Source organism: Muscardinus avellanarius (assembly GCF_963383645.1).
Source record: "Muscardinus avellanarius genome assembly, chromosome: 14".
Lineage (NCBI taxonomy): Eukaryota > Metazoa > Chordata > Mammalia > Rodentia > Gliridae > Muscardinus > Muscardinus avellanarius.
Window position 1 is genome coordinate 50,054,479 of NC_137800.1, and position 72,089 is coordinate 50,126,567.

Genomic DNA, 72,089 nt, shown 5'->3' on the forward strand with positions numbered 1-72,089 from the left:
ATCAAAGACTTAGAAATTAGACCTGAGACTGTGAAGTTAGTAGAGGAGAGCATAGGTTCAACACTACAACATATTGGCACAGGCAGTAACTTTCTCAACAAAATCTCTGAAGCTCAGGAAATTAAAGCAAGAATTAACAAGTGGAATAGCATCAAACTAAAAAGTTTCTTCTCATTAAGTGAAACTATCAATAACCTAAAGAGGAAGCCTACAGAATGGGAAAAGATCTTTACCAGGCACCACTCTGATAGGGGGCTAATATCCAGAATATACAAAAAGCTCAAAAGACTCTACACTAGAAAAACAAACAACCCAATCAAGAAATGGGCAAATGAACTAAATAGACACTTCACAAAAAAAGAGATACAAAGGGCCAATAGATACATGAAAAAATGTTCTACATCATTGGCTATCAGGGAGATGCAAATAAATCTACACTGAGATTCCATCTAACCCCAGTCAGAGTGGCAAGCATAAAGAAATCAAATAACAACAAATGCTGGCGAGGATGTGGGGAAAGAGGAACTCTTTTACCATGTTGGTGGGAGTTCAAACTAGTTCAGGCATTATGGAGATCTGTGTGGAGATTCCTAAGAAAGCTAGGAACAGATCCACCATATAACCCAGCTCTACCACTCCTGGGTATTTTTCCAAAAGGGTTGAATCCAGAGAAATATGGCAACATATGCATACCTATGTTCATAGCAGCACAATTAATAATAGCCAAAACATGGAACCAACCCAGGTCTCCATCAACAGATTGCAAAACTCTGGGAAATACACACAATGGAATTCTACTCAGCAATAAAGAAGAACAAAATCATATCATTTGCAAGAAGATGGAAAATCCTGGAGAGCATTATGTTAAGTGAGATCAGCCAAGCACAGAAGGAGAAGGTTTATATGTTTCCTCTAATATGCCCAAACTAGGGAACATAGAAGATACCAGTGGTACTCCAGGTAATGGAGGGGAAATGCCAGCAAAGCTTGAATGGAACGATAGGGGAGGAGGAAGACTGAACTTGATTAATGAGGGTCTGCATCCAAATATGTGTAAAATTATGAATATGTCATGGTTACCCTGCACAATCATTGGTGGGAGGGGGGAAGGGAAAAAAGGGGTGGGGGGAAAGAAGGCACCAAATATAGTTTAAGTGAATACCATTTATGTTCAAGAAAAAAAAGATGCCACATTTGGATTACTATAACTTACTGAATTAGTCATATCCACTTTTATTCTCAAGGACAGATATGATTTATAGGACAAATGGTAAATTGAAGAGAAATTTTAAGGGAAGTGGTATATCTTTATCCATTAGGTCCTTAGTAGAGGCCACTAAATTTCTGTCATTCTCCTTGGAATATGATAATTTGTTAGAGAATGTTCTGGAAAAATACCTGTGGAAGGGAAGAAGAGAAATTATGATTGGGCAGAAAGAAAAGTTGGGCTGGGCTATAATATTGTTAAATCCCCCAGCTGATCCACGGGGAGGTCTGTGTGGAGTGGCCATGCAAAATTGTCCTGAGTTGAAGTGATGAATCTGGGCCTTTATCATCTTGTGTGGGCCAATCACTGGATGCAGGATGTCCAGGAAATAGGCACAACTTTGAGCAAGTTAGTTCTCTTTAACCAAGGCATTTCCAAATGAAGGCTGAGAGCTAATGACGGTCTCCTTAAAGTAATGGAAAATGGGTCCTTCATTAATTATTATTTTATTCTGGGTTCTGGGTTTCAATTTTGTAGCTATGCTAGTATAAAATAGTCACCTCAGGATGGTTTCATTGTTTCCTTAAATAATGCACATTTGTGAAATGCATTGCAGTTAGGGTCAGTTCCAGTACATGTTCGAGAGCTCCAGATAAGTACACTGTGGATTGCATTCATTCATAATCAGTAATGATGTTCTTTTTAAACATTGATCTTGGACATTATCTCATGAATTTAAGAGTATGAGTTTGATGTATATAGTTAGACATAATGTCTCCCATTATGCAGAATATTAAGAGATGAACTTAATTTGATAGGTCATCTCTGATTTTCTCACTTAAATAGCACCTTTTTCATTACTCTGTCACCTTACTATTTTAGACTTTGAATTTATCAGTATATGTTATACATAATTTATCAGTATATGTTATACAGCATTTTTGCATGTTAAATGGCTATAGTTTCTATGTTTGGCATATGTCCCATGTGTCATCTTTCTCAAGAGATGTATTTATAAATTTCTTGAAAAACCTGGCCATGCAGAATTGTCCTGAGTTGAAGTGATGAATCTGGGCCTTTATTGGATCTTGATAGAAATGCAGTTCCCACCCATGAGCACCAACAAGCAATAACGACTGTACTGCACATTATGAGCTGGATACTGTTGGACCAGTCATGGGATAATGTGGATAATGTGGGTCCAGTACCAACATCAGGGAGTAGAAATGATATATCAAAGAATTAGCATTTGCCAAACCAGAAGGCATAAGAAAGCTATATGAACAGGTAGCTTAAGTCCTGAAATCATCTACTATTGGTGCTATAGCATTTGATCAGCTCATATCTATCATTGTATGGGAGATCTTTTAGAGTCAATGAATAGAAGAGGAAAAATCCATTTTGGTTTGTAGATGAGTTGGCTTATTATGTGGGTGCAAGCTGGAAGTAGATGGAGGCTATATTATAGCCTGACCTTGAGGGAGCCCTCAACAACAATGGCAAAGAGGAGCCCTCTTACGAGGTAATTTGTCTACTTGGCTCATTGCAGTTCTGTTAACATATAGAAACTCCCTAGAGCATGGTAGGTACTCAGTAGATACTGGCTTAAAGATGGAAAAATGAGTATATGAAGCATATTCTATTTGGTTAAATATTCTCTGCTTGTGGAAAAAATGTTATTGTTAAAGTGATGGTCACTAATTAGGTTAAGGATTACTGTTTGCTTTTGGTGAATTCAGGAGTAAAATTACTGCAACTTTTCCTCTATTAAAATCTCTAAAGTTTGCTGGGTGTGGTGGCGCATGTTTGTAATCCCCGCGCGTGGGAGGCAGAGACAGGAGGATCGCGCAGGTTCTAAGCCAGTCGTGCTGCCTTAAGAGACCCTGTTTCCAAATAAAAAAGTATAAAATAGGTCTGGGAGTATAGCCTGGAGGTAGAACGGTTTCCAGGAGCCCCAGTACCACACACACACACACACAAAAATTTCTAAAGTTTTGGTTAGAAAAGTTAACTATGATTAATATCTCAATAAGATCTCTAATTTTAATACACAGAAATAATCACATTTTGTCAGCTATTCTGATTCTGTATCTCCTGATATTAATGATGCTAGCATAGTGGTGATGATGGTGGAGGTGATCATGGTGGTGATGGTGGTGGTGGTTGCTGCTGTGGTGGGTTATTTTCCTCAGCTCATAAAGATATGATGAGCCAGGAAATAAAGAGCTAGGACAAGTAGTTACAAGCTTAAGTAGAAATTATTAGAAACAGAAGAGAGAACACAAGAAAAGCACCACAGCAGAGAGAACTATAGTGGAGTGTTTCAAATAAAAATACTCTCCCCTTCTGGACCTTAGGATTTTAAATAGGGTTTTTGTTATCTGGTCTTTTTAACAGAATATTGGCCTAGGCCAATAAGTTCCTAGGCCAATATTCATCTCTTTCAGCATCTATGGGAGAGGGTGTTTCTTTTAGCTTATCCCAAGCTCATGGACTCCTAAGTTTTAATTTTAATTTTTGTTGCCAAATTCATCAATAGGTGAAAAAATAGTCTTGTTTTTTTAGTTTGTTCTTTGTTCTAATATCACCTGTGACCACATGAGGGGGTACATGGTTTTTCTTTAATTTTTTAACCTCTTTGTGGGGTTTGTAACTTTTAGGTTTTATCTTATCTCATTGTCATGGTAGTTGGGTTGGAGTATGAGGCAGACTGAGCACTGTAAGAAGCTGCCTGTTTTAACTTCTTCCATGTCTTCTTTGCTTTGGGACAGGGCATGGTATAAAATTATCTACCAATAAACCAGATCTATAACAATTGGTGACATTCACAGGTTTTTTATAATCATTGTGCTAAGAGTTTTGCATTTATTAACTTGTGTGGTGCATGCTACAATTCTATGAGGTAGTTTATCACTCAAGTGGTAAGAAAACAGAGATGCAGAGAAGTATGTCCATATGGACATATCTCACATAACTGAGAAGTAGAGAAGTGTCAGTGTCTAGTGCACTGGAGATCTAAGGGTAAAGCCATTTAATCAGGACACAGGGGATGCAGATTTTCATGTATAACTGCATGTTTTATTGTGAGAGCAATCACACTTTTATAGAGAAAGCTTTAATTGAACTACATTGACAAATTTCACTATTTCAGACATTACAAGGTTATCTTAAAGTAACAATGGATGTGTGTAAGTAAAGCCAAAGGACTAATCTCAAACTTAAAACAACTCTTTGTTTTGAAAATAGAAGCAAAGAACACCTGTGACCGCTTGTAACATCTCAAGCTGTTTATCACACCAATAAGTTTTCTGAGAGATGTCTATGCTGGGAAGGACATATAAAGAGGCCTGGAACTGCTTCCTGACCTTCAAGGGAACTTGGAAAAACTCATAGCTCACTGATTAGAGGAAGTATGCTTGCCTCCCAGCATGGCATTCCAAGCTGCTTCTCAGGAGCCAGAGTTGCCTTGCTAACCCTTTAAGCAGGAGCCTGCATCTCAGTACTCTCACAGAGAAGTAATGTATACCAGCCAGAACAACTTACATTTGCCTACAGATAGGTGAAATTATCTAACATTAAGCCTATTTTAGAATGAAATGTTGACTATCTCATGTATTTTATTGAAGATTGTACTAATATGAAGAGCAAAATGTTTATATGGGTGCATGCTATCAATATTCACAGCTAAGAGTAAACTGGGATTGAAGAGTGTGGGTAGAACTGAGTTAAAATGAATTTAGGGGCCATCAGGTTGCTACTGTAACAGAGTCATATATTTTCTTTATTTCTGATGAGGCATAAGAAAAGGTGGTAGAAGGCACTATGGGGGCACTGGAACTTGATAGTTTGGCAGACCTTGTGTTCTTCAGGAAGATACCAAATAGCTTGTTTTGCCATTATATATTTGTTCACAGCAAAGAAGAACATCCTGTATCTACCTGTTTGTGTGTGTGTGTGTGTGTGTGTGTGTGTGTGTGTGTGTGTGTGTGTTACTGAGGATTAAACCCAGAGGAGAACAAACTCCAATCTCTATTCCCAGCTGTTTTTACTTTTTGTTTTGAAACAGAGTCTCTCTAGGATTCTGAGAGTCTTGCTAAATTTCTGAGGCTGGCTTTGAAACTAAAGTCCTCCTTTTCAGCCTCCCAAGTACTTGGATTACAGGTGTACACCACTATACCACTATGCCCTTCTTACCTCTTAGCTTTTATGAATTCTTATAACTGACATCCATTTCTTCTAACATTAGCATATCATTGTTGAGAACAGCAAATGCCTCTATCAATTTCTTTGCTGTGAACTTCCTTGGTTTTCTAGTTAAAATGTTTCCTCTACCTCAACGTCTTTCTTCTTCCAGTCTATCAGCACCTCCTGAGAAAGTTGTTAATCCTCAGTGCCAACAAGTTCATGAATGCCCTTTTTTAAAGACACTATCCAGCTCTATTTCCCAAGCATTAATATGTCACTACTTACTATTTCATTAACAGCAGAAACTTTGTTAAAGCATTTGAATGTGATCAGGTAGGTCTTCATTGTTTAGGGCATAGTGACAAGAAAAATCTTATACATGTTCAAAGTAGGTGTGATTAAAAACATTTTTTTTCTTAACTCATGGTTGATTGAATCCACAGAGGTGGAACCCACAGAAGGAAGGCTGACTATTTTATATATCTAAACCACCATATTATTTGGGGGAAAGTTTCAGATTTAATGAATCGTTTTCACATCCATTTTCAATAGTAAGTAGTGACATATTAATGCTTGGGAAATAGAGCTGGATGCTGACTTTAAAAAGGGTATTGATGAGCTTGTTAGCACTGAAGATGAATATTTCCACATTCTTTTGACTAACCATAATATAGTTATTCTATTCATAAAACTTTGCATTGACATAGTATTATCATCCAACAAGTCAATGTCATACATTGTATTTCACTCATACTGTTTTATGATTCTTTAATTTAGAAATTTTTCTTGTTCTACAAACAAGCTTAAAGTATAGTAAAACATTTTGAGGACATTATATTTCTGTATAATTTATCTACTAATTAAGGTGTTTGCAATGTTCAAAGGAATTATTACATCAATTATGAATCAATAAGTCAATTCTAAATTATTTAAGGAGATTTAACCAAGCTTATTTTTTTTTCTTCCTTCTTTTTTTTTTATGGTTTCCGTTTGTTTATTTTAAAAGATTTGGGCAAAATTACTTTCCCATATAGTTTCTTTGTTTTCTTATTTTTCATTCAATCATTTGCTCTTTTATTCATTCTTTCTTTTTTCTCTTTTTAATTTTTTAATTTTTTAATTTTTTTATTTTTTTATTGGTGCACTGTATTCATACATCATAGTGGGATACAAACTTTTGTAGACATACATGCACACAATGCCAAGTCAGCCCCCACCCAATCCCCACCCCATTCTCTCCCCATCCCTTCTTCCCATGCTTGGCTTAGTGGTTGACATCTAGTATTATAGCAATTTATCCAAAAGTAAAAATGATAATCTCACATAACAGTTTCATTTGTCTGATACCAAGCTTTTGATGACTTAAAGATAACATTTCAATATTTCTTTTTACTTTCTTTCTTACCAGAGAATATTTTTTCCTATTTTTTTAGGTGAAACTATCATATATTTATATATTTATTTTTCAGAAAAAAAATCTATCCTAATATGGAAAATGAACTCTAGATACCCAAAACGATCTTGAAAAAGAACAAAGCTAGAAGATATATATTTTCTGATTTCAAACCATATAAAGCTATAATAATTGAAACAGTGTAGTACTATTCTAAAGGCAGATATATAAACCATTGGAGTTAAAGCCTAGAGCTAAATTATTCCCTATATTGTCAAGTTATTTTTGACAAGGTTTCCACGAACATTTGATGGTGGAAATAATAATCTTTTAACTAAATATTGTTGAAACATAGTAATTACATGGAAAAGAATAAAGTTGGACCCTTACCAAATCCCATATACAAATATTAACTCAAAATAGATTAGAGACCTAAATATAAATCTTAAGACTATAAACTTTTAGGAGAAAATCTGGGTCATAAAACCTCACAACATTGAAATTGGCAGTGATTTCTTGGATATGATTTCAATGGCACAGTCAACAGAAGAGTATACAAACTCCCTAAAAAATAAAAAAAATATTGTATATCCAAAGACAATGTAAAGAGAGTTAACAGTTATTAATAGAATGGGATAAAATATTTCCAAATGCTATATCTGAAGGTATATTAATATTCCAACTAGAAATCCTAAAAATTAACAACAATAAAGGCAAACAATACCATTTAGAGATAGGTAAAAGACTAACATAAATAATGAATCTCCACAGATAACCAATCTTAGTTGTCTGTTGGATGGAAACTCTTGTTTCTCTGGTTCTGGTGTGTGTTACCTATTTCTTCTTAGTAGTTAATATCTTTGAGTATTTTCTCTAGTGCTGGTTTTGAAGACATAAATTCCTTCAGTTTCTGTTTGTCATGGAAGCTTCTTATTTCTCCATCTAATTTGATAGAAAGTTTTGCTGGGTAGGACATTTTTGGCTGGAAGTTGTTTTCTTTCAGAGTTTGGAATATGTTACTCCAAGCCCTTCTGGCTCTCATGACTTGTTTTGGGAAGTCTGGAGTGATTCTAATTGGTTTGCCTCTGAATGTCACTTGGCTCTTTGTTTTTGTTGCCTTTAAGATTCTCTGCTTGGCTTCCACATTGGTCATTTTGACAATTATGTGGTGTGGGGATTTTCTTCTCCGATCCTGTCTAAAGGGAGTTCTATAAGTTTCCTGGACCCGTGAACATTTTTTGCTATTACTTCCTTGAAGAGATTGTTGATCCCTTTGGTTTCACTTTCTTTTCCCTCCTCTATTCCAATTATTCTTAGGTTAGCTCTCTTAAAATGGGCCCATATTTCTTCAATATCAGATTCCTGCTGTCGGATATTTTTTCCTAGATTAAAAACTATGCATTCATTTTTGGAATGATCCTCTTCTAAGAGCGAGATTCTGTTCTCCATGTGGTCTAATCAGTTGTTTGTGCTTTGAATTGAGGCCTTTACTTCATTAATTGCATCCTTTATCTCTTTTTTGGCTCTCTCTGAGTTCTTTTCGAAGCACCTCTATTATTTCTACAGTTATTTTCCTGATTTGATCTTCTAGAAATCTCTGATTTTCTGTTTTATCGGGCTCTGATGTTGTGGGGTTGTGGGCATTCATTGCTCCAGTATTATTCCTCTTTCCCATGATTTTGAAAGTTTTGCCTTCTCTGGGTTCTTCCCTTGGGTCACTATGACTTCACTTAAGGTGTTCTGGATCTTGAGTCAGTAGTATCTCAGACCCCACTACTCCTTTACTGGGTTGTATCACAGAGTCTCCGACCCAGAGAGTCGATAGAGGCTGCTTTAGACCTTGGGGGGTGCCAGGTTGCACGTTCTCCTATGGTGTGATATTTCTGCCACCGCCACTCCCCCACTGGGTCAAGTCCCAGGGAGTATAGTACTGGAATTTCTCCTCTGTGGCCCTCAATTTGACTCACTGTTCTTGAGTACGCAGATGTAGCTGTACTGGATTCGGTGAATTCTCTGCTGCTGCTGCCGGTGGCAATATGGCGCCGCCGCTACGCCCTCAGCCGTGAGGCTGGCGTATTTCTTCTTGGTTTTGATTTCGACTCTGAATCCCTGCAGCGTGTGCTGAGCTCAGCCACTGGGAGCTTTAGATTTTACCTGCGGTGAGAAATCCCGCCTGGCTGTTCTGCAGCGGCTCACCTTGGCTTGCTGTAGCCGTCCGGTGAAGTCGCCGCTGCCGCCGGCAGTATGGTGCTCTTAACCAAGCTTATAATACATTTAAAATACTTCAAAATGAATTAAAATTTTTTCACAATGACTTAATAACTTGAACATTCAAGAAGTTCAACAAGGTGTGAGTAGTCTTCTGGTACAAAAGTTTGTTGAGGCAGAGCATCACAGTTTTTGCTTCAGTGACTATTTTGTTTTTCCTTTATAAGGTAAAAATAAAATGTTATGTTATATAGAATCACAGATTATCAAACTTGAATGGGACCTCCAATATCACATCATTTATTATTTAGAAACTTAGCACAAATAAATTTAAATACTCACTAAAGATAATTCCACCAAAATACCATTTTTTTCTCAATGTTTCAGGTCCTGATGCTCTAGCGTCTTACTCCATAATAAGGACTAAGGGATGATCTTCATGAGGTCTAGAAAGTGTGTGTCTTGCTGTGTCTTACTGAATTTGACCTTAGATGCTGCCTCTCAGAAGCCCTAGAGGAAGCAATAGGCTACAAATATATGCTACTTCTGTTTATTTTTTCTGTCAAGATAAAAAAATTAGTTTGTCTCATTAACAAAAATGAAGTTATTGCAAGGGGACCAAGGACACAGGTGGAAATGTCCCACTCAAGATCCTAGATGGCTGAAGTTAAGTACTCTTGGAGGAAGAAAACTGAATCAGTGTTATGGCAAGGTCCCTGTCAGTTCATTACTTGTAGACTAAATGGAAGAAATATTATTGTTTTTAATTGGTTTCCTTTTGACTGTATTAAAATTTGGGTGTGCCTTTTACTCTAGCCTTTTATCTTTTTGACATTTCTTTCTTTGTATTTTATAGGTTTTTTGTCTTCTCTGATTATAGTTTACACTTTATATTACACTCTGTTTCTTTTTGGAAAAAAGTCTGTCTCTTTGCCATTTATTAAAGGAACCAAGAGCCAAATATTTCTAAGGATGGAATTTGCCTTTATTAATGCAGTTGCTAAAATAATTACATGAGGCAATTATTTCTCACTTCTCTAAGACCTCAGCCATGTAATCTAACAATAATTGTTTGCAAGTATGTTTGCCTTTATCCTGTAATCTGTTTGAGAGCAAGGGCATTTCTTTTCATTCTTGTTTCTCCAACACCTGGCACAGCTCCTGATATCATAAGCTTTTTATAAAAGTTTGTTGAATGAATTAATAATTGGTCATGTATCGTAATTGTCTATACAAGAATTTCTTTTGCTAGACTAAATTTAAAGATGAGGATCAAATCTTATAATCTTGTTCCTACTACTAGTCCTGTATAAACCATTCAGATTGTAGACACCCAATATAGCACAGTGAACGAAAGAATGAAAAAAGGAGTAAGACAAAGCAGGGGGACTCTGGATCATGGCTTTAGGACTCATGTCTGTTACTGAGTTCCCACGTGTGCTTATCTATTGTCTGCTACTAAAGGGTACTCTTAATGGGGTTAGGTACACAATGTGTTAAGAACAAAAAGTAACTTTTAGAAGTGCAATTGCTTCTTCACAGGGTAAGAGTACAGGCTACCCAAAGTGAAGAGGAAATGATTCAAGTGGGCAAAGGACACTGAAAGGAAAGATTTCTATTCTGTAATGTTGCTCTAGATCAACCTGAGTACTACAGGAAGACATCAAGACAACCTAGTCTAGTATGTAAGTACTAATTCCAGAGCTCAAATCTATCTGCAGCACCATCTCTAGAGGACTTAAAAGGAAAGAAAGTAAAACAAGGCAAAATTATAAATGAGAGTCTTTATCAACAAAAAAAGTATTTCTCAATTTCTACTTTGAGAAATTGTGGATATAGTTATTAATAAGCAGTGAATGCTTTCACTATGCTATATATATTATATAGAGGTGACCATTTTACTGTAAATAACCTCATAAAAATTATATATATATACAGAGCCAGGCATGGTGACACACACCTGTAATTCTAATATGTGGGAGGCTGAGACAGGAGGATTGCAAGTTTGAGTCTAACTTCAGCAATTTAGCAAGACCCTCAGCAACTTGGAAAGAACCTATTTCAAGATAAAAAATAAAAAGGGCTAAAGCTGTAGCTCAGAGGTAGAAATCCTTTGGGTTCAAACTCTAGTATCACAAACAAGCAAACCCAAATTATGCATTTACAGTTAGAAAAGTTATATAAAGGAATAGTGCCTGAAGATATATATATATATATATATATATATATATATATATATATATATATATATATATATATATATATATATACATATACAATAGTCAACAATAGGACTAACCTAGTATGAAAGGCAAGGGACAGCTTTCCTGAGGAATCTCAGAAAATAATATTTGAGGGGAAAAATGGCATTAGCAATGCATAGAGGTAAGAAAAGGTGTTTTAGAGGTGAAAGATTGTGAAAAGATATAAAGGCATGATATGCTTGAATATTCCTGAAACAACAATTACAACAACAACAAAAGGTTATGGCTGGGGCTCAGTGAGAGAGGATAAAAACAGGACAAATTAAAGTTGTATAGGAAAGCAAGGATGTGGAACATGTCATGCAATGCCTGAAGGCCAAGGAGTTTGGGTTTTATTTTAATAAGATACTGATTTAGGTATGGTGGTACACCTCTATAATCCCAGTACTTGGGAGGCTGAGACAGGAGGATCTCAGGTTTGAGACCAGCTTCAGGTTTAAGACTCCGAGCTACCTTACAAAACCCTCTTTGAAATACACACACACACACACACACACACACACACACACACACACACATATATATATATATATATATATATATATATATTTATTTATTTATTTATGAAAGGGCTAGGGTATATAGTTTGGAGGTAGAATGCTCCTGGTTCAGTCCTCATTCCTCCCCACAAACAAACAAAAAATATATATTGAATAATTTAATCCAAATTGTGAAAGAGATATTGCCCAATTATATTTTTAAAATCTGGAAGTAGAAGAGAACAAAGTAGCCCTGATTCTCATCCCCCTTTTTCCCCACCCCAAGACATTGAGTAAGCAGCCACTGCTCCTTTCTCTTTTACAGTGATAGGGAAGGGAGTCAGCCAGTTTCTGACTACTCTCAGGGTGGCATTTGTCTTAGCTCAAGAAGCTATTAAAGGTGAATAAATCTGTGAATTTTTCTGAGATAACATCCAAGGACTTAATGATGGGGGCCTGGTGACCCTACATCATGCCCTTGGTGCTAAGTTTTCATTAGAAATAACACTTGCCTCAGTATGTACCATGTTGTTTCACCTCTTCAGTAGGTCTCAGAAACACATATTATTTCCTCATTATTCAAATGAGGCAATTAGAGCTTAGAGATTTGGAATCACCCAAGGTCACCTAGGTAGTCTGCAGAATAAGGATTTAAAGCCAGGTCTTTCTTTTTTAAGAACTTGTGTTCTTTCTGTCCCTATCAGTACAGATAAGTTTCTGGAAAGATGTACAAAACTGATTTGGAAAAAAAATCCAGCTTACTTTCTTTTCTCATGTGAGTTTCACAAGAAAGGTATTTTATTACATTTTTTTATTGTTTGTAAATAAACTTCTATGTATTTTCATTCCCTTATGCTCTTTGACTCCTTTTAAGGCTTTAAAAAATGAAAAGGTTTTCAAACTAATGTTGTTTACTTCCATCAGATATTACCAGTTTTTCCAGCATAGCTTCTTCATGTCCTCCTTGTCACACACATGCATGTTTATTTTATTTTTTTTCAAGTTTATTTTTAGAGCCATTTTTTATATTCTCCAAGCTCCCTTGTTAAAATGTAATATGCTTTATGGCATTAACAAAATCTACTCTGCCTTCTAATAATGTGGTTCTTTGTATCAAATATGAAAAGAAATGTAAAAACAACTTTCAAAGTATGGTAAGCTGTACAAGTGAAAAAGATCTAGAAATCTACATATTATTTAGTCCAAAGGTCAAGGGCATTCACTCATGGCAGGGTTACTATTTTTATAGTCTTAAATAATATTTATTTATTTTTAATTCTTTATTGGTGCATTGTAGTCATACATCTTAATGTGGTACAAGATGGTGGAATCATACATGAACACATCACCTAGTTAGCCCTTAGTCAATTCCCACCACATTTCCTCCCTCTCTCTTCTACTTGTGTTTGGCTTAGTGACTGACTTTTTTATGTTTATTAATGTACATCATGTATATTAGAGAATTTCCCTCTTTCTCCCTTCCATCCCCTCAGTTAGGTCACCTTATTTGCTCTTCTAGATTCCTCCTATGATCCATTTTCTCTCTAGCTTTCTCATATTAGGCAAGGATCAGATTTCCTGTTTTTTGTGACTAACTAATCTTATTTAGCATAATGTTCTCCAGTTCTTTCCATTTCCCTATAAATGACAGAATTGTGATCGTCTTTATGGTTAAGTAAAGTTCCTTTGTGTATATATCCCATATTTTTGTAATAATTCGTTTTTTGATGGACATTTTTTGAGTTCGGTGCTGTGAGGTAAGATGGTTTTGTTGTTGTGCCCGCGGCCACAAGGCAGGTGGGTTTCTTTTCTGCTCTCTGATTGGTCTTCTAGCTTTTTATTTTTCTTGATGCCTGTTACTTATTTTCATTTTTAAAAGAAGTATGGTGTTTTTTGCTTTTGTAAGAACACTGTTTTTACGGCAGGCTGCCCGGCGGCCACGTGCGCGGAGGACCGCGTGTTGCCTGGAGCCCGCGCCAAGCGCCCCCGCAGAATGACTTCAGCAGGCCTGTAGGAAGAGATTCTATTGTGTGGCCTTGCACATCACTCTTCCTTTGAGTTGAAACTTGACTGTAAGCCAGGTGTGGTGGTGCACGCCAGTAATCCCATTATTTGGGAGGCTGGGACAAGAGGATTGCAGGTTCAAAGACAACTTCAGCAACGTTGCAAGACTCAGCAACCCAGCAAAGACCCTGTTTCAAAAAAAAAAAAAGAAGAAGAAGAAAAGAAACCAGCCTGCATTGCCACGCTGGCACCATATTCCCTCACAGCATCAGGCTCCAGAGAAGAAAGGTAAACAATGAGATGAAGTGAGCAGCTGCAGATCATTCAGGTGTAATTCAGCAATTCTTTCAGCACAAAGAACGTCTAAAACTCCCAGTGGCCAAGCTCATCACACCTTCCAGGGACTCAGAACAGAGCTCAAAACCAGAAAAGAAATACTCCAGCCTCACGGCCGAGGGTGTGGCAGCGGCACCATATTGACAGAAGCAGAGGTGAGTTCACCACAAGTGCAACAGCTCCAGATCAGAGCACATAATAACCATAGTGAAATTGTGGCCCTTAAAGGAGAAATCCCAGTACTGCACTTCCAGGGACTTGTGCAGCTTTGATAATATCCCTGGGTCTGAGATTTTTACTCCAAACAAGTGAAGGAGTAATGGTGGCAGAGATACCACACCCTAGTCACAGCTCCCCATGGGAAAACGCCCAGCCCAGCACCCCCATGGTCTCGCACAGCCTCAATTAATTCCCTGGGTCTGAGACTTTGTGATACAATCCAATAAAGGAGTAGTGGCAGCTGAGATTACCACAGAGATCCAGAGCACACTAAGTGAAGTTGTAGTGAACCAGGGAAGAACCCAGAGAAGGCACAAACTTCCGAAATCATGGGAAAGAGGAACAAGAATAGAGCAATGAATGCCCACAACCCCACAACATCAGAACCTGATAAAACAGAAATTCAGAGATTTCTAGAAAATCAAATCAGGAATATAATTGTAGAAATAATACAGGACCTTCGAAAAGAATTTAGAGAGAGTGTAAAAGAAATAAAGGATGCAATTATTGAGGTAAAGGCCTCAATTCAAACTATAAACAATCGATCAGACCACACAGAGAATAGAATCTCACTCCCAGAAGATGATCACTCCAAAAACGAACACATAACTTATAACTTAGAAAAAAAAATCAGACAGCAGGGATCTGACATTGAAGAAATATGGGCCCATTTTAAGAGAGCTAACCTAAGAATAATTGGAATAGAGGAGGGAAAAGAAAATGAAACCAAAGGGATCAATAATCTCTTCAAAGAAATAATAGCAGAAAATTTTCCAAACATAGAGGAAGAGGTCGATACCCAGGTTCAGTAAATGTATAGAACTCCCTTTAGACAGGATCACAGAAGAGGATCCCCATGCCACATAATTGTCAAAATGACCAATGTGGAAGCCAAGCAGAGAATCTTAAAGGCAACAAAAACAAAATGCCAAGTGACATTCAGAGGCAAACCAATTAGAATCACTCCAGACTTCCCAAACCAAGTCATGAAAGCCAGAAGGGCTTGGAGTAACATATTCCAAACTCTGAAAAAAAACAACTCCCAGCCAAAAATTTTCTACCCAGCAAAACTATCTATCAAATTAGATGGGGAAATAAGAAGCTTTCATGACAAACAGAAACTGAAGGAATTTCTGTCTTCAAAACCAGAGCTAGAGAAAATACTCAAAGAGATTAACTACAAAGAAGAAATAGGTAATACACACCAGAACCAGAGAAACAAGATTTTCCATCCAGCAGACAACTAAGCAAAGAAGAATAAACAGTGTTTTAAACAGAAATAAAATCTTAACGTGTTAGTAATTAAACGTTATCTCTCAATAATCACACTGAATGTAAATGGCCTCAATTCCCCAATAAAAAGATATAAAGTGGCAAAATGGATTAAAAACCAGAATCCATCCATCTGCTGCTTACAAGAAACACACTTTACAAGTAAAGAGAGTAACAAACTTAAGTTAAAGGGCTGGAGCAAGGTAATTCATGTTAAGCAGCCATCCTAACAAATGAGAAGTAGTATTTTGCTATAGTTTTTATTTGTATTTCCTTAATGATTAGTTATATTATGATAATGATGAATGATATTCATGTGTTTATTGGTCATATAAAAATCTTTGGAGATTCATTATTTTAGTTATTTAACTATTTCTAAATTGTATTGTTTGCTTTTATTATTGTTAATTTTTAGGATTTCTAGTTGGAATATTAATATACCTTCAGATATAGCATTTGGAAATACTTTATCCTGTTCTATCAGTAACATTTATTTCTGTTTATATTGTCTTTGGATGTACAATGTTTTTATTTTTTATGAAGTTTGTTTATTCTTTTTTTGCCTGTGCCTTGGAATCATATCCAAGAAATCACTGCCAATTTCAATGTTGTGAAGTTTTATGACCCAGGTTTTCTTCTAAAAGTTTGTAGTCTTAAGATTTACCTTTAGATCTTTTTATCTATTTTGAGTTAATATTTGTATATGATGTTGGGTAAAGGTCCAACTTTATTCTTTTTCATGTAATTATTATTTTTCAACAATATTTAGTGAAAAAATTATTGTCCTTCACCCAATGTTCTTGCAAACCTTACCAAAAATAACTTGACCATATATGGAAGAATTTATCTAGGCTTTTTATGTTACTCCACTGGTTTATATATCTGCCTTTATAGTAGTACTATATTGTTTTGATTATTGTAGCTTTATAAGGTTTGAAAGCAGAAAATGTACATCCAGCTGTGTTCTTTTTCGAGATTGTTTTGGGTATTTAGAGTTCATATTTCATGTTAGGATAGATTTTTTCTGAAATTTAAATAAATGTATGATAGTTTAACCTTAAAAAAAAAAAAAGAAAAAATATCCTCTGGTAAGAAAGAAAACAAGAAAGAAATGTTGATATGTTATCTCTAAGTGATGAATAGTTTGATATCAGACAAATTAATCTGTTATGTAAGATTATCATTGTTAATTTTGGATAAATTGCTATAAATATTAAAAAAATAAAGCTACATAATAAAAAAAAAGAACACTGTTTCTAAGGAAATGGAGATGAAGTGTCATCAGGACTGATATGTGCTGCTTTCCTTGGTTGCCAGGTTCACTATTGATGTTATCAGACACTAAATAGATATGTTTTCCTCTTAATTTTATTAATAGTTTTTTTCATGATCAGATTCAAATTTTTGGTTATGGGAGACCTCATATTATCAACATGACCTTTTTCTGTTGGGCTTGATTTTTTGGCTGAGGTATGTTTATCCAATAAGTTATCCCTGTCTGCTTGTCATACTGACTATTTGGAAATTGTCTCAGCATTCTTACTGCTATAATCCAAAACAATTGACCACACACATTAAAAGAAGGAATATTTATTTGCACGCAGTTTTTGGAGATTTCAGGGTTCAGTCCATGTGAGGCTGGGTCTGCAGAACTTATGGCATGGCAGCGTGCTGCAAAGAGAGGGAGAAAGCAAGGCTCTGCTCTCACATTATGAATGCCAGAAACAAGAAAGAGAGAAAGGGAGAGGGAAGGCCATATATAATCCCCAAGGTCACATACACAGGGAGACCTCCTTCAGCCATTCCATACCCATCCAGTTTACCATCCAGTAAATCCATCACAATGGATTCATCCACTGATAGGATTATGACCCTCATGATTTAATTATATCAACTCTAGATTAATACATGAGCTCTTCAGGAGACAATCTATATCTAACCATAACAGAAAAAAAATCACAATTATAAGCTAACAAGACAATAGGAGGATTAAAAAAAGAGTTATGTTTCCATTGTTTAAAGGTAAATAGTCTTCATAAGTTTTTTGGAATTTTTCTGCATTAAAGATTTGTTTTTTTGCTGGGTGTGGTGGCTCACACTTCTAATTCCAGCATTTGGGAGGCTGAGACCGCAGGGTCATGGTTCGCAGACAGCCTCCACTGCTTAGTGTGACATTCTGCAACTTAATGAAACCCTGTTTCAAAAATAAAAAATAGGTCTGGGGGTGTTGTTCGGAGGTAGAATGCCCCTGGGTTCTATCCCAGGTACCACAAAAAAGATTTGCTTTTTCTTTTCCCTTTATTTAATCACTGATTAAATTTGTATAACTTCATTGGTATAGTTCTGATTACAATTCAACCCTACTTGATTTTGTTGCTCAAATTGTTTCATATGTACTAAATGTATCTCATTCATTTGGATTTCACATTCCTTATCATACCTCCATCATTGCATGTGGATGGGTTTTTTAATTTTATTTTTTGCACTTCTTCACTTTTTGGCACTACAAAATGCTCCAGTATCATCTTAAATATTTGTGTGCCAGCCCTAAAACCATCCAGCTCTTCAAGAAGCACTAGCTTATTTTTCTTGGAGAATAATATAGAAACTATGATCTTGAACCTGGGATAGTCATTACTACTGGAATGTCTTTTTTTCTAGGTCTTTTCAGTTGATTGCAAGGAAATATGTGTATTCTCAAGTCTGTTTAGTAAATATCTCAAATATATCTTTTGGCAAAAGTGAGAAGCTATTGCATGAAATACCAAAGCCATTTGTTTTTCCAGTCTTTATGATTCTTCTTTGCAATTAAATATTTTAAAATAACCAGAGATCTGCTGGTTATTTTTAAAAATTACCACTGAAAGAAGGTAGAAAATGGCGACTGTGGGACACAGCACTTCTCAGTAGTTGAAATAAAGTTCAACTACCGAGAAAGCAGTGTCTTAACTAACAAAATAAACACATCTCACAAACTAAGATTGATCCAGGAGCCTCAGTGGAAGATATCCAGAATCCCTGAACTGCGGAAGAAAAGAAAAGAAAAAAAAAGGTCGAGTATTGGACCCACTGCAACCATAGCGCGGCCACCAGGGCGGCGCAGGCTGGGGGCCCAAACCTGTCTTTGGGAAGCTGACTTACACCAAGAGGAAAATTTCCTCGGGGACCCAGGCTGACAGCGAGCCGAGCCACCTCCGCGCGGGACCATCCTCCGCTGGTAAGCCACCCCTGTGCCAGACTGCCAGCCGCTGCTAAGCTGTCCTGGGGCCCCGAGGAGGCTCAGGCTCTGCTTGTCCCGCGCACTTTCCTGCACCAGACCCGAGCAAGCACTTTCTCAGCAGCTGCAGCTGAGATCCAGCATAGGCTACATCACAGACCCAGAAAAAGACCTAATTTGTGCAGCCCCATCTGGAAGATCTGAGGCCCAGCCACGAGAGGGCACGGCACAGCCCAATTTACCTCCCCAAACGAATTCAGATTACAGCAGAAGAGACCCAGGAATTCTGACCTGCGAGAGTCTCACAAAAGGTGCCATATCCAGCCCACTACCCAAAAAAGTGTTTTGGCAAATGGCAACACTGGCAGCCCTGTGAACTAAGAGTCTGAAAGTGTTCATAGAACTTTAACATCCCAGTCTGCAAGAATAGCCAAATCCCTGAGCGGCACAGTTGGCGCAACAGAAGAGGCACCCACAGAAACACTGGAAGACCTACAGGGTCCCGTTCCCTCCAGACAACCAGATATGGATGTACTGCCTGCCCTTCAGAGCTTCTGATTGGTCAGCCAGGTAACAGCACACTCAGATGAGCTACGGGAGCCAGTGGGCACTCAGTGAGTGTCACTAGACATGGCGACAACTGAGGGTGCCAGTGTCTGCACAGGGTAATGTGTTCAAACCCAATGACAGAGCAAGGGTGCTTAAGACGTGACACTTGCACAGAGCCACATGGCATGTTAGTAAAATAGTAGGACTGTTTCTCTCTCTCTCTCTCTCTCTCTCTCTCTCTCTCTCTCTCTCTCTCTCCTCTCTTTCTCTCTCTCTTATTTTAGTCTTGTATTGTTTTTATATTTTCTTCCTTTTTGTTGCCAATTTTTGTTTTATTGTTGTTGTTGCTTTTTTTTGTTCCCTCTTTGGTTTTGGAGTCTTTTTTTCGGTTTTTTGGGGTTGGTTTTTTTTTGGGGGGGGGTATTCCCGCTTTTGTTTTCTCTTTCTTTCCTTTCCTTTTCTTTTTCTTTTCTTTTTCTTTCTTCTCTTTTTTATGATTATTTGGGTTTATTGTTTATCTGGATCTTTCACTTTATATCTTATGGTTGTTAGGTTGTTTTATTTTGCATTAGGTTTATCCTGCCTACTCTCTTAACCCTTCTTGCTCCCTTCTGGTGGTCCATTATTGTGTTGTCTATGCTGCTGTATTTATTTGATGTATAATAGTCTTTCTACCTTATTCTGTTACTTTATCCATATGTGTGTGAGCCTTCCCCACACTCCCTCTACAAAACTCTACAATTCAGACTATTAACTAGCTTCCTTCAAATCTTTCCCGTTGTCCCCTAACTGAACCTCTCTCTTTAACACACAAAGTTCCTCACATCTCCATACTTAAATATTCTAATAAATACAAGGGTCCTACTATCTAACCTTCTCACATTCTTAACCTAATTCAACCCCATTATTTTTAAATTCATCCACAACCTACCTATATTCTCTACCTTACCCAACTCCTCCACTTACCTGTTGACTCTTTTAAATTCCTACTACTAAGACTGGATTATACACAACAACTATAATCAATGGGAAGAAAACAGAAGAACAGGCCTGAGAACTCTGAAAATATGAGAACCAGGAATAGTGGAGAAATGACAGAAGTCATGAATACTGACCTACAAGAAATGCAAGAAGGGGAGTTCTGAATCTTGATTTACAATATGATGAAAGGATTTAAAACAAGTCTAGAGGAGATGAAGATGAGTTAGAAACACTAAGAAAGAATCAGAACAAGGTCTGGAATGAAATGAAAGAGTCAATAAGTGAAATGAAGACAGCAATAGAAAGAAATTCTGGAAGATTTGATGAAATGGAAAACAGAATTTCTGTTTGGAAGACAATACATCCAAAACCGACAACACAATCAACAACATACAGAAATCTTTACAGCAAGAAAATATAAGCATCCAGAAAATATGAGATAATATGAAACATCCTAACTTACAGATAATAGGCATTAAAGAAGGGATAGAGGTACAGACCAAGGGCATCTGTAATCTCTTCAAAGAAATAATTTCAGAGAATTACCCAACATGGAAAGAGACTTGGACCTTCATGTCCAGGAGGCATACAGAACACCATTGAGACAGGACCAAAGAAGGACCTCCCCACACCACATAATAGCCAAAATGACCAACATAGAAGCCAAGGAAGGAATCTTAAAAGCAGTGAGAACAAAAGAATGGGTGACATATAGAGGCAAAACAACAAGAATCACCCCAGACTATACAACCCAGGTCATGAATGCTAAGAGAGACTGGTATGTGATTCAGACCCTGGAAGAAAATAACTTCCAACCAAAACTACTCTGTTCAGCAAAACTACTATTCAAGATCAATGGAGAAACCAGTCTAACAGGATAAACAGAATCTTAAAAAATTCATGAATTCAAAGGTGACACTAGAGAAAATTCTTAAAGAAATAAAACATAAGGAAGAAAAAAAAATCAGACTTCAGAACCAGAGAAGAGAGGAAGTTAATAAGTATTCCATCTAAGTAAAGAAGAAAGACCAAACCACCCAATAGTAGACAGAACACAAAATGGAAGAAAACAAAAATCATATTTCTATAATATCTCTTAACGTCAAAGAACTTAACTCACCAATCAAAAGACATAGACTGGCAATGTGGATTAAAAAACATAATCCAAATATATGCTGTCTGCAAGAAACTCATCTTACAGCCAAAGACATTCACAGAATGAAAGTGAAAAGATGGAAAAAGATGTACCATGCCACTGGTGACCAAAAAAGAGCAGGGGTAGCAACTCTGATATCCAACAAAACAGACTTTAAACTAAAACACATCAGAAGAGACAAAACAGGGCACCTCCTTTTATTAAAAGGAACAATACATCAAGAAGATATAATGATAGTAAATATTTATGCCCCAAATGTGAGTGCAACCACATTTGTAAAACAAATGCTTCCGGACATCAGATTCCAAATAGACCCAAACACAATAATTCTGGGAGACATTAATATGCCTCTCATGCAACTGGATCAATTTTCAAGGCGAAAGATGAGAAAAGACTCTTTAGAACTAAAGGAAACCATAAACCAAATGGACCTAAAAGACATTTTCAGAATATTTCAACCAGGAACTACAGAATACACATTCTTCTCAGCAGACCATGGAACCTTCTCCAAAATAGACCACATCCTGGGACACAAAGAATGCACAAGCAAATTCAAAAAATGTAATATAATTCCTTGCATCTTTTCAGACCACAATGGAATAAAATTAGAAATCAACAACAGGAAACTCAAAAGAAAGTATTCAAATACATGGAGATTGAATGATACACTATTGAATGATGAATGGATAAGAGCAGAAATTAGGGAAGAAATAAAGAAATTTATGGAAACAAACAAAAACAGAGACACAACCTACCAAAATCTATGGGACACTATGAAGGCAGTACTAAGAAAAATTTTATTGCAATGAGTGCTCAAATAAGAAGGACAGAGAGCCACCAAGTAAAAAACCTGATGACACAATTCAAAGACCTAGAAAGACTACAACAGTCTGTTCCCAAAGCCAGCAGAAGGCAAGAAATCATTAAAATTAGAGCAGAAATAAATGAAATAGAGAACAACAACAAAAATAAATTCAAAGAATCAATAAAACAAAAACTTGGTTCTTTGAAAAGATTAATAGAATTGACAAACCCCTGGCCAACCTAACCAAAAGAAAGAGAATCAACTCAAATTATCAAAATTAGAAATGAAAAAGAAGATATCACCACAGAGAGTGAAGAAATTCAAAAGATTATCAGAAAATACTTTAAAAACTTACACTGCAATAGACTTGAAAACATGGAAGAAATTGATAGATTTCTAAGCACAGGTAACCTACCTAAACTCAACCAAGAGGACATAGCAAGACTAAACAAACCAATAGCACCCAAAGAAATAGAAACTGGAATAAAAATTCTTCCATCAAAGAAAAGCCCAGGCAGAGATGAGTTTCCAGCTGAATTCTACAAAACCTTCAGTGAACAACTAATATCAATACTTCATAACCTGTTCCAAGAAATTAAAAGAGATGGAACTCTCCCAAATTCCTTCTATGAGGCCAGTATCACGTTAATCCCCAAACCAGACAAAGATACCTCAAGAAAGGAAAACTACAGACCTATATCCTTAATGAACATAGACGCAAAAATTCTAAACAAAATACTAGCCATACGCATTCAAAATTATATCAAGAGAATAATACATCATGACCAAGTTGGTTTCATCCCAGAAAAACAAGGCTGGTTCAACATATGCAAATCAATACATGTTATTCACCACATAAATAGAACCAAAAACAATAACCACATCGTCATAGCAATAAATGCTGAAAAAGCATTTGATAAAATCCAATACCCATTTATGTTAAAAACACTGCAAAAAATTGGGATAGAAGGAAAGTACTTCAACATCATTAAGGCAATATACTATAAACCCAAAGCCAACATTATATTGAATGGGGAAAAACTGCGAGAATTTCCTCTAAAATCAGGAACAAGACAAGAATGCCCACTATCACCACTCCTTTTCAATATAGTCCTAGAGACTCTTGCCTTAGCAATAAGACAAGTTAAGGAAATAAAAGGAATTCACATAGAAAGAGAGGAATTAAAATTATCCTTATTTGCAGATGACATGATCCTCTATCTGAAAGACCCAAAGAACTCGACCAAAAGACTTCTGGAGCTGATTGACAAATTCAGTAAAGTCGCAGGATACAATATCAACCTAAAGAAATCAGTGGTTTTTCATTATGCCAACAACGAATCCACAATGAAAGAAACAAAGAAAACAATTCCATTCACTATAACCTCAAACCCAATAAAATACCTAGGAATAAACCTAACCCAAGATGTAAAAAACCTCTACAACAAAAACTATAAAACATTAAAGAAATAAATTGAAGAAGACCTTGGAAGATGGAAAGATCTCCCGTGCTCATGGATAGGCAGAATAAATATCATCAAAATGGCCATTCTGCCAAAACTGATCTATAGGTTCAATGCAATTCCCAATAAAATATCAGTGACATTCTTCAGAGACCTCGAAAAATCAATCATGAACTTTATATGGAGAAATAAAAGACCCAGAATAGCCAAAGCAATTCTCAGCAATAAGAAACATGCAGGAGGCATTACAATCCAAGACTTCAAATTATACTATAGAGCAATAGTAGTAAAAACAGCATGGTACTGGCACAATAACAGATATACTGACCAGTGGATTAGAATAGAAGATACAGAAACAAATCCACACATCTTTAGTCAATTAATCTTTGACAAAGGGGCCAAACTCATACACTGGGGAAAAGATAGCCTTTTCAACAAATGTTGCTGGGAGAACTGGCTATCCATTTGTACAAAGATGGAACTAAATCCCTACATCTCACCATGCACAGGAATCAACTCAAGATGGATCAAAGACTTAGAAATAGACCGGAGACTGTGAAGTTATTAGTGGAGGGCATAGGCTCAACATGACAACATTTTGGCACAGGCAGTAACTTTCTCAACAAAACCTCCAAACCTCAGGAAATTAAAGCAAAAATTAACAAGTGGGATAGCATCAAACTAAAAAGTTTCCTCTCAACAAAGGAAACCATCAAAAACCTAAATAGGAAGCCCACAGAATGGGAGAAGATTTTTACCAGCCACCTTTCTGATAGGGGGCTAATATTCAGAATATACAAAGAGCTCAAAAGACTCTACACTAGCAAAACAAACAACCCAATCAAGAAATGGGCAAATGAAATAAATAGACACTTCACAAAAAAAGAGATATAAAGAGCCAATAGATACATGAAAAAATGTTCTACATCATTGGGTATCAGGGAGATGCAAATCAAAATTACACTGAGATTCCATCTAACCCCAGTCAGAGTGGCAAACATAAAGAAATCAAATAACAACAAATGCTGGTAAGGATGTGGGGAGAGAGGAACTCTTTTACCCTGTTGGTGAGAGTGCAAACTAGTTCAGGCACTATGGAGATCTGTGTGGAGATTTCTAAGAAAGCTAGGAACAGATCCACCATATAACCCAGCTCTACCACTCCTGGATATTTTTCCAAAGGGGTTGAATACAGAGAACTACAGCAACTTATGCATACATATGTTTATAGCAGCACAATTTGTAATAGCCAAAATATGGAACCAACCCAGGCCTCCATCAACTGATGAATGGATTGCAAAACTTTGGGAAATACACATGATGGAATTCTATTCAGCCATAAAGAAGAACAAAATCATATCATTTGCAAGAAGATGGAAAGTCCTAGAGAGCATTATGTTAAGTGAGATCAGCCAAGCACAGGAGAAGATACATATGTTTCCTTTAATATGCCCAAACTAGGGAACATAGAGGATACTAGTGGGACTCCAGATAATGGAGGGGAAATACCAGCAAAGTTTATTGGAAGGATAGGAGAGGAGGAATGCTGAACTTGTTTAATGAGGGTCTACATCTGAATATGTGTAAAAATATGAATGTGGCATGGTTACCCTGGAAAATCATTGGTGGGAGGGGTGAAGGGAAAATGGGGGTGTGGGGAGAGGGCACCAAGTATAGCTTAAATGTAAACCAAACATGTTCAATAAAAATGTGTAAAAAAATAAAATAAAATAAAGGTACTCAAACAGGTAAAAATATTTGTGTAAGCATGATTGGGGATCAGCTGTATCTGGATAGAACTTTTCTAATGGTAACCCAGTCATTTTTTTCCCCCCAGTTTACCAGGCTGGCTCTCATTTACTTTGAGAGAGAATATTCTTCTTTATATTTTCAATTAAAATGGGTTTCTAATAAAAAGTGTGATGTTTCCAGAATTTATTTATGGAAAGATTAAGAGAGATAATGTGGCTGAGAAATAAGTCAGGAGAGATAGCTTAAGTACTTGTTTTGCAGTTGAATTTGTGTATCAAAGTATGATTTTTGTTTAGATTTTTGTAGATAGAAAGGAAGTAAAATCTATACAAAACAACTTTTACACTCCCTACTAATTTTTGTAACCTGTTTGAGAATATTTTTACATTTTACTTGATATTTAGAATGATTATATAATGTGTAAAAAAGTTTTAAATTGTATTTTTAACAAGTTTACAGCAATAACTTTTTAAAATATTTTTTATTGAGAAAGTTTTTACCATTGTCTATGTGTTGAAGTGTTAAAACTATGTGCTGTTTAAGAAGCTGCAAAGTCTCCAATCTGATTTACAATTTTTTAAATCTATCTTTAATTGACTCTTGTTCAGGGTGAGAAAGTGAAGTTTATTTTCATTTTTCTGCATATGGTTAACCAGTTTTTTCCAACACCATTTGTTGAAGAGGTTATCTTTTCACCAGAGTATGGTTTTGGCCCCTTTGTCAAAAGTCAATTAGCTGTAAGTGTGCAGATTTGTTACTGAATCTTCTATTTTGTTTCTTTGGTCTGTGTTTTTGTTTTTATACCAATATCATGCTCTTTTATTTATTTTTTTACTGTGATTTTGTAGTATAGTTTGAAGTCATGTATTATGCTTCCTGCATGGTTTTGTTGCTGAGAACTACTTTGGCTATTCTGTTTTTTTTTTATTGTTCCAAATGAATTTAAGGACTGATATTTCTATGCCTGTGAGGAATAATCTTGGTAATTTAATGGGTATTGCATTGAATTTGTAGGTCACTTTTGGAGAAATATTAATTTTGATTATATTTATTCTGCCTATTCAAAAGCATGAAAGATCTTTCCATCTCTTAAGGTCTTCTTCAATTTCTTTTTTTTAAGTTTTATAATTATTCTTATAGAGCTTTTTTACCTTCTTTGTTAGGTTTGTTCTTAAATATTTTATATTTTTGTGGGATATTGTGAGTTATAGTGTTTTCAGGATTTCTTTTTCAAAGTGTTTTCAGTGGATTTGTGTTTGGCATACAGGAAAGCTTTTCATGATTAATTTTTTTTTTGTGGTGGTTCTGGGGTTCCTGGAAGCCCTTCTACCTCTGAGCTACACTCCCAGACCTATTTTATATATTTTTAAATTTGTAAACAGGGTTTCTTAAGCCAGTGCAGCTGGCTTCAAACCTGCGTGATCCTCCTGTCTCCGCCTCCCAAGTGCGGGGATTACAAGCGTGCGCCACCACGCCCGGCCTCATGATTAATTTTTTAATCCAGACACTTTGCTGAATTGGTTGGTCTGTTTTATAAAGTCTTTTGGTTGAGTTTTTTGGGTCTTCTAAGTATCTGCAAATAGGGGTAGTTTTATTTCTTTTTTTTTTTTCTATTTGTATTCCTTTGATTTCATTCTCTTATTGTTCTGGCTAAAGTCTCAAGTACTACACTGAAAAGATGTGGTGATAATGGACATATTTGTCTTGTTCTTGTTTTTAGGGGGAATTCTCACCGTTTTTCCTGTTTAATATGATGTTGACTGTGGGTATATCATATATTGTCTTTATAATGTTCAGAAATGTTCCTTCCATTCTAATTCTTTGGAGTGTTTTTTAGCATAAATGGGCGCTGGATTTTATTAAATGCTTTTCCTGTGTCTATTGATCATCACGTGAGGATAATGTGATTTTTGTTCTGTTTATTTGATGAATTACATAGATTGTTTATATTATGTTGAACCAGCTTTGGATCTCTGAAATGAACAATACTCAGTCATAAATTATGATTTTCTTGATGTGGTTTTGAATGCCTATTGCTAGTATTTTGTTTAGCACTTTGGTGTCTAAGTTTATCAATGATATGGGCCTATTTCTTTTTCCTTGAGCTATCTTTATTTGATTTTGGTATTAAGGTGATATTGGCTTTACAGGCCCACAAAGGCACAAAAAATTAAATGGACATCAATATGTGGGTTTGCATTAAACTTAAAAGCTTCTGTATAACAGGAAACTATCAACCTTAACAGAGTGAATAGAATGGGAGGAGATTTTTGCCATCTATTCCTTCGATAGAGGACTGATAACTAGATTATACAAAAAAGTCAAGAACCTCACCACTAAGAAAACAACCAGCAAAAAATGTGCAAATTAACTAAATAGACACTTCAAAGAAGAAATTCAAATAGCCAATACATATATAAAAAGTGCTCAACATCATTAGCAATCAGAGAGATGCAAATCAAAACTACCCTGAAATTTCACCTAACAACAATTAGAATGACAATCATTAAAATTACAAACAGCAACAAATATTGGCTAGGGTGTGGAGAAGTGGGAACTCCAGTACTTTGTTGGTGGGTTTGCAAATTAGTGCAACAACTTTGGAAAAGAATATGAAGTATTCTTAGAAGAATGGTAATAAACCACCTATCATATGATCCATTCAGTCACAAAAAGTAAAAGAAAAAAATTGATGCTATCCATAATATAAAGAAACTAGGAAGAAAATAGGTCACAGGAGAAACTATATGAAGAAGGAAAAAACCTCAGATGAGTAAATAATGTGATCTAACTAAAAGTGATGGGAGTGAGTAAAAGAAAAATTAGTAAGTACACATATATACACATGATATACATCCACAAACATATCAAAGTCAATCACTAAGTCAAACATGAGAAAGAGGGAGGTTGTAGGAAATGGAATGGGAAGTGGAGAAGGGCTATATGAGTGATGTGTCCATGCACCATCTTGTATCCCATTAAGAATATGACTACAATGCAACAAATTAAACAAAAAAATTTTTGTGGGTCTGGGCATGGAACCCAGGGGGATGTGACCTCTGTGCTACACCCCCTGCCCTATTTTTTTTATTCTTTATTTTGAAACTGGGTCTCACTGAGTTGCAGAGGGCCTCACTATGTAACTGAGGCTGTTTGTGAACCACGATCCTCCAGTCTCAGCCTCCCTAATGCTGGGATCACAAGAGTGCACCACCACGCCCAGATCAACAAATTTAAATATGATATAAAACTAAAAGTGGAAATGGAATAATCATTTTATTTATAATATATACTTAATAACATTTTAAAAAGTTATAAAAAATCACCCAAAGCAAAATAAAACAAAAAATAAAAAAATATTTCACCAGAGATAATGATATTCTCTTTAGGAATAAATTGACAATAACACCAAGTATTAAAAAAACATAAACAATTTACATATACACCTGTTTTATATCAATATCTCTAATCTGTGGGTAAGATTAAAATTTCATGTGTATTCTCCATGAAGCACATAAAAAAATAAGTCTTCAATTTAAAGATTCTAATATGAGATTTTCTTGAGAATCTAGGTTAATGGGAGCTACTTAGAGAATTATAGAACATAGAAAAATCCAGCTAGTGAATATGCAACACTTGGATCCAAAGCTAAAATGCTATCTCATGAGGCAAAAGCAAACACAGAGAAACATCCACAGATGTAATAAAATACCGATTATGTAAGTCTTTCCTGTTGTATTTTTGGCCTTGTGATACAATGTAGTTTTATATAAAAGTATACCAATTATTTCAGCATAAAATGTATATTATGGAAAAATTCATGCTAATTATCACCATTCAATGGTTTCCATATTGTCTTATGATTCTGCTACCTATAATCATTAAAATACTAAGCTGGCTTTCACCTGCAGAAAATCATGTCTGACAGTAGTTATTTTTCTTTTTAGCACTTAAATTGCACTTTCTGTCCTAACACTTGGAATTAAAATACCATCAAAGAAATACTTGCAATTTTATAAGGTAAACTTCAGTTCAAATCTTCTTAAGAAGCTCAGGATTATTTTTGTAGCCTCTATTTAGATGAAGAAGATAAAATATACAGGGGAGGTGACAAGGTGCCCAATACTATTCAGCAATAAATAAAAGGACTTCAGTGAAGACAAGTGATTGTCTGAGGAATCTGAAGCTCAGAAGTTCAAGCCTCTCTGAGAGTGTCCCATCTAATTTATTTCTTTCAATTATACTCTGTAAGTACCCATGATAAAATTTATTTTTGCAACATCTGTTGTGTTTAATAAAAGTTTGATGAGCAAACAAATAATAATCATAATTTAAGAGACAAAAATAATGGTGAGATACTTGAGGCGATAAATTATTAAGATAGGAAAGCAAATTTATATAGAAATATTGAATTAACAGCTTTCAACTCACTTTCTATCTAAAGACTAATGGGAAATCTTTCATCTTTGCCCACTGCAGATATTCAACACTACTCATTAGCTATTGCCTTCTTACTTTGAACATCCTGGAAGACATTGGACCACTTGTTTGAGATTAATTCAGGTTTTCGAATTTCATATGCTAGCAAAATATCACAAAACTTGGAAATTTAAATAACATTTTTATTGCACTAAGTGGGACCTTACCCATAAAAGACAATTACCAGTGGAGGGATTAAAAAATGGCAACTGTGGGATGCAGCACATTTCAGTAGCTGAAACATATAAAGTTCAACTACTGAGAAGGTAGTGTTTTGACAAACAATAAATAATGCTCATGAACCAAAGCAGAACCAGGAACCACAGTGGAAGGAATTCAGTACTCTGAACTGAGAGATCTGTTGCAAAAAGCCTGGTGTGTGCCTGACCTGCTGCGAATGTGGCCTGGCCATAGGTGCCATCTCCAACCATCTGCCCAAATCGTGATTCCCTGCTCTGGTCGACACCAGCATGGCAGTCCCAGGAAATCCAGAAAAATAATTCAAGTACTTGAAAGCAGCCACAGAGCTTCAACATCTTAAGCAACTGTCACCATGCTTGAGGAATGCAGAAAAAGACCCAAAAGCCCGTGTGCTCCCCAGAAGTGGCACTCCCAGTGGTGCGGTGAGCTCCCCAGAGACTAAGCTGCAGGCCAACCAGGTAACCACTTGTGTTATTTGGTACTTGGCAGAAGACAACCCAGAACAGCCATGGGACCCAGCAGGCTAGTCCAATTAGAACCCCCACAGAAACAGGAAAGGTGCTCACAGAATGGTACCTGCACAAGGTAACAAGGGATTGCTCCAGGACTACACTGGATGCCCTCCACTGGTGTGGGTAGGGAAGTGCAGGTGCAGAGCAGAGGGTCTGAACCCAGGGCTGAGAGCACAGAGGCACAAGGGTGAATGAAGCACAGGGTGGGAAAACGCAGAACCTTAGACTTACAAGGAACTCATTAACAGCGACAACTGATACGCTGACACCTAAAAAGAAAGCTGTCAGAGGGACACAAACACTTAGAGAGTTCAAGACCTGACAATAGGATACAGAGCAAAAAAGAGACATTGGAATGTACTCCAAAATCTACCACTCTGAATGTACCAGCATGGAAAATGCTTTCAAAATGAATCAATAACATCAGTATTAGCCAGAAGCTTCAGGAAAAGGGCTGCAGAGGTTCAGGCACCAAGGAAGATTAGGAAGAGAATAGAGGAAGCCAAGGGTCTTTTACATTTCTAAGAGAAGCAAACCGAAGCCCTGGGTCTTTTACATTTTAAAAATAGATGAACTTCCAGCTGGGCATGGTGGTGCATGCTTGTAATCCCTGTGCTTGGGAGGCGGAGACAGGAGGATCATGCTGGTTCGAAGCCAGCCTTGCTGGCTTAAGAGACCCTGTTTCCAAATAAAATACAAAATAGGTCTGGGAGTGTAGCCTGAGAAGGGTTCCATCCCAGTACCACCAAAAAATAAATATATTAAATAAATAAATAAATAAATAAATAAATAAATAAACAAACTTTCCAAAAATATGTGGGGAAATGCCATGAGCCTCCAAGAGATCCCAGACTCTGATAATCAACTAACACATTTAGGGGGAGTAACAAATACTTGGGGTTTATGCCAGACACAGGGCAGATCTACAGGAAGGAATACCCACATCAAAAGATCTGCCCCAGAAAAAGGGTAGATCTAGTCTGGTCAGAATACTGGGTATAAAATGTTCTGGGTCCAGGAACCATAGGTGACTTCTTTCCAAGTCACCTCCCTATAGTACCTCTGGTATAGGATTTTAGTAACTCTGTCCTATCTTCTCATCTTTGTAATAATAACGTTGTTTAAAGCTTACAGCAAGAGTTTGGGCTAGAGTTTTCTATACATAGCTCAGAACATGAACCTGCCTCTACGCTGTAACAGGTTTGGGAGCCATCCCCACAAATCCTTGGGGAAGTTTGCTTCTCTTAAAATGTAAAAGACTCTGGGTTTCCTCTATTCTCTTGCTAATCCCCCTTGGTGCCTGAACCTCACAGCCCTTTCCCTGAAGCTTCTGGCTTTTAATACTGATGTTATTGAATCATTTAGACACCATTTCCCAATAGTGGTACAGTGAACAGAGATACAGGTATTATACAGGCCCAGCCCTAAATACATCAATTAGTAGGATTGTTTTTGTTTGTTTGTTTGTTTTGATTTTCTCTCACTATTGCTAGTTATTTTAATATTAATTAATTAATTAATTAATATTTTGCAGGTCTGGGGATGGAACCCAGAGGGATTCAACCTCCGAGCTACACCCCCTGCCCAATTTTTTATTTTGAAACAGAGTCTCAGTGAGTTGCAGAAGGCCTCCCTCAGTAGCTGAGGCTTTCTGCAAACCATGATTCTTCAGTCTCATCCTCCCAAATGCTGGGATTACAAGTCTGCACCACCACACCTGGCTATTTTATTTTATTTTTGTCCTTCATATTTTTCTTTCTTTTCTTCTTTCTTTTTCCTTTTTTCTTTTGTTTTTTTTGTCTTTGATTTAAAATTGTTAGTTTTTTCAACTTGTTTTGTTACTTTATTCATGTTTGTTTGCTCCTTCTTCCATTGTATTTACAAACTTCCTCACTCTAGCCTAACTACACTTTTCTCTCAAAACTTTTCTTTTTTTCCTTACTGTATCTCCTTGTTTTATATTCAAGGCATTTCCTATCTCTGTACTTAAATATTCTAATGACTATAAGAGTCCTACTATCTAACCTTCTCTCATTCTCAACCAGATACTACCTTATTGTACTAAAATTTTTAGTCAATATAATCATATCCTCTACTTAATTGACTCCTGTACCCATCACCCCAGCTTCTCCCCCACTATCCAACCCTCACCAAAAGCACTGCTTACCTGCTGACACCTCTAAATTCTTACTACTAAGATTGGATCAGACATAATACCCACAAAAGGCAAGATGCTAACACATCAAAAACCAAGCCTAAGAACCTTGAAAATATGAGAACTAGAAACAGTGAAAAATAATGAAAATCACAAGTACTACCTACAAGAATGCAAGAAGGAGAATTCTGAATCCTGATCTTCAATATGATGAAAGGCCTCACAGCAAGTATACAGGAAATAAAAGAGGAACTGGACACACTAAGAAAGAATCAAAAAGCAGTTTAGAATGAAATGAGTCAATAAATGAAATGAAGACAAATAGAAAGAAATTCTAGAATATAAGATGAAATAGAAAATTGGATATCACTGTAAGAAGACAGTTCATTCAAAAATGAAAGCAGAGTCAACAACACACAGAAGTCATTACAGCAACAAAACCTAAACATCCAACAGCTATGGGACAACATGAAATGTTCAAACTTATGGATAAAAGGCATTGAATATAGAGGTACAGACCAAGGGTATTCATAATCTCTTCAGAGAAATAATTTCAAAGAATTTTCCAAACATGAAAAGAGACTTGGACTTACATGTTCAGGAGACATACAGAACACCATTAAGACAAGATCAAAGAAGGACCTCCCCAACACCATGTAATAATCAAAATGACCAAAATAGAGGCCAAGAAAAAAAAATCTTAAAAGTGAAAACAAAAGAACGGGTGACATATAGGTGTCAAAAAATAAAATTTACCCCATTTTATACACCCAAGTCATGAATGATAGGAGAGAGTGGTACAATGTGATCCAGACCTTGGAAGAAAACAATTTCCAACCAAAACTGCTGTATGCAGCAAAGTTATTATTCAAAATTAATGAAGAAACAAAACTGTTCAAGATAAGCAGAATCTCAAAAAATTCATGAATACAAAGCTAACCTTAGAGAAAATACTTAAAGAAATAAACTATAAAGAAGAAAAAAGAAGCAAATTTAAGAATTATAAAAGAGATTAAGTTGATCAGTGAGACAGATAAGTAAAGAGAAATAACATTATACCAAACAGAAGCTAGAACACAAAATCACAGGCAACAAAAATCATATTTCAAGAATAACTCTGAATGTCAAAGGACTTAACTCACCAGTCAAAAGACATAGACAAGCAATGTGGATTAAAGAACATAATCCAAATATATGCTGCTTGCAAGAAACTCACCTTACAGTCAAAGGCATACATGAAGTGAAAGTGAAAGGATAGAAAAAGATATACCATGCTAATGGAGACCAAAAATGGGCAGGGATAGCAAAGCTGATATCCAACAAATCAAACTTTATGCTAAAACACATTAGAAGAGACAAAGCAGGGCTCTTCCTTTAATTAAAAGGAAGCTTTAATTAAAGTTCGTAAAACAAACTCAAATAGACTAAAATACAATAATATTGGGAGACTTCAACACACTTCTCATGCCACTAGATCAATTTTCAAGGCAAAAGATGAGTAAAGACTCTTCAGAACTAAAGAAAACTATAAAACAAATGGACCTAATAGACATACAGAATATTTCAACCAGGAACAGCAGAATACACATTCTTCTCAGCAGCCCATGAAACCTTCTCCAAAATAGATCACAATCTGGGCTACAGAGTAAGCACCAGCAAATTAAAAAGATGTAATATAATTCCCTGCATCTTTTGATACCACAATGGAATGAAAGTAGAAACCAATAACCGAAAGACCAAATGAAACTGTTTAAACACATGAATATTGAATGATACACTATTGAATGATGAGTGTGTGATATCAGAAATAAAGGGAGAAATAAGAAATTTCTGGAATTAAATGAAAATAGAGACACAAATTACCAAAATCTGTGGGACACTATGAAGGTGGCATTAAGAGGAAAGTTTATAGCATTGAGTGTCCACATAAGAAGAACAGACAGTTGCCAAGTAAACAACCTAATGCCACATCTCAAGGACCTAGAAAGATTGCAACAGTCTAATCCCAAAGTCAGCAGAAGGCAGGAAATTATTAAAATCAGAGCAGAAATAAATGAAATAGAGAATAAATAACAATTCAAAGAATCAATAAAACAAAACCCTGCTCCTTTGAAAAGATGAATAAGATTGACAAACCCTGGCCAAATTAACCAAAAGAAGGAGAATCAACTCAAATTATTAAAACAGAAATGAAAAAGTAGATATCACCACAGATAGTGGGGAAATTAAAAAAATTATCAGAAAATATGTTGAAAATTTACACTCCAATAGACTGAAACACATGAAATAAATCAATAGATTTCTAAGCACAATTTACATATAAAATGCATAAATTGAACCAAGAGGACATACCAAGCTTAAACCAACCAATAGCAAGCAAAGAACTAGAAACAGCAATAAAAATTCTGCCATCAAAGAGAGTCCAGGCCCTGACATGTTTCCAGCTGAATTATACAAATACTTCAGAGAAGAATTTATCCCGATACTTCACAACTTGTTCTGGGAAATTGAAATAGATGGAATTCTCTCAAATTCCTTCTGGGTGGCCAGTATCATATTAATCCCAAAACCAAATAAAGATACTTCAAGAAAAGAAAATTACAGACCAATGTCCTTGATGAACATAGATGCAAAAATTCTAAACAAAGTTTTAGCTATACCCATTCAAAATCATATCAAAAGAATTGTACACCATGACCAAATTGGTTTCATCCCAGATAGGCAAGACTGGTTCAACATACACAAACTAATAGACATTATTCACTACATATATAGAACTGAGAACAAAAACCACAGGATTGTATCAATAGATGCTAAAAAAGCATCTGACAAAATCCAACACCCATTTATGTTAAAAAACACTGCAGCAATTTTTTCAAAATGGCGACTGAGGGACACAGCACTTCTCAGTAGCTGAAACAAATAAAGTTCAACTACTTAGAAAGCAGTGTCTTAATCAACAAAATAAATACATACCAGGAACCAAAACAGATCCAGGTACCTCGGCGGAACCCTGAACTTGAAGAAGAAGAACAAAGATTGGACACCACAACTGCTGTAGATACAATTGGAACACCTGCCAGCAGGCTGCCTGCGTGGCTGCCTGCCTGAAATCACCGCGGCAAGATAATCCGGGACTGAAAATGGACATGGGACCTCATCTTAAGCAGCGAGCAGCACCCACATCAGAATTCTGTGTGCTCACCAGTGACTGGATCACAACAGCACAGGGACTCCCATGGAAGTCTGAACCAAGGAAGCCAGGTACCTGAGTGCGTCTAGGGAAAGTGCGGGTCCTAGCGTGCGCCCCAGCCCCAACCCCAGCACTGGCCTGGGGCATCTGTCCAATGCCTCAGAACCCAGCACTGTCCTCACGTACCCTGTCTGTGCCCCGGACCCCTGCTAGTAGTCAGTGCTTGCGCCACTGACACCCCTAAATCGGAGCCTACATTGTGTGTCTAGCCCCCGGCCCCCAATGGAGCCCAGACATCCACCTTGCCAGAGGCCTGTCTTCCAGGCGGCGAAAGCTCTGTGCGCCCCAGAAATCTCCTCAGGATGCCCCCAGCTTCTACATCCCGTGGGAGGCAAAGATCATTGCTGGACACCATGCACTGTGTGTGCACCCGGACCCTTGAGCACCTATCTTGCACCCCTGGCCCACCGCTGGGAGTTTCCACCTGCCCGGTAGCCCGATGCTTAGTTCTAATCGAGAACACAGCTCAATACACCTTGGAAAAGCATAGCAGTAGCAATAGGCAGCTGCACTCACTCACACCTGGGTCCAGTAATAGCAGCGCACCCAGCCTGCATTCTCAAAATAGGCAGAGCTCTGGTAGTAAGTGTGGGCATCCAAGAACCGGCATCCCTTTACATCTTGGGACCACACCGGCTAGCCCAGTTGGAATTTCCAGAGACACAGGAAAATCCATCGAGACACAATATCTGCACAGGACCTCAGTGGGAGGTTCCACGTATACTTTGGATATCCTCCACCCCTGCTGTAGGGAAGCACAGGCGGGAGTCTAGGGTGGTGAGTGCAGAGGTGCTGATTACAGGTTGGAACTTCGCAGAACCTGTGAATTTTACAGGATATAATAACAGTGAAACCAGACATCCTGGCACATAAACCCAAAGCAGTTAAAGGAAAGAAAGGTGTCCAAACACCCAGAGTGACCTAAGAGATAAAAATAGAGTACAAAGAAAACTAAGAGACATTGGATTATATTCTGAAAGCTACCAAAGCAATCAGATACGCACATATTATATGGACCTCACCCCATATTCATAAATAAGTAGGACTGTTTTACTTTTATTGTGGATGTTTTGTTTTGTTTTGCTTTTACAGTGCTTTTAATTTGGTATGGTTATTGCTGTTTTATATTTTTTTCTTAACCCACCCTTCTTTTACTTTAACTTGTTTTTTTATATATATTTGATAATTTGCCTTATTTTCTGATTTCACACAGCTGCTAGTTCCTTTTATTTTATTCTTGTCCTTTTTTCCTCTTTCTTCCTCTTTCCTTCCTTTTTTTGTTCTCCTCCTTTGAATGGTTTTTCCTTTCTTTTTCTTGGATTACATAATAGTCTTGGTATCTTGTGTGGATTTTTTTTTTTTTTAGGTTTGTCTGCCCCTTCCATCACCCCTCTTTACAAACTTTCCCACACTAACCTACATACTCTTCTTCCCCAAAACTTTTCCCCATAATATACCTCCTTGTTTAATACACAGAGTATTTCATATATCCATACTTACTCAACTAATGACAAGAGTCCTACTAGTTAACTCTTTCTCTTATCATACTTAAAGTCTTTCTCAACCTAAACATATCCTTTACCTAATCTGACTCCTTTACCCATCACCCCAGCTCCTCCCACATCACTCACCCTTAACACTGGAAAAGCTCTGCTGACTTGCCGATACCCATAAACTTCTAATATTAAGATTGGACTAAGCAAAATACTCATGAACGATGAGTAAACATCAGAAAAACAGGACAGAGAACGCTATAAATATGAGAACCAGGAATTATGAAGAGACAGCAGAAATCACAAATACTGACCTACTAGAAATGCAAGAAAGGGAGTTCAGAATCTTGATGTTCAATATGATGAAAGGATTTAAAACAAGTATAGAGGAGGTTAAAGGTGAGTTAGAAACACTAAAAAAGAATCAGAAAGAGGTCTGGAATGAAATGAAAGAGGCAATAAGTGAAATGAAGACAGCAATAGAAAGAAATTCTGGAAGATTACATGAAATGGAAAACAGAATATCAATATTAGAAGACAGTACATCCCAAACCGAAAACACAGTCAGCGATATACAGAAATCTTTATAGCAACAAAACCTAAACATACAGCAATTATGGGATAATATGAAGTGTCCTAATTTACAGATAATAGGCATTGAAGAAGGAATAGAGGTACAGACCAAGGGCATCTGTAATATCTTCAAGGAAATAATCTCAGAGAATTTTCCAAATATGGAAAGAGACTTGGACCTTCATGTCCAGGAGGTATACAGAACTCCACTGAAACAGGACCAAAGAAAGACCACTCCACGCCACATAATAGCCAAAATGACCAATATAGAGGCTAAGGAAGGAATCTTAAAAGCAGTGAGAACAAAAGGACGGGTGACATATAGAGGCAAAACAACAAGAATCATCCCAGACTATACAACCCAGGTCATGAATGCTAGGAGAGACTAGTACGATGTGATTCAGACCCTGGAAGAAAATAACTTCCAGCCCAAACTAATCTATCCAGCAAAACTACTATTCAAGATCAATGGTGAAACCAAAGTCTTTCAGGATAAACAGAATCTCAAAAAATTCATGAATTCAAAGCCAACACTAGAGAAAATTCTTAAAGAAATAAACCATAAGGAAGAAAAATGAAGCAGACTTCAGAATCAGAGAAGAGAGGAAGTTAATAAGTGGGCCATTTAAGTAAAGAAGAAAGATCACACCACCCAAGAGTAGACAGAACACAAAATGGCAGAAAACAAAAATCATATTTCAATAATATCTCTTAATGTCAAAGGACTTAACTCACCAATCAAAAGACATAGACTGGCAATGTGGGTTAGGAAACATAATCCAAATATATGCTGTCTGCAAGAAACTCACCTCACAGCCAAAGACATTCACAGGCTGAAAGTGAAAGGATGGAAAAAGATATACCATGCCAATGGTGACCAAAAAAGAGCAGGGGTAGCAACCCTGATATCCAACAAAACAGACTTTAAACTAAAACACATCAAAAGAGACAAATCAGGGCACTTCCTTTTATTTAAAGGAACAATACACCAAGAAGATATAATGATAGTAAATATTTATGCCCCAAATGTGGGTACAACCACATTTGTAAAACAAACCCTTCTGGACATAAGATCCCAAGTAGACCCAAACACAATAATTCTGGGAGACTTTAATATGCCTCTCACACCACTAAATCGATCTTCAAGGCAAAAGATGAGTAAAGACACTTTAGAACTAAAGGAAACCATAAACTAAATGGACCTAATAGACATTTTCAGAATATTTCAACCAGGAACTACAGAATACACATTCTTCTCAGCAGACCATGGAACCTTCTCCAAAATAGACCACATCCTGGGACACATAGAAAATACCAGCAAATTCAAAAAATGTAATATAATTCCTTGCATCTTTTCAGACCACAACGGAATAAAAGTAGAAATCAACAACAGGAAACTCGAAAGAAAGTATTCAAATTCATGGAGAATGAATGATACACTATTGAATGATGAATGGGTAAGAACAGAAATAAGGGAAGAAATAAAGAAATTTATGGAAACAAAAACAGAGATACAACCTATCAAAATCTATGGGACACCATGAAGGCAGTATTAAGAGGAAAGTTTATTGCATTGAGTGCCCACATAAGAAGGACAGAGAACCTCCAAGTAAAGAACCTAATGACACAACTCAAAGACCTGGAAATTCTGCAACAGTCTATTCCCAAAGCCAGCAGAAGGCAAGAAATCATTAAAATTAGAGCAGAAATAAATGAAGTAGAGAACAAAAAAACAATTCAAAGAATCAATAAAACAAAAAGTTGGTTCTTTGAAAAGATTAATAGAATTGATAAACCCCTGGCCAACCTAACCAAAAGAAAAAGAGAATCAACTCAAATTATCAAAATTAGAAATGAAAAAGGAGATATCACCACAGATAGCGAAGAAATTCAAAAGATTATCAGAAACTACTTTAAAAAATTATACTCCAATAGACTTGAAAACCTGGAAGAAATTGATAGATTTCTAAGCACAGTTAACCTTCATACACTCAGCCAAGAGAATATAGCAAGCCTAAACCAACCAATAACAACCAAAGAAATAGAAATGGCAATAAAAATCTTCCACCAAAGTAAAGCCCAGGCCCAGATGGGTTCCCAGCTGAATTCTACAAATCCTTCAGTGAACAACTAATACCAATACTTCATAACATGTTCCAGGAAATTGAAAGGGATGGAACTCTCCCAAATTCCTTCTATGAGGCCAGTATCACAATAATCCCCAAACCAAATAAAGACACCCCAAGAAAGGAAAACTACAGACCAATATTCTTAATGAACATAGATGCAAAAATTCTAAACAAAATACTAGCTATATGCATTCAAAACTATATCAAGAGAATAATACATCATGACCAAGTTGGTTTCATCCCAGAAAAACAAGACTGGTTCAACATATGCAAATCAATACATGTTATTCACCATATAAATAGAACCAAAAGCAAAAACCACATCATCATAGCAATAGATGCTGAAAAAGCATTTGACAAAATCCAACACCCATTTATGTTAAAAACACTGCAAAAAATTGGGATAGAAGGAAAGTACTTCAACATCATTAAGGCAATATACTGTAAATCCAAAGCCAACATTATATTGAATGGGGAAAAACTGCAAGAATTTCCTCTAAAATCAGGAACAAGACAAGGATGCCCACTATCACCGCTCCTTTTCAATATAGTCCTTGAGACTCTTGCTGCAGCAATCAGACAAGAGAAGGAAATAAAAGGAATTCACATAGAAAGAGAGGAATTAAAATTATCCTTATTTGCAGATGACATGATCATTTATCTGGAGGACCCAAAGAACTCAATCAAAAGACTTCTGGAGCTGATTGACAAATTCAGCAAAGTCGCAGGTTACAAAATCAACCTAAAGAAATCAGTGGCTTTTCTTTATGCCAACAACGAATCCACAATGAAAGAAACAAAGAAAACAATTCCATTCACTATAACCTCAAAACCAATAAAATACCTAGGAATAAAGCTAACCCAAGATGTAAAAAACCTCTACAACAAAAACTATAAAACATTAAAGAAATAAATTGAAGAAGACCTTGGAAGATAGAAAGACCTCCCGTGCTCATGGATAGGCAGAATAAATATCATCAAAATGGCCATTCTGACAAAACTGATTTATAGGTTCAATCCAATTCCCATTAAAATACCAGTGACATTCTTCAGAGACCTCGAAAAATCAATCATGAACTTTATATGGAGAAATAAAAGACCCAGAATAGCCAAAGCAATTCTCAACAATAAGAAACATGCAGGAGGCATTACAATCCCAGACTTCAAATTATACTGTAGAGCAATAGTAGTAAAAACAGCATGGTACTGGTACAATAACAGATATACTGACCAGTGGATTAGAATAGAAGATACAGAAACAAACCCACACATCTTTAGTCAATTAATCTTTGACAAAGGGGCCAAACTCATACGCTGGAGAAAAGACAGCCTTTTCAACAAGTGGTGCTGGGAGAACTGGCTAACCATTTGTAAAAAGATGAATCTAAACCCCTACATCTCACCAAACACAGGAATCAACTCAAGATGGATCAAAGACTTAGAAATTAGACCTGAGACTGTGAAGTTAGTAGAGGAGAGCATAGGTTCAACACTACAACATACTGGCACAGGCAGTAACTTTCTCAACAAAACCTCCAAACCTCAGGAAATTAAAGCAAGAATCAACAAGTGGGATAGCATCAAACTAAAAAGTTTCCTCTCATCAAATGAAACTATCAATAACCTAAAGAGGAAGACTACACAATGGGAAAAGATCTTTACTAGCCACCATTCTGATAGGGGGACAATATCTAGAATATACAAAAAGCTCAAGAGAATCTACACTAGCAAAACAAACAACACAATCAAGAAATGGGTAAATGAGCTGAATAGACACTTCACAAAAGAAGAGATACAAAGGGCCAATAGATACATGAAAAGATGTTCTACATCACTGGCCATCAGGGAGATGCAAATCAAAACTACACTGAGATTCCATCTAAGCCCAGTCAGAGTGGCAAGCATAAAGAAATCAAACAAAAACAAATGCTGGCAAGGATGTGGGGAGAGAGGAACTCCTTTACACTGTTGGTGGGAATGCAAACTAGTTCAACCACTATGGAGAGCTGTGTGGAGATTCCTAAGAAAGGTGGGAATAGACCCACCATATGATCCAGCTATACCACTCCTGGGTATCTTTCCAAAGGGGTTGATTTCAGAGAACTACAGCAACATATGCATACATATGTTCATAGCAGCACAATTTGTAATAGTCAAAATATGGAACCAACCCAGATCACCATCAACAGATGAATGGATAGCAAAACTTTGAGAAATACACACAATGGAATTCTATTCAGCCATAAAGAAGAATAAAATTATATCATTTGCAAGAAGATGGAAAGCCCTGGAGAACATTATGTTAAGTGAGATCAGCCAAGCACAGAAGGAAAAGGTACATATGTTTCCTCTAATATGCCCAAACTAGGAAACACAAAGGATACCAGTGGGACTCCAGATAATGGAGGGGAAATACCAGCAAAGTTTGAATGGAAAGATAGGAGAGGATAAAGGCTGATCTAGATTAATGAGGGTCTACATCTGAACATGTGTAAAATTATGAATAAGACATGGTTAACTTGGACAACCATTGGTGGGAGGGGGGGAAGGGAAAATGGGGGCAGGGGGAGTGGGCACCAAATATAGTTTAAATGTATACTATTTATGTTCAATAAAAAATTGTTAAAAGAAAAAAATAAATTAAAGTTGTAAATTGAAAAAAAACAAAACACTGCAGCAAATTGGAATAGAAGAAATGTCTTTTAACATCATTAAGGCAGTATACAATAAACTCAAAGCTAACATCATTGTGAATGGGGGAAAACTGCAAGAATTTTCTATAAAATCAGAAACAAGAAAAGGATACCTACTATCACCACTTCTTTTCAATATAGTCCTCAAAACTCTTGCCACAGCAATAAGACAAGAGAATAAAATCAAAGAAATTCAAATAGGAAGAGAGGAATTAAAACTATTCCTATTTGCAGATGACATGATCCTTTATGTAGAAGACCCAAATAACTCAATCAAAAGGTGACTGGAGCTGATTACCCAATTCAGCAAAGTTGTAGGATACAAAATCAATCAAAAGAAATCAGTTGTTTTTCTATATACCAACAATAAATCCACAATGAGAGAAATAAAACAATTTCATTCACTATAACCTCAAAACCTATGAAATACTTAGGAATAAACCTAACCAAAGATGCAAAAGACTTCTACAATAAAAACTATAATACATTAAAGAAAGAAATTGAAGAAGACTTTGGAAGATGAAAAGATCTCGAGTTGGGCGTGGTGGCGCACACTTGTAATTCCAGCATTTGGGAGGCTGAGACTGGAGGATTGCAGTTCACAGACAGCCTCAGCTACTTAGTGAGGCCCTCTGCAACTCAGTGAGACCCTGTTTCAAAATAAAGAATAAAAAATTGGGCAAGGGGTGTAGCTTGGAGGTCAAATGCCTCTGGCATCCCCAGAACCGCAAAATAAAAAAAAAAAAAAAGAAAAGAAAAGATCTCCCTTGCTTATGGCTAGAGGGAATAAATATCAAAATGGCCATTATGCCAAAAGTGATCTTCTGATTTAATGCAATTCTTATCAAAATACCAATGACATTCTTCATAGACCTAGAAAAATTATGAATTTTATATGGAGAAAGAAGAGACCCAGAATAGCCAAAGCAATTCTTAGCAATAAGAACCATGCAAGAGGCATCATAATCCCAGACTTCAAATTATACTACAGGGCAATAGTAGTAAAACAAAACAAAACAAAACAAAACAAAACATGGTATTGGCACAAAAACAGGTGTACAGACCAGTGGAACAGAATAGAAGTTACAGAAACAAACCCATTCACCTATAGTCAATTATTTTTTGACAAAGGGGCCAAACTCATATGCTGTAGAAAAGACAGCCTTTTCAATAAATGGTGCTGGGAGAACTGGCTATCCATTTGTAGAAAGATGGAACTAAATCCTCACCTCTCACCATCCACAGGAATCAACTTGAGATGGATCAAAAACTTAGAAACTAGAACTGAGACTGTGAAATTATTAGAGGAGGCCATAAGCACAACACTCCAACATATATGTACAAGCAGTAATGTGCTCAAGAAGACCTTCAAAGCACAGATAATTAAAGCAAGAATTAACATGTGAGATGGCATCCAACTAAATAGTTTCTTCTCATTAAATGAAACCATCAAGAACCCAAGAGAAAGCCTACAGAATGGGAGAATATCTTTACCAGCCACCACTCTGATAGAGAGATAATATCCAGAATATAAAAAGTGCTGAAAAGAATCTACAGTAGCCAAACAAATAACTCAATCAAGAAATGGGCAATTGAATTAAATAGATACTTCACAAAAGAAGAAATACAAATGGCTAATAGATACATGAAAATATCTTCCCTAAACTAGGGAGTTTAGGGATACCAGAAGGAGTCTAGACAATGGAGGAAAAATCTCACCAAAGCTACAATGGAAGAATGGGAGAGAAAGACAGCTGAGTATGATTAATGAAGGAGCTACATCTGAATTTGTGTAAAAATATAAATATAACTTGGTTGACCTAGACACTCATTGTTGGGAGGGTGGAAGGGGAAGTGTGGGGGAAGAGGGTATCAAGCACAGTCTGAATGTATTCCATTTTCAATATTTTCCACATAAAAATAAAAAATAAATTTAAAATAGAAAAAAATCTTCAACATCATTTAGCCATCCAAGATATGCAAATTAAAACTATACTGAGATTCCATCTAACCCCAATCAGAGTGGCAAGCATAAAGATATCAAATAATAACAAATGCTGGCAAGGATGTGGGGAAAGAGAAACTCTTACACTGTTGGTGGGAGTGCAAACTAGTTCAGCAGCTATGGAGATCAGTGTGGAGATTCCTTAGGACACTGGGAATGGATCAGCCATATGATCTGGCTATACCACTCCTGGGCATCTTTCCAAAAGGGTTTAAATCAGAGAACTACAATACAATATGATTATCCATGTTCATAGCAGGACAATTCATAATAGCCAAAATATGGAACCAACCTAGGTCTCCATCAACAGATGAATGGTTTGCAAAATTTTGGGAAATACACACAATGGAATTTTTTTTTTTTTTTTTTTTTTTTGCAGGTCTGAGGATGGAACCTCAGGGGCATTTGACCTCTGAGCTACACCCCCTGCACTGATTTTTATTCTTTATTTTAAAACAAGGTGTCACTGAGTTGTGGAGGGCCTCACTATGTACCTGAGGCTGGCTGCAAACTGCGACCCTCCAGTCTCAGCCTCCCAAATGCTGAGTTACAAACGTGTGCCACCACACCCAGCTCACACAATGAAATTCTACTCAGCAATAAAGAAGAACAAAATCATATCATTCCAAGAAGATGGAAAGACCTGGAGATTATGTTAAGTGTGATCAGCCAAGCACAGAAAGGGAAGACTATATATTTCTCTAATATGTCCAAACTAGGGAGTATTAAGAATACCAGAGGGACTCCAGATAATGGAGGTGAAACCTCAGCAAAGCTAGAATAAAAGGATAAAAGAGGAAGAAGGATGAGTTTGATTAATGGAGGAGCTACATTCAAATATGTGTAAAAGTATGAATGTAGCTTGGTTAACCTGAACACTCATTGTTGAGAGGAGGGAGGGGAAATGAGAGGAGGAGAGGGCACGAAGCACAGTCTGAATGTATGCCATTTGCAATATGATCCACATCAAAATAAATAAAAATAAAAGACAATTACCATAGAATGTCACCTTCCTTTCAAAAAAATGAAAAATTCATCCTTAAATATTAAAATCATGCTCTCCAAATCAAGACTATTTTCCCCAAATGACTAATTAAATATATTTTACATTATTACACCCTTTGCTTTTATACCTTTTAGAAACATTTTTATAAAGGCTAATTTTAGTTTTGTCATGAGTTTTCACTAGATTGAGGACCATTTCTGAGGCTGATGTCTCTAACAGAGATTTGTAAGTAATAATACCAGGACTGCCTAGCAGTAAATTCAGTGAAGTGCGACAGGTGTCAAGTACTTCACTTTTTATAGATAACCTAGAAGCAGTCAAAAGAGCCTCATCAGAACAGCTAGAGAAATAAATATATTCATAAAGAGAAACTGACTATAAAATAAAATGCAGTGCTTTGTGAAAGCAGTTATTGAGGTGAGTAGATCTTAGTCTCAAATGAGACATAAAAAGGATAACAAATCAATTCAATTGTTTAATTAGAAATGAAAATTCTTAATTGGAAGAAAAGAGGATAATTTTTAAAAATAAATGGTTTAATTTATGATAAACCCGTGTCTTTATAGTAACTAAATTATTTTAAGGCATACTTTATTCCTTGGCTTAGCTTCTTGAAGCAAGACTTTATTAGCAGTTGCAGAAACACTAACATAAAAAGCAGAATTTGTGTTATTTGCTGGTTCACAGAGATTATCATCAAGGGTCAGGAGAAATGTGCAGGTGTTCTTTTATTGCATGGAATCTGATGCTTTTTTTTGGAATAGTTACAAGTTTGTGTGCTTATATCATCCTAAATTGCTTCTTTTCAAATAATTTCCCCAGAGTCAAACCCCAACCACGTGTAGCCTTTACATACTGAAGTGGGCATAGATGCTAGTTAGAGGCTTTTTCTGGAATTGTAAAAGGTTGATGGGCTCTTTATTGGTTGGCTCAAGTGTAAAATTGGGAAGGTTTTCATATCAGAACAGTTAAATGTTCTATTCCTAAACACCTCTCAATTACTCAAAAAAGGGGAGATAATAAAAAAGCAGCTTCATGAAACTTGATTTTCAAAATAAAATTGTTTTATTTTGTTTTATTATTTATTATTATTATTATTATTATTATTATTATTATTATTATTATTATTTTGGTGGTACTGGGGTTCCTGGAAACCCTTCTACCTCCGGGTTACACTCCCAGGCCTATTTTATACTTTTTTTTTAATTTGGAAACAGGGTCTCTTAAATCAGAGCAGCTGGCTTCGAACCTGTGTGATCCTCCTGTCTCTGCCTCCCAAGCGCGGGGATTACAAGTGTGAGCCACCATGCCCGGCAAAATAAAATTGTTTTTAAACATACAAAGTATATTGTTAACTGCTTATGGTTTTTCTTCATAGTACCAGTTGTGCATTCTTTCATAGCCTCCTTAACCATGTATGTTTGTTATATGAATTTATTTTGTTTCTGTTTTAAAATGTTTCTTTACTTTAATAATAGTAATTTTTCCTTAGTTATTGTGCCAGAGATAACATTAAAAACTCTCTTATATGTGATTAAGTAAAACTATAGCAAAACAAACTGTTGCAAAACCCAAAAACAATTTTTTATGAATAGAATTTACATTGCAGAAAAACAAGTTTGCTTTTAAGATAAATATAATTATTTTATATGATTTTTGTTTGGCTGTTATTATAAAAACAAAATACATATATGTCAGAATAAATAATCAATTATTTTTTGAAGAATGTCAGATTACCTAATAACTAAAATGGCTCTATTAATTTTTTTTAAATTTTAGATGTAATTATATTAAGTAGTTTGGCCTCCAGAGGAGTCTGATTAAAAAGCACCTGCTGATTTTCTCTGGTAGAGTAAAAAGTATTTTATTTTATTTTATTTTATTGTAGTTCTGGAAATGGAACCCAGAAGCATTCTTCTACCTCTGAGCTACACCCTCAGCCATATTTTATAGTCTTTATTTTGAAACAGGGTCCCACTGAGTTTTGAAGGCCCTCACTAAGTAGCTGAGGCTGTCCACAAACCCAGATCTTCCTGTCTCAGCCTCCCAAATGCTGGGATTACAAGCATGCACCACCAAACCCAGCTAGTAAAAAGTATTTTAATAATAGGTGAATAGCAGAGTCTGAAAAAAAAGATGTAAGTAGATGGATATTTTTCAGTGACCAATTTATGCATTTAAACTTTTTAAGCTTATCATTTGCTTTGCACCTAGATATGCTATCTATTGGCTACAGATGAATGACATTAGCAAGAAATAAGCTATCCTGTTTTTTTTTATATAACAAGTATAAATACTCCCCCTTCTCCCTTTCATTTATATGTTCAAGATACATAAGGGAGACATGAACTTCAATTGACTCTGGATTACCTATGGAATTGAGGTGAGGGCTATTGTGGATAAATAAAATTCACAGATATAGTCTCAAAATGCTTTAGCTTTCATCTCCCCAATCTCCCCTGCCTCCAAAGATATCAGAGATGCTGAGATGCAGCAAAATGAAGATACAGAAAAATGTACTGAATGTGTTTTTCCCATTTTCTACTTTGATTGAATGCCTTAATAGAAATCTAGGGAAAAAGGGATAATCAGTGTGTGGGCATGAGAAAAAAGGTATTGGCTTTAGCAACTCATCATTAAGCAAACATGACCAGGCTGGCCACATTCTTTTCCTTGCAAAGCATTTCTTCATCTCCAAGTAGTTCTAACCTACTTTCTGGTGAGAAGGACTCTTCCCCATGATAGGTAATTGTTAAGAGCCTGATTGAGATAGAGAGTCCTGTGGCTGTAGAAGACAGCTTGCATGACCCAGGCAGGCTATCTATTGTTGCTGGTTCATTAGCCATACATCAAGACAACTGTCTTGACTATAGTCCTAGACAATATACTGGACGAAGTTTTTTTCCATCCCATTCTGTAATAAAGTTGAGACTGGAGAAAGCCATGCCTTTGTTCACTTTACCAGTTGAAGAGAAAGAAGACAAGATCAAAACCTAATCATTAGTGACTTAGCTATAGAGTGACTTTAATGAGACTGGCTAAGCAGTCTTGTACTTGCTAGTTTCTATGCAATGATCAGTTCTTTTGATAAATAATACTCTGCCAGGGGTTAGGGGTGGCTGGGTGGCTAAATACAAGCAGCTTAAAAATTCAAATGTATCCAATCTTATATTTTTAGTATTTGTAAGGTCAAGATAGAAGGATTGCAGGTTAGAGGATTGCCTCAGCAACTTAGGGAAATCCCCAGCAAGACCCTATTTTAAAATAAAAAGTAAATAAATAATAAGGGCTGGGGTTTAACTTGGAGGTAGAATTCCCCTGGGTTTTATGCTCAGTACCTCTTTAAAAATCTGATGTAATTCTTACTAAAAAAACAATCTATTCACTGCTTTTTGAAATTATGCTATATTGTAAGTAGGGTTTTAAGAAAAGTGGTAGTTACAAACCAAAAAAATTTTCAATTTACTTATTTGTAAACAATTTATAAATGTATTCATTCTGCATTCTTACATTTCACTATGAAGAATTATTCCAATTTCTTTGACTTAGGGAAAAATAAAGTCTTGGGTATTTATGATTTAAATCTTAGAATCTAAACACCAGGAGGTGCTATAAGATAACATTAAGGAATACTTCCTTCCTAGAGTTACAGATTCTAGCTACATAAAGTTTATTAACAAAACTTCTTTGAGAGTCTTGGAAAATGTTCAAATTCTAAAGTGTGCAGTTTAGGGACCATCTTTTGGATCAGAAGATCTGCTTCAAGTGAGGAGAGTAACGTTGTCAGGAGTTCAGGATCACAAAGTTTTGCAGGAAGACATTTTCTATAAGCCTACAGCTAGAAACTTTGTGGAAAGACAGTAGTTATGCAAGATTGATACTACTTCTGTTTTGTTTAACCCTATATAAAATGCAGTGAGAAAGCTAGATGAGAAGAAAAAATCAAATTTTGGAGTTGGTGTATTAACTTGTGCCTTAGTATTTGTTCTTCCAAACCTAAGTCTCTGAACACAATGTTTTCAGGTATGTAGTTAAAAAAATTATTTGTATTATTCTGGTGAAACAATAATATCCTTTTCTGGGAGAAACATCCTAATAAGTATTTTTTAAATCAGCTTCAGTGAGGTACAATTCATATAAAATAAAACTAATTTGCAGAATATAATATGATGAATTTTAAACACTAACAAGAGTATCATATAGCATATTTCTATCACCTAATAAAGATTACTCATGACCCTATCAATTAGCTTCACACCCCAGGATCTGTTTTCTTGGACATAATTTTGCCTACACTAGAATTTTATATTTGTCTTTTGTGTCCAAGGTTTTTTTTTTGCCTATCATATGGTTTTTTAAATTCATCCATGTGGTGTATATTAGTAGTTTATTTCTTTTTAATATAAACTGGTATTTCTTTATCTGGATACATCACAGTTGGGTAATGCATTCAGAACTTAACTAATATTGGAGTACTTTTCAGGTTTTGGGTAATATAAATTAAGCTGCAATGAAGATTCATGTGCAAATCTTTGTTTACATAATTTCTTTTTCCTGCTGGGTAAATACCTGAGAGTGGAATGGCTCTAACATAGTGGATATATTTTTAACTTTTTAAAAAACTGTGGTAAACTTTTTTTCCAAGTGGCTGCACTAGAAAATATTTTGCCATTTTTAATTGAGTTGTATTTTCTTAATTATTGAGTTTTAGGAGTTCTTTATATTAAAGGTACAAATCCTTTATCAGACACATGATTTTCAAATATGTTATCTGGTTGCATGGTTTGGTTTATCATTCATTTCTGACAAAGAGCAAAAGTTTATAGATTTTTAAATTTTTTTTTTGGTGTATTGTAGTCATACATCTTAATGGAGTACAACATGGTAGAGGCATACATATACATGCCACTCTTAAGCCTTCTCTCATTTCAACCCCATTCCCTCCCCCCTTCTTCTTATGTTTGACTTAGTGATTGACATTGATATATTTATGAATGTACATTGTGTGTAGTAAAGATTTTCCCTTTCCCCTCCCATTCCCCTCAGTTAGTTTACCTTATTTGCTCATCTATAATTTCTACTTTTGTATCTAGAGTTTCTTCTATGACCCATTTTCTCCTTAGCTTCTGCATATTGAAAATAGCATCCAATTTTTTTTTTACTTTTTGTGACTGACTAATCTTACTTAGCATAATGTTCTTCTGTTCCATCCATTTCACTGTGACAGAATTGTATTCATCTTTATGGCCTAGTAAAATTCCATTGTGTATATATACTGTAGTTTTGTAATCCAGTCATCTGTAGATGAATATCTTAGCTAGTTTCATAATTTGGCAATTGTGAATTGTGTGTCTATGCATATACACATGCAGGCACTAGTTGGTAGCTTGTTTTTCATTCTTTTGGGTACATACCCAGAAATGGTATTGCTGGATCATATGGTAGATTCATTCTCATTCTTCTGAGGATCCTTCATACTGTTTTCCAAAGTGACTACACTAATTTGCAATCCCACCAACAATGTACTATAGTTACTATGCTTCCAAACCATAGCCAGCATTTGTTGTTTTCATTTTTAATGATTAACATTCTAGTTGGAATTGGGTAAAATCTTAGTATAGTTTTGATTTGCTTATTTCTAATTGGTATGGATGTTGAATACTTTTTTATACATTTATTGGCCATTTGAATTTCTTTTTTTGTCAAGTGTCTATTTAGTTCTCTTGCCCATTTTTATTTTATTTTTTTGTTTTCTAATGGTGAGTTTCTAGATTTCTCTGTATATTCTAGATATTAGTCTCATATCAGAGGAGTAGGTGGCAAACATTTTCTTCTATTCTATTGGCTATCTATTGAATTTCTTGATAGTTTCCTTTGCTGTACAGATCCTCTTTATTTTAATGCAATCTCATGTATTGATCTTACATTTAATTTCTCATGCCTTTGAGATCTTGTTGAGAAGAACTTGCCTGTGCCTATGTGTTGAAATGTTGGACCTATACCCTCTTCAAAAAGCTGTGATGTCTCTGATTTGATTTCCAAGACCTTGATCCATCTTGAATTGACTCTTGTACAGGTTAAAAAGTGGAGTTTATGTACACTTTTTCTGCATATGGTTAACCAGTTTTGCCAACACCATTTGTATAAGAGGTTGCCTTTGTTCAGTATATGTTTTTGACCCCTTTGTCAAAAATCAATTGGCTGTAAGTGTGCTGATTTATTTCTGAGTCTTATAGTATGGTATCATGCTTCTTTGGTCTATGTGTCTGTTTTTAAATCAATACCATTCTGTTTTTATTACTATAGCCTTGATATTTTAATGGGTATGTCATTAAATCTGTAAACCACTTTAAGAAAAATGACCATTTTGATATTTATTCTGCATCTTCAAGAGTATGGAAGATCTTTCCATCTACTAAATTCTTCCTCAATTTCTTTTTTCAATGTTTTGTACTTTTTCTCATAGAGGTCTTTTACCTACTTGAATAGGTTTATTTCTGAATATTTTATTTTGAGGGGGAATATTCCGAGTGGATGTGTTTTCTGGATTTCTGTTTCAGTGGATTTATGGTTGGCATACAGGAAAACTTCTGATTTTTTAAAATTGATTTTGTATCCAGACACTTTGCTGAATTTGTTGATCAGTTCTATAAGCCTTTTGGTTTAGTTTGTTGAGTTTTCTAAGTATAATATCATGTCATCTGCAATTAAGAATAGTTTTAGCTCTTCTTTTCCTATTTGTACTTTTTTGTTATCCTTCTCTTGCCTGGCTAGAGTCTCAAGTACTATATCAAAAAGAAGTGATGATAATGAACATCCTTGTCTTGTTCCTGTTTTTAGAAAAAACTTTCACAGTTTCTCCATATTTAATATGATGTTGGTTGTGGGCTTATTGTATATAGACATTATGATGCTGAGGTAAGTTTCTTCTACTCTGATTCTCTGCAGTGCTCTTAGCATGAATGGGTGTTGGATTTTTTGAAAGCTTTATCAGCATCTATTGAAGTGATCATGTAATTTTTGCCTTTGGTTCTGTTTATGTGATGAATTACATAAATTTTTCTTTGTATGTTGAACTAGCCTTGCATTCCTGGGTTGAACTTTACTTGAACATGGTGTATAATGTTATTAATGTAGTTTTGAATGCACATTGCTATTATTTTGTTTAGCCATTTTGAATCTAAGTTTATCGGCTATATAAGCCTATAGTTTTCTTGAGCTATCTTTATTTGGTTTGGGTATTAATGTGATTTTGGCTTTATAGAATGTATTTGGGATAATTCTGTTTCTATTTCATGAAATAGATTCAGGAGTATTGAAAGTAGCTATTCTATAAAGGTTTTATAAAATTCACTTGGGAAACCATCTGGTTCTGGGCTTTTCTTTGATCATAGCCTCCTTATTGCTGCTTCAATCTCTTTGATTGCTATTGGATGGTTTAATTTTTTATACCTTCTTGTCTCAGTTTAGGGAGGTTGCATTTGTCTAGAAAGATGTCAATTTTTCCTAGATTTTCCTTTTCTGAAAGTATAGTTTTTCAAGTAATTTCTGATAATCCTCTGAATTTCTACACTGTTGGTGTAATATCTCCTTTTTCATCTTTTATCTTCATAATTTGGGTTGGTTATTTTTCTTGGTTAAGTTGGCAAGTGTTTTACTTATCTTGTTAATTTTTCAAGAAACCAGCTTTTGGTTTTGTTGATTTTATGTATTTTTTTATTCTCTATTTCATTGATTTCTGTCTTCCATTGGCATTGGGGTTAGACTGCTCCTGTTTTTCAAGGGCTTTGAGTTATATCATTGGGTTATTTATTTGATACACATTCAGTGCTATAAATTTTGCTCTTAATACTACCTTCAAGGTGTTCCAGAGGTTTTGATATGTTATCTCTATTTTAATTTGTTTCTAGAAATTTTTTCATTTCACCCCTTACTTCTTCTATAACCCATTCCTTGTTCAGCAGTGTGGTGTTCAATCTCTATGTGTTTATTTGGTTACTCTGGGTCTTCTTAGTTAATTTCTAATTTAATTCCATTATGGTTTAAAAAGACTCAGGGGAGTGTGTCACATTATTTAATTTTTAATTTTTTCTTTGTGACCCAAGATGTGGTCTAAGAAGGTTCTATGAGCAGCTGAGAAAAATGTGAACTCTGCTGTAGTTGGGTGGAATATTCTGTATGTGTCTAATAGTTCTATTTGGTTTATGGTGTTCTTTAGGTCTGAGGCATCTTTGCTGACTTTTTGTCTAAGATTGGTCTAGTGGTATGAGAGGACTGCTGAAGTTTGTCAGGATTATTGTATAAGGATGTATGTATGACTTAATGTCACAAAGAGTTTGTTTTATAAAAATGGCAGCACCTATGTTTGAAGCATAAATGTTGACTACCATTTATTCCTCTTGCTGGATTGTTTCTTTACCAGTAAAAAATGACCTGCCTTGTCTCTTCTAATAAGCTTGGGCTTAAAGTATAATTTGTCTGATATTATAGTTACTACTCTTATTTTTTAGTTCTGTTGGCATGGATTAACTTGCTCCAACCCTTTACCTTTAGTTTGTTACTATCATTACTTTAAGGTGTGTCTTGCAGGCAGAAAATAGATGGATTCTGGTTTTTAATCCATTTTGCCACCCTATGTCCTCCAGTTCCATCTATTTCTCTTTAAGTGATGTAATTGTGATTTTCTTTATGGCTGAATAAAATTCCATTGTGTTACTGTTCCATTGTGTTGATATTTATTTTTTATTAATGTGTTTTTTTAGGTAGTGCCTTTCAATGTATTTTTAGGTAGTGCCTTTCAAGAAACTTGTCCATTTCAACAACATTTTAAAATGTCCTAACAAAATTTTAGGAAAAAAAATAAATTTTTTCATAAAAATTTTTCATAAAATTTTGTGTCAGGACTTACTATCCTTTTGCATATCCTTATAAGTAGAATTTCTGGTACTAACACATCTTTTATTTCTGATACTGGCAATTTACATTCTCTGTTTTTTTCCTGGTCGATGTGACTACAGTTTTAATAATTTTACTGATTTTCTTAAGGAATCATCTTTTGTTTCACTGGTTTTCTTTGTTTTTTTTTTAATGTTTTTTACTTTCTTCATTTATATTCTTACTTGTATTATTTTCTATTTACTTTTACTTAATTTTATCTTCTTTTCTCAATTAGTGTGGAAACAAGTTTTGCTTTCAACCATCTTTTGTTTTTTTATTTTTTTATTGATGCATTGTAGTCATACATGTTAATGGAATAAAAGAATTGTAGAGACATACGTGCACCCATCATCCAATTAGCCCATACCCAATCCCCACCCAATTCCTTCCTCATCCTCCCTTACCATGCTTGGCTTAGTGATTGGCTTTGGCATATTTGTTTAGTACATCATGTTGTTTAGAGAATTTCTTTTGTATGGTATACATTTTTATTTTATATTGGTAGAAATATATTTTAATATTCCTTTCAGGAGACAGAAGATGGCTGAACAGAATAAGCATTTCTTGGGGAAGCCCTGGACACCAGGTTTTGGTGTAATATCAGAATTGGACAGCTTAAGGAGACACTCCCAATTGTAACTTCATATCTAGAATACAGGAGAGGGAGTGAATACTGGCGGAATTAGAAGCAAGAAGACAAGGAAGTGCCCAACATGCAAGAAAAGAGATCTTCGGAGAAACCTCCCAGAAGGACTCAGAGAAGGGACCACTCCAGTCATGCACAATGGGGACTCTTATCAACACACCTCATAAGAAAAATTTGCTTGGGATGGTGGAAGGAACCGAACAGCTTTGGGCAGGGAGCCGAGCTGAGGTACCAGGACTTTAGCACACACAGCAGTCATGCTCCACCCTGCTGCTCCAGGCCACAGCGCGCCTGGATCAGCAGACCCTGTGCTGCATGGTGAGGCTGTGACCTGAGATCGTGGAAGGGAGATAAAAATTATTGCTGCTCATTGCTGCTGAATGCTTGATCTCACAACCTCCTCAAACCACACATATTGTCTTATTTTTAAAAAATTATATAATATATATATATATATATATATATATATATATATATATATATATATATATATATATATATTCAGAGAGGGGGCAGCAGTAGCCAGGACTCAGGAGATGCAGACAAACACTATCCAATTCACTTGGAACTTTTGGAAATAAAAACCCCACAAAGGGGGACTGCCCCTGCCGCTAATGATTAAGAATTCTGGACATCTTATTATGTAAGGAACCCAGTGGAGAACAAAAGGGAAGTGGACGCTAACGGAACTGTGCAGGCAGGGCAGCAGAACTGCACAGGTGGAGCACCAGACCAGTGGGCCGTGGTGGCAGAAAGGCACAGGTGGGGCAGCAGAGCCATGCAGGTGGGGCAGCAGAGCAGCTGAGGCGGAGTGGAGGGTGGAGCAGCAGCAGCTGCACCAGCAGAGCAGAGCAGTGGCGGGGAAGTGCAGAGGCATGGGCACTATTGCTGGCAGCTGAGGTGGAGGCTATTATTTTGGAGAGACAAAGACCAGATTCAACCCACCTTGATCTTCTGAAGAAATTGCCCCAAAGGTAGAAATTGGTGGGGCAGACAGATCCAGTTCAGTCCACCTTGAGCTTTTGAGGGAATCCCCCCAAAGTAGACTGACTGCACCTGCCACACATGATCGAGAAGCCTAGAGAATATGCTAAGTGGCAAAAGGATATGGGAGATATCAGAGGGAGCCCCGCATAGCCAGGGCGGGACTTCATGTTGGTATTCTGGGACTCATCAGCCCTCATGATCACCATGCTCCTCTGCAAAGAATGGGAGGCCAGTGTCCACGTGGAATGGCAGAGCCTACTTTCTGAAGAGAAGGTATGGACCTCTTTCTCTGGAGGGAAGACAAAACTTATTGTCACTAGGTATTTGGGGTCTCAGCTTTTGAAAAAGACATGTACCACTTTTTCAGTAAAAAAAAAAAAAAAAAAAAAGGAAGAAGGCAAGGCATGGTGGCACACGCTTGTAATCCCCAAGCTTAGGAGGTGGAGACAGGAGGATCATGCTAGTTCGAGGCCAGCCTTCCTGGCTTAAGAGACTCTGTTTCCAGATAAATATATACATATATAAAAAAAAAGAAAGAGAGAGATAGGTCTCCCAGAGTGTAGCCTGGAGATAAAGGGGTCTCCACAAACCTCAATATCACAAAAGAAAGAAAGGAAGGAAGAAAGAAAGAAAGAAAGAAAGAAAGAAAGAAAGAAAGAAAATAGGGAACATTTGTAGATGACCTGCCAATAGTGACAGAAACCAGAGCCCAATGCACAACAAGGCTGGTGCCAGGGCTTCTGAGACGAGGATAGGAATCTGCCAGGTGACTAGGCCGATTACAAGGCCAGGGAGGCCCAGTTTGGAGCCTACCATGAGGCAAGGCCGGGACTGGGGACTCTGTCTGAGGCCAGGAACAGAGCCTGCCAAGGGGTGAGGCTGATGCCAGGGCCAGTGAGACCAGGATTGGCGCCTGCTATGAGGCAAAGCCGGTGCTTGGGCCTCCAAGGCCAGGATCAGAGCCTGCCAAGGGGTTAGCCCAGTGCGGGGGCTAGCAAATCCGGGATGGGAGCCTGCCATGATGCAAGGCTGGGGCAGGAGCCTTCGAGGCCGGGATCAGAGCCTGCTGAGAGGTTAGGCCGGTGCTGGTGCCAGCAAGGCCAGGACCAGGGCCTGCCATGAGGCAAGTCTGGTGCTGGGGTCTCCAAGGCTGGGATTAGAGCCTGCCAATGGGTGAGGCTGATCCCAGAGACAGCAATGCCAGTATCAGAGCAAGCCATGAGGCAAGGCTGGTGCTGGAGCCTCTGAGGCCTAGATCAGAGCCTGCTGAGGGGTGAGGCCAGTTCTGGGGCCAATGAGTCTGGAATCGGTGCCTTCCGTGAGGCAAGGCCGGTACTAGGGCCTCTGAGCTGGGATTGGAGCCTTCTGTGAGGCAAGGCCAGAGCTGGGACCTCTGAGGCCAGGATTGGAACCTGTCAAGGGGTGAGGCCAGTGCCGGGATCAATGAGACCAGGGTTGGGGCCTACTGTGAGGCAAGGCTGGTGCTGGGTCCTCTGAAGCTGGGACTGGAGCCTGCCAAGGGGTAAGGCTGGTTCTGGGGCCAGCAAGGCTAGGACCAGGGCCTGCCATGAGGCAAGGCCAGTGCTGTGGCCTCTGAGGCCAAGATAGGAGACTGCCAAGAAGTGAGGCCGGTTCTGGGGCCAGCAAGACCAGGAATGGGGCATGCTATGGGGCAAGGCCAGTGCTAGGGCCTCCAAGGCTGGGATTGGAGCCTGCCAATGGGTGAGGCTGGTACCGGGGCCAGCAAGGCTAGGACCAGGGACTGCCGTGAGGCAAGGCCAGTGCTAGGGACTCCAAGGCCAGGATCAGAGCCTGCTGAGGGGTGAGTCTGGAGCCAGGGCTAGCATGGCCAGATTGGAGTCTGCCATGAGGCAAGGCCAGTGCTAGGGCCTCCAAGGCTGGGATTGGAGTCTGCCTGGGATGAGGCCAGTGCTGGGGCCAGCAAGGCTGGGATCAGAGCCTGCCATGAGGCAAGGCTAGTGCTAGGGCCTCTGTGGCCAGGATCAGAGCCTGCCAAGGAGTTAGGCCAATGCTGGGGCCAGCAAGGCCAGGATCAGAGCCTGTCATGAGGCAAGGCCGGTGCTGGGGCCTCTGAGGCCAGGATCAGAGCCTTTCAAGGGGTTAGGCCAGTGCTGGGGACTTGCAAGACCAGGACCAGAGCCTGCTGTGAGGCAAGGCCAGTGCTAGGGCCTCCGAAGCCAGGATCGGAGCTTGTTAAGGCGTGAGTCAGGACTTGGGGCCAGGAGACTGGGATTGAAGCCTGCTATGAGGCAAGGCCAGTACGGGGGATCTCTGAGGCTGGAATAGGAGCTTGTCGAGGGGTTAGGTCAGTGCTGGGGCCAGCAAGGTCGGAATTGATGCCTGTTGTGAGGCAAGGCTGGTGCTGGGGCCTCCAAGGCTGGGACTGAAGCCTGGTGAGGGGTTAGGCTGGTGACGGGAACAGCAAGGCTGGGATCAGAGCCTGCTGTGAGGCAAGGCCAGTGCTGGGGCCTCTGAGTCTGGGATTGGAGCCTGCTAAGGGGTGAGGCCAAAGCCAGGGTCAGCGAGGCCTGGATCAGGGTCTACCATGAGGCAAGGCTAGTGCTTGAACCAGCGAGGCCAGGATCAGAGTTTTCTGGGGTGCCAGGATGGTGCTGGGGCCTTCAGGAGTGGGATCGAAACTTGCAATGAGGCATACATAGAGAAACATACAGAAAATAGAAATTCAGATGCTTTCCCTAATATGCAAAACCTAGGAAGAAATAGGTAATAGGAGGAGATCTAGTTGAAGAAAGGGCCCCATGGAAGAGCAATTAAGGTGACCAATCAGAGGGGATGGGATGGGGGAAGATGGAATCTCTTCAAAACGCATGATATATGTAAACAAATGAATCAATGTTAATCATCAAATCAAGCATCACCCAATCAATCATGGGATCAAAGAATGGGGAGGGAATGGGACAGGGAGGGGATAGGGGCTAATTGGATGATGTGTGCTTGTATTCCCTCACAAGTCATGTATTCTATTGTGATGTTTGACTACAATGCACTAATAAAAATATATTAAAAATATTCCTTTCAGTATTATTGTTTTGGGATTTAGTTAAGTGGGTTTGAAGCAGTCTAATCTTTTTGCATCTTGGTCTTAAGACCCGTAATGTAAGACTAATTAGCATAGCATTTATTCTAGGCCCAATTTTCTCATCAATGAAGCAAAAACAACTCCATAAACTCTACCCAGAACCCAATGCATTATTAAAGTTTTCAATTCTGTCTAGGACTAACAAGAATTATTCCAAATAACTTCTGGATGATTCTTTCTCTGGATTCAGTTTCCTTTCATGTAGGTACTGATACTCAAGCAGACCTTAGAATTCTCTCTATATTCAGCATTTTCTTCTTCAGCACTCTTTCCTACAAATGCAAGCCATCTAATATTCTACATTTTTAGGTTACTCCCTGTGAGTCTGCAAGATTTTGCCTCAGCAGTTCTACTCTGTTCTGTGGTCTGAAAATTACCTGAAGGTAATACATCTAGAACAATCAGATGGCTTACTGGGTTCATATTTTATTTCTTTGGGATCACTGTCCTTCATTGCTTGATGTCCAGGGTCTTATTATTATATACATCAATATCACTTTTATTGTATTTTATTTATACATATATCAGATTAATTTTATTTTTACTACTTCAGGTTGAAGGGTAAATTGTTTCTTCTTGACTATAAGTAAATTTCCTTACTCTTTTAAAAAACATTTTATATTACCTTAAACATCAATATATTTTTATAAATAATCCACTGCTTTTTACTGATTTATTATTCTCTGCTTGCAGAAGAGTGAATAGGGAATTTTAAATTCTATTTAGAATGTTAAGAGAAGTTTATTTTTAAAACCATCAACAAAATCATCAAAAACACAAAAAATGTGATTTCAACTTTAAAATATAATGAATATGTAAATTGGGGTACAGATTTGTTCCTGGGTAATTTGGTGACATTTAAATAAAAATATATAATTTGTAATTTAAGCTCTTGAGATTTTGCTTTAGTTTTCAGTTTTTAAAAAGCCCTCCCTTATGCCACTACCACTCCTGGGTATTTTTCCAAAGGGGTTGAAATCAGATAACTACAATAACATATGTATATGTTTATAGCAGCACAATTTGTAATAGCCAAAATATGGATCCAACCAGGTCTCCATTAAAAGACGAATGGATTGCAAAATTATGGGAAATACACATAATGGAATTCTATTTAGTTATAAAAAAGAACAAAATCATTTCATTTGCATGAAGATGGAAAGACGTGGACAACATTATGTTAAGTGAAATCAGCCATGCCCAGAAAGAGAAGGGACATATGTTTTCTCTAATATGCCCAAACTATGGAGCATTTGGGATACCAGAGGAACTCCAGATAATGTAAGACAAATGTCAGCAAAGCTATAATGAAAGGATAGGAGAGGAAGAAAACAGAGGTTGATTAATGGAGGAGCTACATCAGAATATTTTAAAAGTATGAATATAGCATGGGTAACCTGGACACTCATTGTTTGGGAGGTAAGGAAGTGAAGACAGGGGCGGAGGAAGGGCACCAAGCAAAGTTTAAATGTATACCATTTGCAATAAAAAAAGAAAAAATACCCCACATTATGCCAGGCGTGGTGGCACATGCTTGTAATCTCAGTACTTGGGAGGCTGAGATAGGAAGATCACAGTGAGGCCCTCTGCAACCTAGTGAGATTCTGTTTCAAAATAAAGAGCTGTTTCAAAACAAAAAATAGAGCTGGGGGTGTAGCTCAGAGGTAGAATGCCTTTGGGTTCAATCCCCACTACTAAAAACAAAACCCAAATTTATTTTTCTAACATATATAATTTTTATTTTTGTCACTAAAGAATAAAACAATAGAATGCTGCTTTCCCCCTTTGATTTTTTTTTAAATTATAGTATCTAATGTTGTCAAGTACACAACTAAATGATGACTGATATTACCTGCTAGACAAATTTATCATTTTCTAGAAATTTAGGAAAAAATAAAATCAACAGCACAAGTGTCCTGTTTTCCCAAGAAATAATCGTACTATAAAATAGACATATTCAAAAACACATTATTATAGTATAATGCTGGGGGATGACATTGATAGTATATGTATGTCATGAAATATTACCTAGCCATTAAAATAAAGTCAGATATCATGAAAAGATGACCATTATATTTTGAGAGGTCAAAACCCAAATTAAAAAAAAAACAACAAAAAACAAAGAAAGAGCATGAAGCTCTTTTTTGGCTGTCACTAAACCTGAAATAAAGAATAGAAAAGTTGCAAAGTTTTCAAAAGGAGGAACTTGGGAAAGTGGTCATCTCTGTGTAATCATTTGGGGCTTGCTTTTCTGTTGAATATACTGATAGAAAATCAACATAAGAAAATTAAAAAAAATTAATTTTGCTTTTTTTTTAAAATTAAATGATCTATTTTATATTCTGAAATGTTCCAATTATCTATTTCTTTGAGTCACTATACATTAAGTTTTAATATTAAAATGTCTTAACTATTTAAGCACATTTAAAAAAATTTTTATTGGCTCATTGTAATTATATATCATAGTATGATTCAAAGTGATACACTCATATATATCACTTGGTGTTCCCTCCACAGACCCCCTAATCATGGTAACTGGGGAGAAGTCAGACCAACTCAGTCTTAACAGTGGAGAAAGGAACTTCTATGTATACACTGAGTCTACATCCAGTGGGATCTGCTGCCTCTGCAGGCAGGGAGAGATTCAGGCTAAAATCCATTGGTGGAAAGCATGAAGGGAGACCAGAGATTAACTCTAGATCAGCAGCATTGATACTGGCCACCTGCATAGACTGAGAGTCTCAGAGACACAGGCTTGCTTGTAGAAGAAAAGGTGCTAGTGGCTCTCAGTGCCTGCACAGAGAGACTGGAGAGGCCAAGTGTGCTCAGTATTAATATGTTTGTAGGGTTATATTATTTTGTTGTTTTGTTTGTTGGTTTTTGTTTGTATATGCTTCTGTGTTTGCTCTCTTCTCTACTCCTTTCACAAGCCTCTTCCCTAGTACATAGCTACTTTCTTCTCTCCATCCCTTTCCTTTTTTCTTTTCTCTTCTTTGTCTTGTATTAAATCCACTTCATATCACTATAATAAATATTCTACTTTAGTTACTAAAATCTTACTATTTACTATATACTATCTCTAATATCTTACTATTTACTATCTCTAATATGACCAAAATCATATTCTCATTCTATTTGATCCTAGCTGTGATTTTACCCTACATTTATGACTTTATCACTTTCCTCCTCACTCAACTATTGAATACTACACAAGTTGCCCTTGTATATACAAGCTAACACCTACAGACTGAGAGAAATATATTAAAAGCAACAAAGATATAAACTTCTGAAATCATGAGAAAGTGGAATATCAAGGAATCAATGAGCTCCCACAACCCCACAATACCATAAACTGAAAATACGGAATTGCAGAGATGGCCAGAAGGACAAATTAGAAACTTAAGAGTAGAAATAATACAAGATTTGTGAAAATAATTTAGAAAGAAATAAAGAATGCAATAATCAAAGTGAAGGCATCAATACAAACTATAAAAAATAGATTAGACCACAGGGAGGATAGTATATAATTTAGAAAAAACTTAACAGCATGAATTGGACATTGAAGAGATATAAGTCCATCTTAAAAGAGCTAACCTAAGATTAGTAGGTATAGAAGAGGGACTAGAAGGTGAAAGCAAGGCAAACAATGATATTTTCAAGGAAGTAATATCAGAAAATATCCAAACATAGTAAAAGAGCTTGATACACAGGAACAGAAAACTTATAGAACCCCCCTTTAGACAAGATTCAAGAAAAGGTTCACCTTGTCACATAATAATCAAACTGACAAATGTAGAAGACAAGAAGAGAATCTTAAATGCAACAAAAGCAAAATACCAAGTGACATTGAGAGGCAAACCAATTACAATCACTCCAGACATGCCAAATCCAGTCATGAAAATGAGGAGAGACTTGAATAACATATGCCAAATTCTGGAAGAAAATAACTTGTAGCCAAAAATATTTTACCCAGCAAAACTACCTCTCAAATTTGACATGAAAATAAAGATTTCCACAACAAACAAGCTGAAAAAAATATGTCTTTCAAAACAGCACTAGAGAAAATAATCAGAGATTAATAGCAAAGAATAAATAAGTAATAAACATCAGAAACATAGAAATAATTTTTCCATTATTGTAAAAGCAATAATTTCCACTAGCAAATAACTAAGCAAAAAAGAACAAACACTACCTCAAACAGAAGATAGAACTCAAAATATTAGGAATTAAAAATCATCTCCCAATAATAACAAAATGGCCTCAACTTTCCAATTAAAAGACAAATGAATGCAAAATAAATTAAAATCCAGAAAACTTATATCTGCTACCTGAAAAAAATACACCTTTAAAGTAAAGATCAGCGGGCTCCTGGGCCCCCAACCCTGGGTGGGTGGGCAGGTGCTGGCGGGGCGCCCCTAGGCGACCCCCCTCTCCTCCACCTGGAAGGACCCTGTGGTCCGGGCCCCTGGGCCCCCGACCCAGGGCGGGTGGGCAGCTGGTGCGGCACCCCTAGGTGACCCCCCTCTTCTCCACCCAGAAGGACCCTGTGGTCCGGGCCCCTGGGCCCCTGACCCTGGGCGGGTGGGCAGGAGCTGGTGGGGTGCCCCTAGGCGAACCCCTCTCCACCCGGAAGGACCCTGTAAAAAAAGGAAAAGAAAAAGAAAAAAGGAAAATATCGGAGAGGGGTCAAGGAGATGGTGGATGCCAGGATACTGGAGATGCAGACAAAACTTATCCAAATGAACTGGAATTATTGGAAAAATTCCCCGCTAAGGAGGACTGCTTCTTCCCTACATTGTTAAGAATCTTGCACATCACCTGTAAGGAGAGAGACTTTAGCGGAGACCAAGGAGAAAGGCGGTGCTGAAAGCAGTCCCCAATTGGTGGTGGAGAATTGTATTCAGGAGAAGCAGAAATCGGAGCCTAACAACCGTATTTTTTTTTTTTTTTGAGAAATTACACCAAAAGTTGAATGCTACCGTCGCGCATGCTTAGGAAGACTGGACAACATTCAGAGTGGAAAAGAGCTTGGGAAAGATTTGAAATGGTGGAGGCAGTGGCAATGGCAGTGGCCAGTACTCAGGGGAGGCAGAGATCTGATGCATTACACCTGGAACCTTTGAAGTAATGACCCCAGAGGCAGAATGCTACCACCACGCACCCTTGAGAACGTGGGACAAATAGTTGGGCGAAGAGGGTGCTCGGATTAGAGCCTGCCGAGGGGTGAGGCCGGCGACGGACACAGCAAAGCTGGGGTCGGAGCCTGCCTTGAGGCAAGGCCGGTGCTGGGGCCTCTGAGGTTGGGATTGGAGCCTGCCGAGGTGTTAGGCTGGTGCCAGGGCCAGCATGGCTGGGATCTGAGCCTTCCATGAGTCAAGGCCATTATTGAGGCCTCCGAGGCTGGGATCGGAGCCTGCGGAGGGGTTAGGCCGGTGCTGGGGCCAGCAAGGCCGGGATCAGAGCCTGCCACGAGGCAAGGCCAATGCTGGGGCCTCCGCGGCCGGGATCAGAGCCTGCTGAGGGGTTAGGCTGGTGCCGGGGCCACTGGCTGGCACCGGAGCCTTCTGTGAGGCAAGGCCGCTACTGAGGCCTCTGAGGCTTGGATCAGAGCCTGCTGAGGGATTAGGCCGATGCCGGGGCCATCGGCTAACATCGGAGCCTGCCGTGAGGAAGGCTGGTGCTGGGGCCACCGAGGCCAGGATCGGAGCCAGTTGAGGGGTTAGGCCAGTGTCGGGGCCAGTGAGGCCAGAACCAGGGCCTTCCGTGAGGCAAGGCCGCTGCTTGAGCCAGCGAGGTCTGGATCAGTCCACCGGGTAGCCAGGCCACTACTGGGGCTGTCAAGAGTGGGATCGGTATTTGCAACGCAGCATGCACAGAGAAATATCGCAGAAAATTAAAACCAGATGCTTCCCCTAATCAGCAATAACTAGGAGGAAACAGGCAACAGGAAGTGGTCGAGCTATAGAGAGGACCCTATAGTGAAGCAATTAAGGTGACCAATCAGAGGGTATGGAATAGGGGAGGATGGAGCCTCTTTTAAAAGCAGGAGGTACATAAACACATGTATCAAAGTTAATCACCAAACAAGCATGGGATCGAGGGAGGGGGAGGGAATGGGATGGGGACTGGATGAGGGCTGATTGGATGATGTGTGCTTGTATATCCTCTCAAGTCTTATATTCCAATGTGATGTATGATTACAATGCACCAATAAAAATAAATTAAAAAAATAAAGTAAAGATCAAAACAAACTAAAGGTAAAGGGTTGGAAAAGGTAATTCATGTCAGTGAAACTCAAAGACAAGCAGAAGTAGCAACTATGATATTAGACAAGTTAGAACAGAAATCAATGAAGTAGAAAATAAAATAATACAGAAAATCAACAAAATCTGGTTTCTCAAAAAAAATAGATAAACCACTAGCCATCAATTCAAATTACAAAAATAAAAGGTAAAAAAGGAGATATTACCATTGACATTATAGAAATCCAGAGGACGATCAGTAACTACTTTGATAAATTATACTACAACAAATTATGAAATCTGAAAAAAAAATTGGAAACTTTTCAGATGAATCCAACCTTCTGAAACTGAATCAAGTAGATATAGAAAATTTAAATCACCCAATAGCAATCAAAGGGATTAAAGCATCAGTAAAGAGCTCACCATCAATAAAATCCTAGGACTAGATGGTTTCCCAAGTATATTTTATAAAATCTTTATGGGATAGATAATCCCAATGCTCCTGAATCTATTTCATAGAACTGAAAGAAACAAGACTCTCCCAAATACATTCTATAAAGAAAAATAACATAAATACCAAAACCAAATAAAGATATCCCAAGGAAAGAAAACTACAGGCCTATATCATTGATTAAATTAGACACAAAACTGCTAAACAAAACACTAACAATGTGCATTCAAAACTACATCAATAAAATCATACATCATGATCAAATGGGGTTCATCTCATGAATTCCAGGCTGATTCAACATATGAAAATCAATATATGTAATTCATCACATAAACAGAACCAAAGACAAAAATCACATGATCCTTTCAATAGATGCTGGAAAAGCATTTGCCAAAATCTAATACAAGCATTCAACAAGATCCATCACCCATTTATCCTAAAAGTACTGCAGAGAATCATAATAAAAGAAACATACCTCAACATATAAAGGCAATATAAAATAGGCCCAGAGCCAACTTCATATTAAATGGGAAAAACTGTGAGAATTCTTCTTATAAACAGGAACAAGACAAGATGTCCATTATTACCACTTCTTTTCAATATAGAACTTAAAACTCTAGCCAGAACAATAAGGCAAGAAAAGAAAATCAAAGGGTACAAATAGAAAAAGAAGAACTAAAACTATCATTATTTGTATATGACATGATACCATACTTAGAAGACCCAACAAACACAACCAAAGAGCTTGTAGAAATGATCAACAAATTCAGCAAAGTGTCTAGATAAAAAAATCTTAATAAATTAGAAACTTTTCTGTATGCCAACCATAAATCTACTGAAATAAAAATCCAGAAAACAGTTTCATTCAGATATCCCACAAAAATATAAAGTATTTCAAAATAAACCTAACCAAATGGTAAAAGACCTCTACAAAGATAATTATAATACATTGAAAAAAGAAATCAAAGAAAACCTTAGAAGATGAAACAATCTTTCATGTTCTTGGATAGACAGAATATCACCAAATGGCCATTCTTTCAAAAGTGATCTACAGATTCAACACAGTACCCATTAAATTACCAAGGTCATTCCTCACAGACATAGAAAAATCTGTTTTTAAATTAATTTGGAAGAACAACAACAATAACAACAAAGAATAGCCAAAGTTGTTCTCAGCAACAAAAAACCATGCAGGAGGCATTATAATGCCTGACTTCAAATTATGGTACAAAGCCATAGTAAAAAAAAAAATCCAGCATGGTACTGGCACAAAACAGACACATAAACCACTGGAGCAGAATAGAAGACTCAGAAACAAATCCACACACTTGTAGCCAATTAATTTTTGGCAAAGGGCCCAAAGACATATACTGGAAAAAAATTACCTCTTCAATAAATTGTGTTGGAAAAGCTTGTTAACATTATACAGAAAAATAGAAATAAACACCACTTTTTCACCCTGCACAAGAGTTAATAAAAGATGGATTGAGGACTTGAAAATCAGACCAGAGATGTTACAGCTTCTTGAAGAATGCATAGGCCCAACACTTCAATATATAGGCACAAGTAAAATATTTTTCAACAAGATCCCAAAGGCATAAGAAATTAAAAAGTGGATCATGTGGGATTGCATGAAACTAAAAAACTTCTGTATAGCAAAGGAAACTATCAAGAACTTCAATAGCTAGCCACCAGAATGAAAGAAAATTTTTACCAACTATTTCTCTGCTAGAGTACTAATATTTAGAATATAGAGAACTGAAGAAACTCAGCACTAAGAAAACAAAACAAAACAAAGCAACATAAAAATAGGTAAGTGAACTAAATAGATCCTTCACAAAAGAAGAATTTCAGATGGACAATAAATGTATGAAAAAACGTACAACCTCATTAGTAATCAGAAAGATGGAAATCAAACTACCCTGAGATTTTACCTAACTCTAACTTGAATGACTATCATTAAAAACACAAACAACTGCTCTTGAGGATGTAAAGAAGTAGAAAATTTAGTACATTGCTGGTGGGACTGAAAATTAGTGCAACAACTTTGGAGAATAATATGGAGGATGCTCAAAAGAATTGGAGAAAACCTATCATATAATTGAGCAATATCACTTCTGTGTATCTACCCCCAAAATGGGAACCAAACTACCAAACTAATGCATGTGTATCTATGTTCTTAGCTGCACAATTCACCATTGCCAAACTATGGAACCATACAAGATGTCCATCAAAAGATGAATGGATTACAAAACTGTGGGATATGTACACAATGAAATTTTACTTAGCCATAAAGAAGAACAAAATTATGTCAATTATAGGAAAATAAATGGAACTAAAGAACCTTATGCTAAGTGAGATTAGTCAGTCACAAAAAGTAAGAAATCAGTAGTTCTCCATAATGTGTGGAAGCTAGGGAGAAAAAGTGTCATAGGTGGATCTCTAGGCAAAGAAGAGAAACTATAGATGAGCAAATAAGGCAACCTAACTGGGTGTGATAAAATGGGGGGAAGAGGGAAATTCCCTAATGCACATGATGTACATTTACAAACATATTAAAGCCAATCACTAAGCCAAACATGAGGATGGAGGGTGAAGGTAATGGGAGCTTCCCTCTAGTTCCCTTGTCAAATCAAAATCTTGACCTTCAGAGACCCAGGATCTGACCCAACATGACAGATATCATGTTCTAAGTTTAGGGCATAAAAGGTTGGGCTATTCAACATGTCAAAAGTAAGTAGGTCACAATTCTTTACAATACTAAGCTATTTTTAAAAGCCACCTGATGAAAAGGCTGTCTTTTCTCCAGCATATGAGTTTGGCCCCTTTGTCAAAGATGAATCTAAACCCCTATATCTCACCAAGCACAGGAATCAACTCAAGATGGATCAAAGACTTAGAAATTAGACCCAAGACTGTGACGTTAGTAGAGGAGAGCATAGGTTCAACACTACAACATATTGGCACAGGCAGTAACTTTCTCAACAAAACCTCCAAACCTCAGGAAATTAAAGCAAGAATTAACAAGTGGGATAGCATCAAACTAAAAAGTTTCCTCTCATCAAATGAAACTATCAATAACCTAAAGAGGAAGACTACAGAATGGGAAAAGATATTTACTAGCCACCATTCTGATAGGGGGACAATATCTAGAATATACAAAAAGCTCAAGAGAATCTACACTAGCAAAACAAACAACGCAATCAAGAAATGGGCAAATGAGCTGAATAGACACTTCACAAAAGAAGAGATACAAAGGGCCAATAGATACATGAAAAGATGTTCTACATCACTGGCCATCAGGGAGATGCAAATCAAAACTACACTGAGATTCCATCTAACCCCAGTCAGAGTGGCAAGCATAAAGAAATCAAATAACAACAAATGCTGGTGAGGATGTGGGGAAAGAGGAACTCTTTTACACTGTTGGTGAGAATGCAAACTAGTTCAGCCACTATGGAGAGCTGTGTGGAGATTCCTAAGAAAGGTGAGAATAGATCCACCATATGATCCAGCTATACCACTCCTGGGTATTTTTCCAAAGGGGTTAAATTCAGAGAAATACAGCAACATATGTATACTACTATGTTCATAGCAGCACAATTCGTAATAGCCAAAATATGGAACCAACCCAGATCTCCATCAACAAATGAATGGATAGCAAAACTTTGAGAAATACACACAATGGAATTCTATTCAGCCATAAAGAAGAACAAAATTATATCATTTGCAAGAAGATGGAAAGCCCTGGAGAAAATTATGTTAAGTGAGATCAGCCAAGCACAGGAGAAGGTACATATGTTTCCTCTAATATGCCCAAACCAGGAAACACAGAGGATGCCAGTGGGACTCCACATAATGGAGGGGAAATATCAGCAAAGTTTGAATGGAAAGATAGGAGAGGAGGAAGGCTTATCTTGATTAATGAGGGTCTACATCTGAATATGTGTAAAATTATGAATATGACATGGTTAACCTGGACAACCATTGGTGGGAGGGGGGAAGGGAAAATGGGGGCGGGGGTGAGAGAGCACAAATATAGTTTAAATGTATACCATTTATGTTCAATAAAAATTTTGTTTAAAAAATAAAGTCAAGTGTTAGCAAAGATGTGGAGAAAAGGGAACACTTGTGTACTTTTTGTGGAAATGTGTATCAGTGCAAGAAATATAGTATGGAGATTCCTCAACAAACTATAAATAAAATTGCCATAGGATTCAACAATTCCAAAATATAAAAAAGAACAATAAAAGCCACCTGATTTTTTCAATATCCAGATGCTATATACACATTTTTCAATAGTATAAAACTTGAAAAAAAATTTATATACACACAATAGCTCCACGAGTGTCTAAAGTAGGACATTAAATTTGAGATATTCGTTTCAAGTTCTGTATAGAAAAATGAGGTGGAAAACATGATGACGAATGCTTTTTGAATGTTTCCTGTGTGCTAGGCACTACCCATGTGTCTTTGTATATATTTATGCATTTAAATCTTATAAAATCCTGAATGTAGGTAAAATTATGATTATTCCCATTTATTAGAGGAGGAAGCTAAAGAACAAGGAGTTAGGGATATGAAGCACAGCTGGAGAATGATGAAATCATGATTTGAACTCATACAATCTGGCTCCAGGTCCAGGGGTCTGGACCAATGTACTATGCCATCTACTTTAACAATTATGCAGAGTAACTCATTATAGGATTTGAGGGGTACCTATGTGATTACTGCCTTGTTATCTAAAACATCTACTGCAGTAAATTGGTTATAATTTTCTCTTGTAAACAGAATTTATGATAATTCAAAAGAAAGTAATAAAGTTAATAACTGCTAATAACTATGTGGATAATAAACTGCTGGGTGACTATTTTGAAAGCAAAACATACTTTTCTGTTTAATATATTCTTTTAAACAAAATGCTTTCTAGAGTAATGTTTATTTTTCTTACTAGAGCCAATTCAATCTCTGAGTTTGCCTTGGTCAAAATGTGTTATGCACAGTTTACTTATGTTCTCTTGCTGATTTAGGATTTGATAAGTGCACTTGAACTCTGTATCCCTGTTACTTCCAAGACTTCACCAAATAAGTACTCATAAAATACAAAATGTAATGAGAAAAATAATTATTATATCTAGACAAATGATCTTTTAATATGTTAAGATTCTTATATAAGTACTTAGGTAGTTGGATAAAAAATTTTTGATAGATAATATATTACTGAATAAAAAAAGCATAATATGTGTCTAGATTATATATGTTATCCAGCAAGTAGAAGTCTAGTAATTGGTATCCCAAACTGTTTTAGCTGAATAGAAGACACATCATGCAGGAGGGGAATAAGTCACTGGGATATGAGTTCTTAAATATTAAAATAATTCTAGTGCTAAATATTTCCTTAATATGTATAATACAAAAAATAAGGTTACTAGTAGGAGAGGTGTTTAAATTATTTTCAGTAAACAGATTGTTTGCAAACATCTTTAAGCAGTAGAAAAACCAACTGCTTACCCCTGAAAATGATATGCTGATTTTATTTTATTATTAAAAATTTAAGGCGGGTCACGCAAGCTGGGGCCTGGGTTGCAGGACTCTGGGCCCTGGGCCGAACTGTGTATAGCATGCCAGACCCCTGGAGAAACCGGGCCCAGTACCCTGGGTCCCGGACGGGGGTTGGGCGGGGCACGCCAGCCAGGACCCGGGTCGCGAGACTCTG